A 72,089-nucleotide genomic window follows, 5' to 3' on the forward strand; every position below is an offset into this window, starting at 1 on the left:
CTGAGCTGTGACCACAGAGCCCGACACGGGGCTTGAACTTACGAACTGCGAGACCGTGACCTGAGCCGAAGTTGGACACTCAACCCACTGAGCCACCCAGGCACCCCCGACCAATCTGCATTTTAACAGGATCTCCATGTACTATAAGACTATCTGTGGTAAAAGGTCATTAGTCTGTTCTCTGTATTTATGGGTCTGTTTCTACTTTTTGTTTGTTTAGTTTGTTTTGTTTTTTAGGTTCTATATATAAGGGAAATTGTATGGTATTTTTCTTTCTCTGTATGACTTATTTCATATAAGTATATCCATATTGTTGCAAATGGCAAGATCTCATTGTTTATAGTTGAGTAATATTCCATTGTGTGTGTGTGTGTGTGTGTGTGTGTGTGTGTGTATGTATATATGTATACCACATCTTCTTTATCTATTCATCTATGGATGGACACATGGGTTGCTTCTATATTTTGGCTTTTGTAAATAATGCTTCAGTGAACATAGGGGCACTATGTCTTTTTGAATTAGTGTTTTCATTTTCTTTGAATGAAATACCCAGAAGTGGAATTAATGGATCATACTTAATTCTATTTTTAATTTTTTTGAGCAAACTCCATCCTGTTTTCCACAACAGCTGGACCAATTTACATTCCCACTAACAATGTGCAAGAATTCCTTTCTTTCCACATCCTCACCAACATTTGTTGTTTCTTGTCTTTATGATTCTAGCCATTCTTATAGGTGTAAGGTGATATCTCATTTTGGTTTCAATTTGTACTTCCCCAATGATTAGTGATAGTGAGCATCTTTTCAGGTGTCTGTTGGTCATCTGTATGTCTTCTTTGGAAAAAATGTCTATTCAGGTGATCTGCCCATTTTTAATTGGCTTTGGTTTTCATGGTGTTGAGTTGTAAAAGTTCTTTATATATTTTGGGTATTAAGCCCTTACTGGATATACCATTTGCTAATATCTTCTCCCATTTAGTAGGTTGTCTTTTTGATTTGTTGATAATTTCTTTTGCTGTGAAAAAGCTTTTTATTTTGATGTAGTCCCAATAGTTTCTTTTTGTTTTTGTTTCCCAATTGCCTTTAGGAGACATGTAGAAAAATGTTGCCATGGCCGATGTCAGAGAAATTACTGCCTACATTTTCTGAAAAAACACCTAACCAACCAACCAACCAACCAACCATCCATCCAGCAAAACAAAAACAACAAACCTTTGCATCCATCATGGACCAAAACTTTTGTAAAATGCAAAAAAAGTAAAAAATTATTTTACCAAACATATAATTAAAAACATGAAAAACAGATATAAAAATGTAAGCCCTACCTCTGTATTATTTGATTTAGCAGACCTAAAGTTCCCCTCTCAAACCGTTATAGATGTTTCTAGCTAGATACTTCCTCCCAGTGTCTGCACTAAGGTTTTTGCAGACGAGTTTATGGACTGGCATCTACCCAAGGGCCACTCTCTCTGCTCTCAGCTCTAGCTGCGCTCCCCAGACGTCACAGGTGTACTCTCTACTTGGGCCTGTGTTCTCACTGTTCCCTCTGCCTGCAGCACTCTTTCCTAATTATCCACCTGGCCAAACCCATCACTTTCTCAGTTCTTTGCTCAGTTGCCACCTTCTCATGGCCTTTGTACCTGCTCTTCCTACTGTTTCAAATGTTCTTGTATTTCTCTTTCCTCTTGTCCCTGGGTCTTTCTTTAAATGTTGATGACTCAGTTTCTTTATCTATTAGGTGAGGATAATAATAAAACCAAAAATATAGGGTTGTTGTGAGGATTAAATAAAATTCTATTTGTAAGGAACTTAGAGCAGTGCCTAATAACATATTGGTATTATAAAATATGTAATATTATTAATAATTAATATAACTTAAATACAGAGATGAAGGCCTGCTAGCTGTGGTTACTTCTGGGAAGGGGACTGGGATTAATGGTGTGAAAGAAAAGATTTCATGTGTTTCACTGAATACATTTCTACCTAATTTCAAATTTTGACGATGGGTATTGTGACCTTAACAATTAATGAAGCAAAATAAAGAAGGTGAAAGAAAAGCTTTTTTCTGTTTGTCTACCTTTTCTATCCTATTCCCCAAAAGGGACATGCATCTGAAATTAAATTGTCATAATTATAACCATCACGACAGCAATAACAGTTTATGCAGTATTTACAATATGCTTGGTCTTGTGCCAAGTGCTTTACATGCATTATCTCATTTACTTTTTTATTCTAGATTTCATTAATTTTTATTATTTTTATGATAAATACTGTGTCAGTTAATTAATTTATTGCCTCTCTACTTCCAATTGATTCTTCGATACCTGTCCTGTGATATTGGATGGAGCTTCTTCAACCAATTCTGCTTTAAAGGGAGCATGATGTTAAGTATTCTTAGCAGAGGTCACTAGAGGGACATTATAGGAGGCAAGGTATCTCCGTGTTTCCAGCTGTGGAATGGTGGGTTGGTGGTGTGGGTGTGAGGGCTTCTGGTGGCCTTTTGCCCAGCCATATGCTCAGAATATATACAGTCCCTTGATAGGTCTCACAGCACCAGTGTTGCTGGTAATCTTCTTCATGTGGTCTTTTCAATATGATCATTCTGCTCCTCAGTCTTCTTGCCTACCCTGGTGCCCTGATCCTCTCTTTCCACTTACCACCCTCCAATGTGTTTCTTGCAGTCTCCCCAGCAGGGATACTTTATGCATTTAAGCCACCTCCCCACTGGTGGTCCATTCGTGCCTCATGCCACATGCTGGCCACCATCTGTGGCTCACATACCTGCCTGGGCTCCAGAAGGTTGTTTTCTGCTTGTTCATGACTGTAGACCAGCTTAACCTGGCAAATCAGTCAACTTCTTTGCCATCCAGTGGGCTCAACTATACTCTCTCCAATGATGTCATCAAAACCCAGCCTTGGAGACAGTGTCCCCTTCCAAGGTTGTCCGTCTTTGGGTAATGTCCCTCAGACCTAGTGTATCATATAGTTTTCTTATATCCTATAGCTACTCTTTGATCATACTATAACAATTCTTCATATTAAACTGCCTTGTTTAGATTACTGAGGGTTTTCTATCTCTTGATTAGATATAAACTATGGTAAGTATTTCATTTTAATTTTTAATTTTTTAATCTTTTTACTATAACCTACATGAAGCATACATATCTGAAGTGTATAACGTAATGAATTTAAACACACACATACACACACACACACACACACACACGTGACTGTGCCCAGGTCAATATATAGAATATTCTATTTACCCAAGAAAGGTTCCTCTTAGCCCTTTCTAATCCATAAAATGCTCTTCTCACAAAGGTAAGAAATATTATGATTTCTATTACCATAGCTTAATTTTTCTTATTCTTGAGTTTCATATAAATTCAATAATAGAATATGTATATTTTTATGTCTAACTTCTTTCTCTCAACATGTCTTCAAGATTCATTCACATTTGTATGTATCAGTAGTTGTTTTTTTTTCCGTTAGTTGTCTTGGGTATTCTAGTATATGAATAAGTCATATTTATTTATCCATTCTTCTTTTGATTGATATTGGGTTGTTTCCCATCTGGGGTTACTATGAATAAAGCTACTTTAAACAGTACAGTAAAAGTTCTTGGTTAACATATACAATCCCTTCTCTTGGGAATATAGGTAGGAATGACACTTCACAGTCATAAATAGGCTTATGTTTAGGTCTAGTAGTTACTGCCAGAGAGTTTTCCAAACTGAGTGAACCAATTTACACTCTAATCACTATGTTTGATAATTCCAACATCCCTGTCATGTTTGGTTCTGATGCTTGCTCTGTCCCTTCAAATTGTCTTTTTGCCTGTTGGTATGCCTTGTCATTTTTTCTTGATAGCCAGACATGATCTACTGGTACAAGGAATAGCTGTAAACAGGCCTTTAATAATGTGGGGGTGAGATGTTAGGTGAGGTGAAGCACTCGGTAGCTTTATGAGTAGGCTCTAGTCTTTGGTGAGCCTTTGCCTCTGGGCTGGTAACTTCACAAGTGTTCCTCAGTTGTTGTTTTCTTTTCCCCTTTTAGGTGGAAGAGGGTGGCTAGAGTGGGTTAGAGTTGGCTATTTTCTTTCCTCCAAGTTCAGTTAGGCTTTAATAATACCCCAGCAGATTGGGCTCTGCTTGGCCAGTTGCCCCTGAGGGCATACCTTGTTTAGAGCAGCAGCATGCCCTGGTGTATTTCAGAATGATTCCTTTTCCTATCCTCTGCCAGAAGCACAAGGGCATTCCACCTCTCTGCCTCCCCCCCCCCACCCAATATTTACTCCTGGAAATGAAACTCACAAAAGTGTGATGGCCTTTGATGACTGGATTCTCTTGAAGTTTTTAATTCTCAGATTTGTCCACTCTGAGCCTCCAGCAATTTACAATCACAGTTCAGATTACTAGAGTGGTTTCTTTTGAGTCTCTGCTTTAGTAAGACACTGTCCCCCACATTTGCCTGTCTCTCCTGTCATGGGAACAGTGCTTTGCCAGATGTCTTCACCTCACTTACAGTGCTTTAAGAATTGCTAATTTTTCAGTCTGTTCAGCTTTTTACTTGTTAGGACAGTGTGTCAGTTTCCAAAGTCCTTACTTATGGAACCAGAATCTCCATTAATATTTGACAGTTCCAGTTGCTTCATGTTCTTGCTAACACTTGGCGCTGTCAGTTCATTTTTTTGTTAACAAAAGGTATTTTTAGAGTGGTTTTGATTTATATAAAAGTTGCGAATTTGTTACGACTAATAAACCAATATTGATACATTATTATTAACTGAAGTCTATATTTATTCACACTCCATTAGTTTTTACCCAGTGCCCTTTTTCTGTTCCAGGATTTCATTCTGGATTTCACATTACATTTAACTGTCAAACTCCTCTTGGCAGTAACAGTTTCTTAGATCTATCTTGTTTTCAAGAATCTTGTCAGTTTTGAAGAATACTGCTTATTTTGCTAAATACCCTTCTATTGGGGTTCAACTGCTCGTTTTCTCATGATTAAAGTGAGATTATAGATTTGGGGGTGGAAGACAACAGAGGTAAAAATGTCATTTTTTTACATTATATCTAGGGCAGCATGACTGGTTGTTGTCAGCATGACTGATCACTATTGATGTTAACCTCCATCTCCTGAGACCGTATTTGTCACATTCTTCTACTGTGAAGTGACGCTTCACCCCTTTTCCATATTGTACTCTTTGAAAGGAAGTCATTATTTGTGACCATACTTAAGGGGTAAGTTGTGCTTCACCTCTTTGAGAATGAAGTATCTACATAAATTATTTGGAAATTCTTACACATGGGAGATTTGTCTCTTCGCCCCATTTATTTGTTTATTCAGTCATTTGTTTATATCAGTATTGACTCATAGATATTTTATACTTTGAAGTATAATCTATTACTACTTTATTTTGTTGCTCAAATTTTTCTAGCTCTTGCCCATTGGGAGCTCATTCAATCAGTATGTGTCGTCCCTTTGACATTACCATAATTATGGGGTTTTTGTTTTTGGCTTTTGGTGTTATTTTTGTTGTGAGCAGTTCCTTATTTTCTGACACTGCAAGATGCTTCAGTCTCATTTTGTGTATTTCCTACTCAAACCCTAAAATCAGCCATTGCTCTAAGGAGACCTGGTTTCTTTTAATGGAGAATAGTATTAGAAAGCAAGATCTGGGTGCTAGGTGTGCTTGTTGCTACTGGGTGCTGTCAGTCTTTTTAATTTAGGCATTATTTGGGGTTTGTTGTTATTGGGTGTCAGATTTCTTTTCTTTGATGAGTAGTAGAGTTAAGTGCCTTTTTATATGCTTTTTAAGTGTTGTATATCTTTATTTATGAAGTGTCTATTCAAATCTTTTGCCCATTTTAATGCATTTCATATTGCTTTCCATTGCTTTTTATTGTTTTTAAAATTGAATTGTAGGTATCCTTTCTACAGTCTAAACGTGATCAATATGAATCTTTTTCAATATATACACATCAGTATGCTTCAGATATCTTCTCTAAGTCTGGCTTGCCTGTTCACTTTTTAATCAATTTATTTAAAATTTACATATAGTGAAATTGACTTAATGTATATATAATTATAGATACGTTAGGACTTAAATGCATAATTATATTATTTGTTTTCTGTTTATTTCTTCTGTCTTTTGTTCTCTGTTTCTTTCTTATTGCCTTTCTGGGAGTTCCATGAACATTTATTGGATTCTTGCTTCATTTGTCGTGTGTTTAAGTTTTTCTTCCTTTTTGAAGTTCCAAGTCTTCTTTTATCATTTGGTTTGTGTTTATAGAAACTCCATTAGCCATTCTTCAAGGATAGATTTACTAGTGTCAAATTCTCTTAGTTTTCCTCTACATAAGAATGTCTTTAGTTCTCTTTCGTCCTGGAAGAATGTATTTGCCGGATATGAAATTCATGATTAACAGTTCTTGAAAAAATATTGTGCCACTTTGTTCTGGCCTGTTGGTTTCAGATGAGAAATCATTCAAATTGGCATTCCTTTATAAGTAATGTGTCATTTTTTAAAGATCTTTTTCTTTGTCTTTAGTTTTCAGAAGTTTAATTGTGATATGTCTTAGAATTAATTTCTTTGGGTTTATCCTACATGAGATGTTTCTCAGCCTCTTGAATATGTGATTTTATATCTTTTCTCAATTGGGGCCGTTTTCAGTCATTATTTTACCTGAATACTTTTTCTGAGTTCCATTCTTTCTTTTTTCTCTTTCTGGGGCTCTGATGATATGAATGGTAGCTTCTTTGTCATTGTCACTGAGACTTTGTTAATTTTTCTCAGTTTATTTTCTCACTGTTGCTCACATTGGGTAAATTCTGTGGATCTGTCCTCAAGGTCACTGCTTCTTTCCTTTGTCATCTGCCCTCTACTGTTGAGCCCATTTAACAAGTTAAAAATGTTTTTTTCAGTTATTATATTTTATAATTCTATAGTTTTCATTTGGTTCTTTTTTATAACTTGTTGTTGAGATTTTCTAGTTCTTCATTTGTTTCAGAAGAACCTGTAAATGCTTTCTGAGGTATTTTTATGATGGGGCTTTAAAATTCTTGTCACATGATTCCAATGTCTGATTCGTCTCATCTTGGCATCTGTTGGTTGTCTTTTCTCATTCTGGTTGTGATTTTTATGCTTCTTGGTACGATGAGTGACACTTGGGTATCCTAGGCACTTTGGATATTATGTAACGAACCTCTAGGTTCTATTTAATACTTTTTAGGATACTTCCCTGTGTTGAGGTGTAGCATGAAGGCTGTATGGATATGTATATTCCACTTCCCACTGTGCAAATGTAGGCCACTGATTCATACTGCTTTGTGGCTAATCGGTGGCACTGCAGTTCAGTCCCTCTCTTGGTTCCCCTGATACTGAGGCTGACTTTTGCTCTGAGTGAGCCCAGCTGATGCCAGGGGAGGGAAGGAGGGAAGCCAAATGCCAGCTAGTGCCACCTTCTTCTCATCCCCTCCTTTTATCTCTTGATGCCAGCTCTCTGTTGGGCCCCACTGACACTGCAGTGGGGGTGTGAAGCAGAGTGGTGATGAGCCCCACTTCTCATTGGCTTATTAAATCTCTGCTGCCAGGTGGGAGTGGAGGCTTAGCATATTTCTGGACCCACTACTACCAGCTGGGCAGGGCAATCGAAACACCCCCTGCTTTCACTGGGCAGGAAATGGAAGATCAATATTCCACTCAGCCATGCTGATACTGCCGTGGCAGGGAAATCAGAATCTTGTCTGCTCTAGGCAGGAGGTGGAGAGACAGGTAGAAGAATCCCTCTCTGCTTGGCCCTGATGGCACCATTGGGTGGGGAGACTGAAGCACCACTGTTTGATGTCCCTGTGCAGGGGGTGTGGGAGCTAAAGTGGTGGGGGGGATGGAGGGTTAAGGACCAGCTCTCTTCTTGGCCCAAATGACTCAGTGGGAGTGTTTGTATGGGGGTGGATTTTCCATTGGTGCTTGGTTTGAATAGGGTAGATGTTGCCAAAAATGTTTTCTGTTAGGCCACCCTTTTCCTGGTATTTTGGCTGGGAGGAATAAGCTTTCCTTGGAGACTTTTTGGGGGGTCTACACCTGTTAGAAGTTCTGAGTTGGAGGCTTCCGCAGGGCCCTGTCTGAGATCTACAGGAGGCAATAAAGAAACACAGAATTCACCTCAAGTCTCAGGGTCCCTAGACAGTAAGACCTCTTCTTTCTACCTTTCAGAGACCATCTGTGATTGTTTTGTGTTATATGAATGGTGAGAGGGAAGTTCTGGGAGGAAAGGGCTAATTTATCTTGGTCAGAACTGGAAGTCACCGACAATATGCTTTTTCCTTTCCTTTTTTTTTTTAAATTTATTTTTATTTTACCAACAGTATCTTTTGAAGAGCCTAAGTTTTTTTCATTTTATGAGATCCAAGTTATCATTTTTTTTTCATGGATCAGATGCCCCCATTAAATAAAATGTTGGCTGTTGTTTTTTCATAAATGCCCTGTATCAGGTTAAGGAAGTTCCTTTCTACTCCTAATTTGTTGGGAGTTTTTGTTTGTTTGTTTTGTTTTGTTTTGATCAGCCGTGTATGTTGAATTTTGTCACATGTTTTTCTATATCTGTTGTGATGATTATGTTTTTTCTTAGTTTGTTAATCTGCTGAAGTACTTTGATTAAATTTTGAATGTTCAACTAACTTTGTATTTCTGGCACAAACCCCCCTTAGTTATGATGTGTTACACTTTTTAATTTGTGGGATTTAATTTGCTAACATTTTGTTTACAGAATTTTTCATGCATCTTCATTAGGGATTTGACTTGTGGTTTGTTTTTTATTATTATTTCTTTGTTACGTTTTGGTATCAGGATTTTCCTTAGATATTACTTGGTTATACTTTTTAGACCTCCTTAGTGCCCATAAACCTCATTTCTATTTCTTGTTACAGCAGGTCTTCTTTTGATATAGTCCCACCTTGCCAACAATAATTAAAGCCTCTGATGGTTAGTAATTAACTTCAAGGTCAAGAATAAATTAGTATACATTTGAATTACAATCTTTTGATTTATAGTGGCCCCAAAATGAAGGTAATTAAATGTTACAGCATTAAACTATGATCAAATCTTTAAGGATGAATATTCAAGTAGTTCATTTAAATAAAAAGCCTAAAATAAAAAACTAAAATTTTTGCAGGAATTCTTCTAACTACCGTTTCCTGTATCAGTGTTTTTTAGTTGTTTTTCCTAGTGAAATACTTTAGTGGCCATAAAAAAATACAAATACAGAACATACAAACTTGTTTTTATTTTTTCCCCATTGGTTGAACTTTACTAAACTATTGTGAACCAATTATGCAAATTGGTGATAATTAATTTGCATCTTTAGGCAAGTGAAAGCTTTTTACAAAGGATGGTTATGAAATGTTTTGTATCTCTAAGGAGAATGGAAGAAAAAAAATACTTATTACTGGAAGAAATATGGGGTTTGCAGAACAAAAGATTGCGAATAGGGATTCTTTGACCCTAGCTCTGGTACCACGAGGAGAGTCTGCTGGTTCTCTTCCTTGTACTAGTTCTACATGGTGAAATTCCCTCCATCTTTAATGACAATAATGCCTTAAATTTGATATTTAAATTGGGTGATCATTAGACACTCAATTCTTATGAAAAAAATTAAACTGGGTATAAGATTATCTGATAAATAGAACATGAATCTTCAATATGTTTTAAATTGTGTTCCTTTGCGTATCAAAAGCTTAATGCAAAATTTCAGATTTTCAGGTAGTTTTAATAGCATTAACGCTTTCAGGACTACTCTTTTCTGATATAACCTTATTTGAAATGTTTCCATCTCTCAATAACTGTGTTTTCCATTTCCATTCTGTGCTTGAAATGTGTCAGAAATAATGGGATCTAAAATGCTCTTGTGCAAGTTTATGTGACTATACAGTATAACTTGAATGAAAGCATTATCCAAAGTAAGCTGCTACTGAAACTTGGCACTTTATCAACCTTCTCAAGTATTTCACAGTGCAGCAGGGGAGAGGGACTTTTCTTCAGGACTTTCTTTATCCCTTCTATCTATTAACTCTGAATGAGGGAACTCTTGGTATTCCCTCAGTCTAGATTTTCAAGATAATTGACCCCTGAAAGCTTTTGTTTTTTCAAGAGTTATTCAAAATTTTGAACTTACCAATTAAACTCTGTTTCTAAATTATTTTTGGATTTTTACAGTATGTATTTTCTGCCTTTTTATGGTATTATATGAGATGAGGTATTATATATGCTATCTTTATCAGGTACATGCTTTATTTAATATTGACAATAACTGGATGGTAAGTAATGTTTTATGTACCTTTTTATTTATGGTAAGCAGAGGATGAGGCTCCAGGTTGAAGAGACTAAGTGACATATTCAAGATCACACGGCTAATCGATAGTAGAGCACACACGAAGTCCTAGGCATACTTGAACCTACAATGTGTGATTTTGTCTTGAACTACAGTCAAGTACCATTTTAGAAGAATATCCAGGAGAGGTGGAGATTCATAAAAATATTTAAGATACCATGAAGGCTTATTCTAAAACTCTTTGCAACATTATCTAAAATCATAAATGTTCAAATATGGCAGATACACAAGTGACTATAAAAGGAATGAGCATTGTTTTGCTATTTCCATGAGTTAGCTGATCTGCTTATCAAAACTTGAGAGAGGTAAGTAATATCCCATCTTTCTTCTTCCACCCAATTAAAATTCCATAAATTGCATAAATCCCAAAATTTCATAAAAGCCAATATTTTGATTTGTAAAATTTGTAAAATAAAAGACAGTAATGGAATTACAATATCCTGAAATCTTTGGGAAAGATTAAGAGCTTCCCCAAATATCATCTACTACTTAAAAATCATTTTCTTGGCCAAAAGTATGGCTGTATGGCTATTATTGATGGATAGAATTTTGTATTTCTTTTACTAAAGAAGATTTTATTTTATATTCTTTACCAAAAGAAGTCTCTATTGTTTGACCAGTTGAAAGACTGATTTTGTTATCCATTGTCTTGTAGGAAAATGGGATTGTAGACAGGATGGGGAGAATAGTTAAGAAAATTACAATTTATTTTTCATCTCTATGCATGTCTTCATTGCCTAAAGGATCTCATTAGCCTTTAAGTTTGCTAGGCAGTCACAAAACTTTGATATTTGATTGAACATTGGCTGATTCTCAACAAATGCCACAAAAGTATCACATAGTGTGGCAGATTCTGTGGACATTTCTCTTAGAACCTGGGAGAGGGGCACCTGGGTGGCTCAGTTGGTTAAGTGTCCGACTTCGGCTCAGGTCATGATCTCGTGGTCTGTGAGTTAGAGCCTCGCGTCAGGCTCTGTGCTGACAGCTCAGAGTCTGGAACCTGTTTCAGATTCTGTGTCTCCCTCTCTCTCTGACCCTCCCCTGTTCATATTCTGTCTCTCTCTGTCTCACAAATAAATAAACGTTAAAAAAAAAAAAAGAACCTGGGAGAGCCCTTTGGAGGGCTATAGTTGCTGCTGATAATGACTCACACTTGAAACCTATTGGGCAGATGTCATCCAGAGACATCTGAGAGTCCCAAGGTCATTTCTTGACTGGCAGAAGTACCAAGTACTCACTGCCTTGCCTCCATATGGGAGATAGCAGCCTGGTAAAATCCTAGAGTCAGACTTCGGCTAGGTGTACCAGAAATCAATTCCTCGCTTACCTTCTTTGACTTTTTATCTTGCTTTCTTCCCTTCTGCTCTCTCCTGAGAGCACTCTCTTAAAAATAACTTGCAGAATTCTGGTGTCAGAATCTGCTGTTAAAGAGCTAGACTTAAGACATGTGGCAATTTAACTATCAGAAATTACCTTCCTTGCCTATATTTCAAGAGTGTGTGCCTGGGTTCACTTTTGAACTACATAGATGGCTATATAGCCATGAAGATTGCTGGCTGTGTTACTTGATTGTATTTTGCCTTTTCTCTATGCCCTTCTCCCATTGATGGAAGAATACAAAGGTTATGTATTATCAACGTTAGAAAGAATTTCATAAGCTGTTGAATATGGGAAGAAAATGCTTATACTTTTGGTATTTTTGAGGAAATTACTAAGAGTATGACACATAACAAAGTCACAATCAGTGGTAATCACCTCCTTTCTTCCTGTATGCTTTTAGAAATAATTTTATAATTGCCCTTCTGTCTGTTCCAGATTTTATTGTGTCCCACGCATTTCTCCTGCTGGAAGCTTCTCTCTGTGTTTTATGTATTTATCAGTTTTACATGATTGGAAATATAACAGATTTGAAACAGAAGCTGATTTTTACCCCCATCTGATGTGGACACCATTAATTTATAACAAAGCTGTTTTGCTTTTACTGAGAAAAGAAAAAAAAAAAGCAAACAGCTGGCTTGATGGAAAATCTGCCCTAATCCCTGGAGAATAAGGAGTTCAGACGTGATATAAGCTGACAGAGGGTGAAAAAATAATCTTCAGACAGATGAGTTAGTGCAACTAGAATAGGCAGGGAAGGGTGGCATACTGAAGAAGAGAACACAGGGGATCCTGGGGCCACACAGCTCACTGAGAAAAGGTGATATCAGGGAATGAAAAAAATAATCAGCTTACCAGTGTTAACAGTAATGAAAGAGTTCTAAAAATATAGAAATGAAGTTTTGTATAAATCATATATAAAGGAGGTTCATCTGCTTAAAATCCTTTTACCATTATTGTTCTATCTCAGTTGATATTTTCCTAAACACCAGTAGAGGCCTCCAGACACTTCATTAAGTAAACAACCACATCATCCACACATGGGGAAAGGATGATACCTATTGTGTCCTCTGACATGGAGAGGAATCAAATGGAATCTTTGATGAAGGTGATTTCAGTGAGAGTCAACAATGATTAGAAGAGGTGCTAAACTTCGTTGTATAACCTGCTCAAATGCCCCTTAAAAAACATACGGTCTAGAATAGAAAGTCATGATACATGTAATTACTGTTATTTTAGATCACGTTTAACTAATTATCACAATGTGGGCGTTTCTCTGTCAACAATTTATCATGTCAGTATGACCATTCTCTCAAGCCACCTAACTTGCCCAGGATTCTTGGAATCAAAACACTGTAGTTGGAGACGATGGAAGCAAGGTAATTGGTGGCCCCCAACCTGAGTTATTGGTGAGTCCTATTTTTCTGTCTCAAGTTTTGAACTGAGCATATTTTTAAAGGAAAAGCTTGTGAAATAGTAGCCATGAACACTTTACAGAAAATACAACTAACTCACTACAGAGCCTACTAATGAGCAGTGTAAAGTTCCTCTTTTATTCTCAAGTGTATGTGCATTTGTATATGAGATTGCAAATAAGCAAGATCTACTTGCCCATTATTGATTAACCACATATCTCTCCCCCTCAGTTTTAATGAATAATCCCAGTTAGACATCACCTAGGTCCTGTAACACCCTAGGACGTCTGCTGCTTCAGAGGTAAAGCAATCAGATTCTGCATATCACTGGTAAACTCCCCTCAGCCCCAAACCCTTATTAACTGCTTTAAGAAGTTCCAGCAGCTTTGTTATATATTAGACACTTCTCCGACTGTACCTTTAGCTGACAGTATAAATACATTCATTTTGCTGTCACATTAATTGATTTTAGCTAATTAGGAGCATTTTTTTTGGCCTTAATTTGATAAAGAAGTGTGAATGCATTTTTCCCCCACAGCAGGCTTGTTATTTGCTGGGGTATTAGGAGAGTGTTAATTAGGCACAGTTCTTCTGTCAGGTTGATGGTTCTAAACAGCATTCACCACACAGACTAAAATGGGCAGAGCAGAATCTGGGTTTTGGCCACCAGTGTGATTTGTCAGAGTAGGTTAGTTACCTCTGGAATGGAACTATGATGTAGGTGAGCCTGTGTATGCCAAGGAAGCACCAAATCTGTTCTTTCCTTTCACAAATATTCCTCATAGCTGAGCCTCCTTTTCCTCCATTTCAAAACCTCTCAGGAAGCCGTCTCTCCTCAGTCACTGTCATTCTCTCCCAAACCCTCCAGCCATCAGTTTTGTGTTCATCCTGGCCCTTCTTCATTTTAAGTCAAAATCACAGGTTTTGAAAATTCACTGGCCCTGAAGTATTTGCAGAAGATCTGTTGAATGGTTTGGGCCCAAGGATTTCTTTGTTCGGTTTCTTCTGCTGAAGGCATAACTGGACTGACTGTCTGCTGTCCCCGAAGCAGTGAAGCAAAGGGAAACAGACAACAGAGCAGTTGAGACTCTTGCTAGGAGCTTGTTTGTAGATGGAGCCCATTCAAGGTCTTTTGTTTATTTGTGAGGCTTTTCTTAGGGAATGCTTAAAAAGAATGTGAAACAAGTAGCTGTTTAGGGAAGGAGGAGAAGGGATGTTTGACAACTGCATTTTCAATTTTTTGAGAAATGCTCATTTATATAATGTGAATTTTCTGTGAAGATACAGTTGTTCTCTAAGGCATGTGCTTTGTATTTCCTTTGTTTTCCTTTGCAGCTCTATACTAATCCTTTACACATTTGTACCCCATCCTGCTTCTGACCAATCTATAAATAATAGGAACAAATAAAATCATCTCTGAGGGGGTACCTGGGTGGCTCAGTCGGTGAAGCGTCTGACTTTGGCTCAGGTCATGATCTCACAGTTCGTGGGTTTGAGCCCCGCATCAGGCTCTGTGCTGACAGCTCAGAGCCTGGAGCCTGCTTCAGATTCTGTGTCCCCCTCTCTCTCTGTCCCTCCCTGGCTCACACTCTGTCTCTCTGTCTCTGTCTCTCTCTCAAAAATAAATAAAGACTAAAAAAAAAATTTAAAAAAGTCATCTCTGTGACAGAATCATTTTGATTCTGCAAATCAAACCTCAAATGTTAATCTTACTACCAGAATTTTCAAAACCTTCACTGGAAATGTCTGCTCTTGTCTGCTGTTTATACCTGCCTTTGAGTCATAGAATATATGTGTGTGTAAAAGAGGATGGAAGGAGGAATCCCTGCACAGAATGCCTAGTTCTCTGACAGAAGTATTGATAGAGTGGAAAGAATATGATATTTGGAGATTCCATCCATCCATTAGTTATAAACTTGTTTACTTGGTCTTTGTGAGTCTTACTTGTCTTCTTTGTAAAATGCAAATAATAATGCCTATTCTAGCATAGTTATCAATATTAAATATGTATTTTCTTTTGTCATCCTGGTGGTCATCCTGGTCCTTCTTAACTTTAAAACAAAAGTCACAATCTTTTAACAATGGTTAGCAAGTAAAAGGTGTTTGTTTATGTGATCGCTACCTGTAGTCCTCCATTAATATGAGCTCCATGAAGATGGCGTATACGTCTCATTTCAACACTGTCGCCAGCTTCTGGCATGTGGCAGACATTCAATAAACATTTGTTGTATAGCTCAGTGAAGTGTCAGCTATTAGGGCACCTGATATTGATATGATTGTTATTTTTTGTAGTTAAAATTTACTAGCTAAAATTCAACATAAAAACAAAAGCAGTATTTATATTTGTATTTGAAAGTAAGTTTGAAAATGAATTATGTAGACTTTCAACTCAAGAACACAGGAAAAAAGCAAATCAAAGCCAAAGAAAGTAGAAAGAAGGAAATCCTAAAAATAAGATCAGAAATGAGTGAAATAAGAAATAAATATGAAATTGAGAAAATCAGCAAACCAAATGTGCTATTACTAATAAAATTCATAAATCTTTAATAAGAGAAAAGAGAGAAAATAAAACATTACCAATGTGATAGATTTAGAAAGTGGTTATTAACATGGATATTAAAAACGTTTAAAAAGCAATATTGAAAAAATGTTAGACATCTACATGTAGGTGAAATTTTAAAATTTTATGAAGCATAATTGACCAAAAGTGATAGTTTAATCATCTGTTTTTTGGGGAAATTGGAAATATTATTACAAACTTCCCACAAGACAACTTCAAGACCAAATGGCTTCCTCATGAATGCTTCTTAATATTTATAATGAGTGATCTTATAAAAACCATTCCAGATTATAGAAAAAGAGGAGCACCTCTTAACACATTTTATGAGGTCCATGTAACCTTGATACCAAAATCTGACCAAGACACTACCAACAAAGGAAAATTAATAACCAAATATCGATGTGAATAATCTTTAAAAATTTGCAAATATATTCTATAACAATATATAAATCCCCATGACTTATATATATAAACATCATTTTTAACAGGGCGAGTTAATAAGGAGATCAGTCAAAGTCACAATTATGTTATAGCAGCACTATGTTTTAAAAGTCATATACTGGAAACAACCCAAATGTCCTTTAACAGAATAGGTATATAAATTGTGGTATGTTTAGAAAATAAAATACGCTACAGCTATGAGAATAAATGAACTATAACTAAATGCAAACAAGTGAATATCACAAAGATAGTATTGAGCAAAAGAAGCCAGGCAAAGTATTATAAATCAGATGTTGGTTCGGCTTGGATGGCGGTGGTAGTGACTGGAAGGATGCAGGGATAAGGTTGGAAATTGTTTTTTCTTACATAGGTGAGTGTTACTTAGATGTGTTCAACAGTGAAAAATCATTAACATATTCAGTTATGATTAGTGCACCGAGATGAATGTTTATAGTACTTCCAAAAGAAGTTTAGATGCAGCACACACACACACACACACTCACACAAATGTAACAATGTAGCCTAATATTTGGCCTGCAAAGCTTAGTTAGCGTTTGTGTCCATGGTCTGTAGCTTCAGATTCCCATTGTGACCATTATAGTGTCTAACGAATAATATTTGCTATAAAGTAAGGGGAAAAATTAAGTAAATGAAGTAAGAACTAAGTTGCTTCGTCTGGACAGCAGGTGCTCTTATAAATGTATAGATAGATGTGTCCATAATATGCATATTGCTTTTTTTACTTATTTTTTTAAAAATAGTAAATAAAAATATATATTATCATTTTTTAATGTCCAAAGAGCATTTTATTACATAGATATATTAAAATCCATTTAAAAATCACCTTCCTCTGAATATTTTAGATGGTTTTCAAATTACTGCCATTCTAACTAGTGCCTAAATAGGCTCCCTCTACAATGACTAGAGGGCTCTGCTTCTGGCAATCTGTCATATACATTCCATTTCATCATTGTTCACTGCCAGGTGCTCACAATTCACATGGCAGAGAGAACGGCCATCTCAGTACATCCAAGAATCTTAATCATCCCTGAATTCTTCTTTCCCAAAATGGGAAACTTATTTTAACATAATGTTCCTTGAGACACTCCTGTTTAGAGATCTCAGATGGTCTAGGTAAAGGAACAATTCAAAACTTACTACTTTAAACTCTGCTGTATTTGCTGAGAAGGATGGGATGTTATAGAGCAAGCGTTCTGAAACTTTGCAGTAATTTACATTTTGCGCATTTTTAACCTGAAAGTGAAATGCTCATTTTGTGAACATATTTTAAATTCCTACTAATGCCTCAGCTTTTCAGCTTTTCTTATTCCAGTAGAACCAAATTCTGGTTAAAAGAAAATTAAAGAAAGAAAGAGAAATAGAAGAATAGCTCTGAAAACATACTGGTTCCTCACTTTTCTTGACACCATATTTCCATCTAAAAGAATGCACATTACACTTTCAAAGTGGTAAATAGATGTTCATAATTCATTAATTTGTAGTTCAAAAGTGAGGACAAATGTACTTCTGTGTCACCATATATTTAAAGAAGAGTAAGAGAATGTGATTCTGACCTCATTGCAGTGAGATTATTCACAAAAGGAAAACAAAATGACCCTTCTTTGCATGACATACACCATCTACACTACTGAACACAACTGACTCTTTGCCATAGCTCTCTAGGACAGAGAGAATAAAGGAGATAAATTCATTGAGAGAGTTGCACAAAGCAGACCTGGCCAGACACTCAAATTCTGTAAAACTTGATTCGAGTCGAGTCAGGAGGGAAGTTTCCTTTTCGAAACACATAGTAGATGGCATCTCCTTCCTTTAAAATGTTTAGATAAGATAAGCGAGTTCATAGCAATATATAGTGTCACTTTCCCAGGAAAATATGTCTTGGAGAATGACTGATTCAGTTGTTTTTTGATAAATAAAACTTTAAGCCATCTTGCATCAATTCTTTTCCCTTCAATCTGTCACTTTACTCTGGTTTATAATGAACCCAATCTGTTTGGATGTGTAAGTAAAAGTTCATAAAAACAAAACTAGAAGAATAGGGAAATGTGCTATCATGTATTTTTAGTTTTTTATGCCTTTGAAAAAAGTTCTTATTGATTTTGTACTCTAATACTAAGGTAGCTTTGAGTAGCCGTCATTAAGGGGTAATTTGCTCTGAAATCCTTGTGAACTGACCTATTTGCTAAAGAGTGTTTTTTTCCTCCCTTTAGAATTGTTGACCATATTAGGCTTTCCACAAGATAGAGATAGAGCTGCTTCGAAATCCATAGAAAGGTGACAACATAGTAGGATAAATGAACTAATTGTTCCTCAAATAAAATCTCTGAAAAGATTTAAATGAACATCTGTTTGAAGAATAGAGCTATTAAAGGGAATGTTCTGCACAAACAATATGTCACGCAATATAGTTGTACAATAATGCTGTGAAATTGTTTAATTAACTCATAAAAGAGGGAATCTAGTAAAGGAAATGTATGCAGTGCACTCTGGAGATATTTGACAGTCTTTAAGAGCAGATGTGATTATGATTATAATTATATTAGTAAATTGGACCATAATTTCTCTTTCTGTTGTAAAATAAGATACAGTATATTATGAATCCTAAGTACAAAAAAACCCTTTAAACATAAGTAATTCATGCAAATCCTGACTTTTGTTGAAGCTACAGTATTGCTATCATTACCTGTTTTTCCTTGAGGTGTACCTTTGTAAATACAACAGAGAAGAGTAAGTTTTCAACAGATAACAGGTTGGATTTTTTTGCGTACTTTGTGGAAATTGGTTTCAATATTTTGCAGATATGACTTTCACCATAGATTTGGATCGTAAAACATATTTTTATCTCTAGGAAGTTCTAATTATTTATAAGATCATGGTGTGTAGTGAATATGGAGTAATTTTATTTTGTTATCAGAGAAACTCCATCAGAGACCCTATAGTACTGAACATGACAGCTACAATGTTTTGTGGGTTTTTGTTTTTTTTTTCAAATGTGCGAGGTCAACCAGTTTGTCTTGAAGTGGATTCGTTGACTACCATGGTATATATTAAGTTTGTTTGATATTAGTATGCAAATTTATCATATCTGTGCCCTTCTATTATTTTTCAACCTTATTCATTTTGGAAATTGCATATTTTTATATTCATAACTTTAGTAAGTAATTATGGGAATATTACATTTTCTGTGTATTGCCTTTATCACTCTTATTAACTAAAATTACTGCTAGAAGGAAATTAATCAGACAAATTAGTATTCTTATTCATGAAACGTAGATCATAGTAAACCCCAAGATTAAGACTAATGAAACAATTACTTATTTAATCATTATTAAAAATGGGAACATTGCTCAGATATCTCATAGTAACTGCAGCAAGCTTTGGAAGTAGACAAATGAATGTGTTTTTCTTGACTGCTCTTTCATGAAAGCAAGATTGTTATCACTTGCTTGGAGTTTTTCTTTCATATTTGATATTTTCCCTAGGGAAAAAAGTCTCTCTTACTAGAAAAAGATAAAATTTAATTTCTTCAGTAGAAGGAACTTAAGCTATTCTCACTTTGACTTTTCCAAATTTAAGATATATGTGAAAGTGTTCTAAAGTCAAGGCCATAGACACTTATAGGCAGGCTATTTTTGCTATTTTATAATAATAGACACCATATTAGAAGCATAAATATTTACTTAAGGTATTTCTTAAAACAATTGAAAAAAATTAATTTAAGGTAAACATATATTAAAAAGCAAAAAGTATTATAGGAGTAATAGTAAAATTCCATAATTCTCTGCAAGTTATGTCAGTGGCTTCCTGTTGCCCATTGACAACCATATTTAATCATTCCTCTATTTAGGTCTTCTGGTGAATGCCTTAATATTATACTGCTTTTCTTATTTCTCAATTTAGACATTAGCAGAAAGTTAGTGATTTTTTGCTATGATAGTAAAGATTTTATTCACACTACTTCCCATATTTTTTTCCCTCTTTGTCTAAAAAAGTTCTGGATTAGTAACTTTATTGGGAACTTTTGCTAATCTAAATATTATATTAAAAATATATTTCTTTTTGTATCAAATCCAGACATTCTTTGATTCCTGATATTGTAAGGTGAAAATTTCAGCATTCTTAACACTTCCTTACTCTACTTTCTACTATACTTGGGTAGTTGGACAAAATAGTGGATGAAATTGGAATTTTAAATTTGAATTTTAGATAAACAACTGATTTTTTAGTGTAAGTATGTCCCAACTTTGTATAAATTCATTTGTCGGTAGATAAAGTAACATTTAATTAATTAGACATGAGAAAGATGAATATATTGGGGGATTCAAAAATAAGATAACCAATTTACCTGTATAACCCCCAAAGTCTTAGGAGTTTGGGGTGCCAGATACTTCTATATTGGGTTTAGGAGATAAAGCTAAAATCAGAAAGATTGGTGGAAATTATGTTTAATCTAAGGAGTAGCTAGACTCCCAGATCACCTCCCTAAGTCATCATGGCCAGACTAACTCCCAAGTCAGAATAATTTCTCAGCAGAAGAAATGAAGTTTCCATTTCTGGCACAGTTGATCTAAAAACAGTTAATTTAGGGATAGCAAGCAAAACTAAGCATAGGGTGTGGCCCTGAATTCGATACAAGAAGATTGAATGAAAATCTATGTTCTGTAGTGGGAGTCTAACAGCAGCTTTTTCCCTTTTGACTCAGAACGCTGATGGCAGCACCACTAAGAAGTAGCCTAGAGAGTTCCTATCCTGTGCTCAAAAGACTGGCTCAAAACAGAAGGTTTACAAAACTATCACATGTCAAGTGAAAGAGCATGGTCCCCTCTTTATTGCTCATGGTAAGAGCTATCAATCCACAATTTTTTTCCTCCCCCAAACAGAGTTGTAGAACATCACTTGTCAATATAAATTGTTGGCCAGGGAAAATCAAACATTAGAATTTCCTAATGCAGAAGGCAAAGACCAAAATGAACAAGTAGAAAAGGGGGACTCAGAGGAAACAAAGTTGATAAGGAAAGAGAATAAAACTTAAAAAGCAAAAAACCTTTCTGCACTACCTGGGGTGGGGTTCATATGACATTGTTTTGCATTCCCGTTGTAACTTAAAGGGAAACTTTCAGATGTTTTCACAATGTTCAGAGCCCCTGATGCCCTGAAAATGAAGCACAAGGATGTCCTCAAACTCCTTGCAGCAGGAACCCACTTAGGTGGCAATGACCTTGACTTCAAAATGGTATCGTACATCTACAGGAAAAAAAAAGTGATAATATCTACATCATAAATCTGAAGAGAACCTGGGAGAAGCTTCTGCTGGCAGCTTGTGCCATTGTTGCATTGAAAATCTGGCTGATGTCAGTGTCATTTCATCCAGGAATACTGGCCAGTGAGTTGTGCTGAAGTTTGCTTCTACTACTGGAGCCATTTCTATTGCTGGCCATTTCACTCCTGCAAACTTCACTAACCAAATCCAGGCAGCCTGCTGGGAGCCAAGACTCCTGGTGGTTACTGATCCCAGAGCCGACTACCAGCCTCTCACAGAGGCATCTTATGCTAACTGGCCTGCCATTGTTCTGTGTAACACAGACTCTCCTCTGCGCTATGTGTACCTTGCTATCCCTTGCAACAACAAGGGATCTCACTCAGTGGCTTTGATGTAGATGCTGGCCTGAGAAGTTCTGCATATGTGTGGCACCATTTCCCATGAACAACCATGGGATGTCATGCTTGGTCTCTACTTCTTCAGAGGTCCTGAGGAGATTGAAAAGGAAGAGCAGGCTGTTACTAAAAAGGCTGTGACCAAGGAGGAATTTCTGGGTGAATGGACCACGCCAGCTCCTGAGTTTACTGCTACTCAGTCTGAAGTTGCAGACTGGTCTGAAGGCATACAGGTGCCCTCTGTGCCTAGTCAGCAGTTCCCTTCTGAAGACTGAAGTGCTCAGCCTGCCACTGAAGACTGGTCTGCAGCTCCCACTGCTCAGGCCACTGAATGGGTATAGAACAACCACTGAGTGGTCTTAAGCTGCTCTTCAACAAAGGCAAATAAGGTGGAAATAAGGTTAACAAAAAATAAACAGTTTCTAAATGAGAAGAAGAAGAGGAAGAAGAAGGAGAAGAAGAAAGAAGGAGAAGAGGAAAAGTAAGGAGAAGAAGAAGAGGAAGAGGAAGAAGCTACAAGTAAAATTTTCAGTAAGATAAGACATTGCATTTGAAACAAGAACAAGATATTTTTCAAGGGAGCATCTCTTGAACAAGAAAGAACTCTTTCAAAATACAAACAGGATAAGGATAAACCTTAAAATCAGTAAAATGTTTGGAATATGTACTTGAGGCAGTCTTCCCAGAGGTAACATCAAAAGACAAAAGTATGAAAACTTGGAAGAAAAGCTAGGAAAATAAAAGGTACAACTAATGAATAATATGAATCTGTTCCAAAAGGTAAAGCTAATGAATAATCTGAATTCCAAAAAAGAGAATAGAACAAAGTGTAAAAAATTACGAGGTAATAAATTTCCTAAATCTAATGGGCATGTTTTCAGATTGAAAGAGCTCACAAGGAACCTAGAAAAAAAATCCACAAAAAAAACCCAAAAAACAAAAAACAAAAAAACCCACACTAACACTGGAGAAATGGGTCATGAAATTTCAGAACATCAGTGATGAAGAAAATTAAGGTCTGGGGCATCTGGGTGGCTCAGTTGGTTGAGTGCCTGACTCTTGATTTCGGCTCAGGTCATAGTCTTGCTGTTCATGGGTTCAAGCCCCATGTTGGGCTCTGCACTGACAGTGCAGAGCCTGCTTGGGATTCTCTCTCTCTCTCCCTCTCTCTGCCTCTCCCTCTTTCTACCTACCCCTCTTCCTCTCTCTCTGCTCCCCCCAAATTAAATAAACTTAAAAAAATAAAATAAAATCTCTTAAAAAAAGAAAGAAAAAGTAAAGAAAGGTCTGAAAAACTGAGAGAGTAAAAGAAAGAAAGGAAGAAAACAGAGGAAAAAGAGGGAAGAGAAAATCACACCATTATAGTTCAAATATCAACCTCTTTTCAGCTTTTCAACAGAAACATCAAAACCTAGAAAACAGTAGAGTACTGAATTAGAATCCTAAGGAAAAATAATTTCCAACCTAGAATACTATACTCAGCTAAACTATCAATCAAATGTGAAGGCAGAAAGAAAATGAAAATATTTTCAGACATGCAATGTCTCAAAAACTTACTTCCCATGAAGCTTTTCTCAGGAAGTCACTAAAAAATGTGCTAGTAACAAAGGGGGGTAAACTAAGGAAGAGTAAAACATGGGATCTGAGTCACAGGGAATAAACAGAAGGATGATGAAGAGAATTTCAAGATAATGGTGAAGAAAAGTCAAGAAAACAGTTTCTCAGCAAGTCCAAATTGGAGAGGAGACAATCTCCCAGAAAAACCAAATGTTTACAATGAAGGGAACATAATTATAATATCTGGGTGAGCTCTAATGTAGTTATAATGATATATGTATTAAATATTAATTTGATAAAAATTATAACATAATTAGACTGAGAAGATGGCAATAAGTTAAGAGAGGGAAAGAGAAAAGTGGAGGCTTGTAGAAAGACTCAAATTCTCTTCTTGTATCATTGGAATGCATTAGATAATACAAAAAATGGAAAAGTCAAGACATAGATATGTAATATTTTGTTTATAAGTAAGAAGTGAGTAGCAGAAAAAACAAAAAGAGATGAAAATGATTACTTGTGATGATCAGGACTTTGGCATAGGGAAAAATGCAGCAAAAAACCAGCTTTTTTTTTTCTTTTGTTACCTATAAAGGTATTTGTCTTTAAAATTATGTGTATGTATTACTTTAATAAATGAATATAATATATAATAAATGAACAAATAACAATGTAGTGAATAAACAGATAAGAGTGTTAATATTCATTTTCTTACAGACAGGAAGAAAAGAAAGAATGAAATAAAGCCAAATGAATACAGTAAAAGAAAGCATCAGATTACCTGCAAGTATGGGAACATGGACATTTGACAGCTTAGTGGAAAGGTGATAATATTTTTCTGGAACACGTCACATAGTGCAATTTGTAAACTAATGAGAAACAGAAAGTAAACTGAATGTGTCAGCGTTCCTTTTTTAGTGCTCACAGTACTAAGGCCTTTGTGGAGAATACTAATAGGCTTGTGTATTGGATTCTTGTTGGAAGTGGAAAGGCAGAGACACCACCAGGATACCTCTCTGCTTGTAGGAGCCATAGACACAGATACTCAGACTTGCTGCATTGTATCCTTCTCTAACATGGTTTTTAAAAGCCTAGAAAATAGGTCACCACTGAAATGAAATCTTCATCAATGCCCTTTGCAAACTAACACAATTCTTCAGGACTCTACAATTTGGAGTGATCATGAAGCATCACACAAAGACTTGGCTTTGTTTGCTGAAGTCTTGAGATAAATGAAAATAATCAGAAGGAAGAGGGGAAAAAAGCTGTGTATATATATGTGTATATATATATATATATATATATATACACATATATATACACACACACATATATACATATATATGTTTTTATTTATTTATTTTTATTTATTTATTTTGAGAGCGAGAGAGAGCATCCACAGGAGGGGCAGAGAGAGAGAGAGAGAGAGAGAGAGAGAGAGAACTCCAAGCAGGCTGCTCACTATCAGCACAGAGTCCTACACGGGGCTCGATCTCACAAATAACAATATCATGACCTGAGACGAAATCAAGTTGGACACTTAACGGATTGAGCCACCCAGGTGCCCAAAACCTATATATTTTTTTTATGTCTGTTATGGGATAGGCCTTAAGACACTTCCATGTACCTTATATCATACAGTCTTCCCCAAGGCAATGGGAATTAAATATAGTACTGATACACATATGGCAAAGAAAAGTAACTCTTAGATTTCCAGGAGATATCACAGCTTTATTAAGCAGGTGCTGAGCTCAGTAGAATTCAATATTTCATAGGGTTAGTAAGATACTACTAGCAATGTAAAGTTAAGCTACACTAATAAAATTATGGAATCCAGATCAAGGAAGATACTGGTTTCACTTTACTTTGTCAGGGTCATACCACATTTGGAGTGTTATGGGGTTTAACACAAACCCCAACTTGTTAAGTTGGGACACAAGCTGAATAAAGAAACAATGACTGTGAGGAGAATCAAAACCAAATTGTGAGGATAAATCAGCATTCACATGTTACATATGTTATGTTCAGATGAGAAACATTTAGAAGAACCAAGGAGTTAATCCTGGAAGAAGGAAGACTTATTGGAGCACATTATGACTACCTTTTAAGTATTCTTGTTTAGAAGGAATATATTTTATTCTGAATTGCTTCTAAGACTGGATAGATAGACACACAGAAGTTATAGGAAGAGCCTGATGGAGTAATTTCTAATAAATGGTGAGTGAGAGACAAATTACAAATTCTCACAAATTACTTACTGACCCTTTGTTGGAAATGTTTAAGTAACAATCAGATGATCATCAGTTAAACACTTTGAGAGAGGATCCCCACACTGGAATAGAGATTGTGCCAATTGCGATGTAAAATCAGATCTAGGTCTAATATTCTAGGTACTTAGATATGTCAGTTTTAATATTCGGTCTCCAAATACTGATTGTTCAATAAATAAACATTGGCCATATCCTGTATGTCAGAAAACAAAATGGGCATTGTCTTACCGACTGCAATGTTACATCCAGCAGAAGGGCTAATAATTAAGCAGATAATTATAGAAATAATTAATTTTAATTGTAATGAACATTATGAAGAAGTAAAGAATATTATGGCAATATATAACGCACACTCTAATTTAGTTAGGAGGGACAGGGAAGATTTCATTAAGGAAGTGATGTTTAAGCAGAGACCCAAAGGTTAAGTTAGACTACTTAGGAAACGACTCCAGATTCAGGGTTGAGGTTCATTAAAGTGTCGTGGATTAGGAAACTATATATACTGAAACAAAAGATTCTAACTTAACACTCAACCAATCTTACAAATGTCCTTTAGCATCTCCCTTGTTTATTGGTGTGTGATTGATATTGTCTGAAGGTTGCTTTTCTGCTTTATGGGAAGTCCTCTGCTCAGAACCTAGTTGTTTTGCTTTGCGTTCATACTTTGGGAACTTTTAGTTTGATTGATTTTGTTGTTGTTGACTCTGACTAACACTAGGACCTACTACTCTATATTTGTAGGAACTCAGATAAGTCAGATTCTGGATTATATGCCACAGAGGCAAGTGGGTTTGCATTCCTGCCCTTGATTTTAGAGCTAAAAATACTGTGGTTTAAATGCCACCTGCAAAACAAAGAAGTGAGTGAAAAATGGCTCTAGGAATAAATGAACTCATCCTTCTCTGGAGTGTATTTCAGAAACCTACAGAGTAAAATCTTTCATCTAAATTAAAGATGGACCCTCACAAAACTTCAAAGAGTTTGATGGTATGAAAGGAGTAGCCAGGGCCTATGAAGTGCTGGTGAATAATTACAATCTGAGATTTATTGGTGACTACTCTTGTGTCCTTAAAAGGTTGGCTGACCAGATAAAACCAGGCATTGGCTAGAGGGAGGACTCTTGAGCCTCTCTATCTTTTGAAGTTTCTAAGGAGTCTTCCAAGGGGAAAATCAGCATTCACATGCTATATAGGAAGATCTTTACATAGACCTAATGGACTCAACTGCCTCAGGATTCTTCATTTGACAATGTCCGATTCAGTGGCTGAGAAATGTCATTATGCTTTAGATCTTAGGGTTATCCATCATGCCTGCTAAGAGTTGAATGGAACATTCTTATGTTTGTGAGATATGTTATTGAATCTACAGTGTTGGTTAATTTTAGATCAGTTCAACAAAAAAATCATTTTACAATGGCATTTGACACAGACCTTATCAGGGATTGTGTAATCAAAGAGTGTCACCTATAACATGAATATGTGGAAATTCTTGAGTGAGTTTTCATAGCTTTGAGCAGTTCTCATAGTGTGACTCAAGGTAAGACACTCAGGTAGTGGCTTTTATTTAATAACTAGGATGGTGAGGTTTCTAAATGCTATGAGCATAGAGTAATCACCAGGTCCTTTCAATAATAGAGCTTACAAATGTGGTCTTCAAGTTATATAACTAAGTATCAAATTGTCACACTAAAATTGAAAGCTGAGCATTTTGTCAGTGACACCTTTTGTCTTCACTCCAAAATCTTGACTTTAGTTTTTGAAAGAATTGCTTGTTTGCATAATACTACCCTAGAAAAGATAGTTTATGAATGAAACAAACTGGTCACTTCAATTTATCTTGAATATTGATAAACAAGATAAAACAGGAAATGTGGAGAAGAAAATTTTGAAGACTTATTTATCTCAGTCAGTTATTCCAGGTCAATTATTGGGTTTTGAGCAATTCAAGCATAATCTATAAAGACCACAAGACATATGGAATAAAAGATCCCAAGATGGCAGAATAAAACACCTTTAAATTAAGAGAAACAAAATTTAGAGAAAACAATAATAAATTCTCAAAGAATTTATTATAGAAAATATGTAACATCCGTGCATAAGGTACAGTTTATAGACTGTCTAAAGATTATTCCCACTTCTAATCACTTATTGTACATTATAGACATGTATTTTTCAATATATACTAAATATATTCTCAATATATTATTGAAAAATAATAGCTCATATTTATTGAGAGTTTACTATGCTCTTGGCACAGCTAAACTGTTTACATATATCATCTCACTTACATTCACAACACCTTTATGAGGTAGGCACTATTGTGATTTCCATTATGTATGAAGAAAGTGCTTCTTAGAGGGGGAGGAAATAATCCAAGGTCTCTACAGCTAGCAAGTGTTAAAGACAGAATTTGGAATAAGGCTTTCTGAGTTCAGAGGCTGGCTCTTAATCTCAAAATGTACTGCTGGCTATATAGCAACACAGCTGACTGAAAAACAATGAATTCGAACAACTTGTCTCCTTTGCACACCCTTAAACAGCTAGTTTGCTTTTAAAGTGATTTCTCGTTTTTTTGAATTGTCTCTGAACTGAGTATTTTGAAATTTTGCAGACATTGGTACAAATCATACCCCGATCTACGTGAAGTAAGATCACAGGTGGTGTTCCTGTATGAGTCAGGGGATGTTGAGAATTCTGGAGGTAATATCTGGACTTTAATGTGACATTGGTAGGTTAATTGTGACTGGAGGCTATGATTCCTTTTATTAATTGCTTTATTGTCTGGTTTACATTAGACCTGAAGACCAGGTGGATGGTGACTTGTAACAGGTAAATGAAGAATTTAGGGGGAGAAATCATGAGCATACTTTTAGGAACAATTGGGTAATCAAGTTAGAGTTTTTAGCATGGAGACTTTCCTTTTTCAACAGTCTCTTCCCTGAAATGTACCATTCCTCTGGCACCTTATAGCTTTCAGAAACATGGTATAATTTATTTTCAAAGACCTGCTTGCTAGGTTAGAGGAGGTCAAGAGCCTTGAGAGTGAAGAGGACATCCAGGTAGAGAGAGAGAAGAAAATCTGGCAGGCAGAGTTAGCCCCAGCAATACAAAGGAGAAATCAGAGCAATAATGTGATGTTTGAACAAGTTACATAAATTATTCAAGTTCCTCATTTTCTGGATATGTTTTTCTTTTCCACTGCATGATTTTAACTTTTTTAATATATTTTTACCCAAGTGGTTTTGATTGGAAGTTTATTTACACAGACAGGTCTAATGTCGAGTACTTGCATTCTTCTGCAGTTTTCAAGTTTGATTACCCATTGACAGAATCTTGACACCTAAATGAATGTTGAAGGAATAAGGTAAAGTTGTTGGTTTTCCCCTCAGATACTCTTTTCATTGTGGTAATATGTAGTATGATGTCCTTGGGCAAGGAAACAATTTGCCTTGATATTCCACGGGAGTAAAATTATTTTTGATTGGGCATTGTTAATTTCTCAAATCTATAAGAAATTTAAACCTCACTCTTGAATTAAGTGGTGAATGACAAAAATATTTTGACACATATGAATGAAGTTTTTGATTCAAAGACTAGGTTCATGCAAGGGTCATTATTTTCTTAATTTTTCATTAGAGTGTCCAACTTAATGGTTATGTATCAATGTAACACAGGATCCAAAGGCAAAAATAACAGTCCATATGCCCAATTCTAGTATAACACACACCAGTAGTACAATGTCTGCTGTGTGGAAAGATTGAGAAAGTTTCTTAATCAAATTTCTTACAAATCTTTGATGTCTGCTTATTTATTTTCTGAGAGCAGCAGCCTCTTCATGTTTGATGTCCCAATAGCAAGAGCCTGTTTCTGTTGAGTTGGATTATAGAAAGAGAGGTATGCTTACAGGGAAGCCCAGCTGGATGTATCCAGCTTTGCTGCCTTCGTTTCTTTCATCCTAGAAGAGAAAAGAAGACGAAGAGCAATCATAGAATTGGTAATTGTATATTGGCAGAGTCTCAAATGATATTTATTCTATTATACTCACTTGCAACCAGAGGATTCATTTTTGCAGCAGAAGGAAGGTGGATAGCATGCAAATGCTTGGATTAAACATGCTGTAATGCTTCGAAACCCTGACCATCGGTCTCTGTGTTGTTTGTAGACATATTTTGCAGCTGTTACATTGGTGCTTATTTAGAACAATTAGTAAGAAAAACTAAAGTGATTTGCTTGATTGTAGTTTCCTACCAAATATTTGAATAGGTATCAGGTGACTATTAGGATGGAAGGAAAAAGTGCAAAAGTTTAGAATTTGGCCATGTTCCCACAACTGTTAAGTTTAAACAATCTTGGTACTGTGTTCAGTCTCTTAAATCTTATGGGTCTGATATTTCTTCACTTTTTATGAGAAGAGAATTAGATTAATTGTTAGGGGATGTCACTGGAGGACCTTAGGTTAAGGGTTTTTTTTTTTAATTTTTTTCTTGGAAAGGAATGGAACTGGCAGGGACAAGGTCAGTTTTATATTATGTCTGATGACAATTTCCAGGAAATTTGGTTAGTCAAACAATATGGATTCTTGGTCTCTATTGTAATTTGCCAAAAGGGATGCCCCCCCATGGAAATTGTTACATTTGTTTTTATAATATTGGCATCTGTAAGTTCTTCATGGTACAAGGAATAAAATCTTGAGAAGGAGGCTGAAAAGATCTAAATCCTGAGATCCAGCAAATGGGAAACATTCTTTTCCACAATTGGAAAGTCTAATTGCCCTTATTATATATACTGGATGGTAAGAAAAATCATTCCAGTAGTGAGAGAGGATTTATGAATTCAACCTACTTAATGGACTCTGATGAGACTGGACTTGATTTTCATTCACATATTGTAATTTAAAATGATATTCTTAGGAAATCAGCAATTTATCATAAACTTCAAAAACCTGAGACATTCAAATTAGAATAAGGAGGGTATTCATTCATGCAGCAAATATTTACTGAGCACCTTATAAAGGCCAGACACAAAGTATTTGTAAGACAAATTGAGCACGATAAACATACTCTCATTTTATTTTATTTTTTTTAATTTTTAACGTTTATTTATTTTTGAGACAGAGAGAGACAGAGCATGAATGGGGGAGGGTCAGAGAGAGGGAGACACAGAATCCGAAACAGGCTCCGGGCTCTGAGCTGTCAGCACAGGGGGCCGATGCGGGGCTCGAACTTACGGACCTCGAGATCTGACCTGAGCCGAAGTCGGCGCTCAACCGACTGAGCCACCCAGGCGCCCCAAACATACTCTCATTTTCATGGAACTTTCACCTTAGTGCAAAATAATGGGAAACTATTTTGGAAAACTTATGGATAACTCTCAGCAGGCCATGCAATCAAGATATTTTCCTGTTGTTTGGTATGTGCTCATTTAGATCCATGAAAATTCTGTGTTTCTGATTTACTTGTGCTAACATTAGCTTTTTAGTCAGACGTTGTTTGATGTTGGGTCTTGAACTAAGATTACTTATGAAAGAATAAATTTATAATAGTGACTTTATTTGTTCTAACACCTAGGCTAATTAATTGCAAGTATTAATTAAATTTCTTTCCTGTCTTCATAGAATTTAGCATATCCTAGATATTCATGATTATACAAAGGTATATCAGTCTGCCCTTTTTAAATTTACTTTGCTCCTTTTAAGGACATACAATCTGCTTTGAGCCCATTAATTGTGCAAGATCTTGCTAATAAATTTGGAACTGACTAGTCATACATAATGTTTAGCAAACATACAGATTATGCCTATGTGTTCAAAGTGAGGTAACAACTCTGACAGTTATATTGTTCCTGCAATTAGTGCAAACCGTAAGTTTTCCATGGAGTGATGAGTCATTAGTTAGTTGTTAGCTCTGCTACAACTAATTATTTTACAAAAATAAAATATCAAAAATTGTGAATGTTCTAATTTCTAAGATAAATTAGAAGAGTCAAGATTAGCCTTATAGCAATTCCATTAGTTATTATGCATTATGATATACTTTCTTGAGAGGAAGAGAAAGATATAGAATTACATATAAATCCAGATCTGCCCATTGGGAGGGGTTTGTATATGTGACTTGAATTTGTCCCACGTTTCTGATAGAAGCATGTGTGATAGACTTTGGCTCAGGCAGGACTAGAATACTAGTACTAGAAAATCTGCTTTTCTGACTGCCGTATAGCCCCTACCTCCACCAATATGCTCTCTTTCACATTGTTCTGAAAAATTTCTCTCAATAGTTTTCAGAGAATATTCACCATTCAGACTCAGCAGGTAAAATGGCTGATAGAAAAATTCCCATTGCAAACAGAAAATGTTTTTTTCTTTTCCTTTTTTTTAAATTGAAGTATAATGATCATGCAATGTTATATTAGTTTTAGGTGCATAATATAATAATTCAACAATTCTATACACTAATTGGTGCTCATAATGGTAAGTATACTTTTAATCCCCTTCAGTTACTTCACCCATTCCCCCACCTGCCTCCCCTCTGGTAACTATCAGTTTATTCTTTATAGTTAAGAGTCTGGTTTTTTTGTTTTTTGTTCTTTATTTGTTCATTTGTTTTGTTTCTTAAATTGCACATGAGTGAAATCATATATTATTTGACTTTCTCTGACTGATTTCACTTAGCATTATACTTTCTAGATCCATCCATGTTGTTGCAAATGGCAAATTCTCATTCTTCTTTTATTACTAATATTCCATTGTGTGTATGTATTTAGTTATAAATTTTATAAATTTATATTATATATTTATATTTATATTATATTTACAAATTTATATATAATACATATATATTACTAATATTCCATTGTGTATGTATATATGTGTGTATATATCTCACATCTCTATCCATTCATCTATGGAAGGGCACTCAGGTTTCTTCCATACCTTGGCTGTTATAAATAATGCTGCAATAAATGTAGGGGTGCATTTATCTTTTCAAATTAGTATGTTTGTTTATTTTAGGTAAATAACCCAGTAGTGGAATTACTGGATCATATGGTAATTCTATTTTTAACTTTTTTGAGGAACCTCTGTACTGTTTTCTTCTATAGTGGCTACAACAATTTACGTTCCCACCAACAGTGCAAGGGTTCCTTTTTCTCCACATCCTTTCCATCACTTGTTATTTGTCTTTATTATTCTAGTCATTCTTACAGGTGTAAGGTGATATCTCATTTTGGTTTCAATTTGTATTTCCCCAATGATTAGTGATATTGAGCATCTTTTCATGTGTCGGTTGGCCATCTGTATGTCTTCTTTGGAAAAATGTCTATTCAGGTCCTCTGCCCATTTTTTAATCAGATTATTTTTTTGATGTTGAGTTATATTTCTTTTATATTTTGCACCCCTTAATGGGTATATCATTTGCAAATATTTTTTTCCTTTTTGGTAGGTTGCCTTTTTGTTTTGTTGATGGTTTTGTTTGTTCATGATGATGAAAATGGCTGACAGAAGAATCCCATTGCACACAGTAGACGTTTTAATTAATACATTTCAAAACTTCTATTTAACTACCATATTTACCTCTTGATTTAGATAGATTTCAATTTTTTTTTCTTTTTTTGGTCTGGTGGTCCTTTGTCTGTATTGTAAGCTGTCTCAAATCCTTTTTGGGAACAGGTTACTGGTTGTTGTAACAGTCAGAATTTAGTCAGCAAGACAGAAACTACTCTAAGTTTCAAATAGAGGGCATTTACTACAGATAATTAATAACATAGGTGACAGAAGAACTAAAAACCCAACAGAGAAAGGAGGAAACAGCAAAATCAGCAGCAGCAGGAAACAGCTACCATACCTGGGTTTAAAAGAATAGGATGAATGGAGGGGAGGTAGCTCACCAGACCTTAGATGCCAAGGGCATCTAACGTTAACTATCTAGTAGAAGCTGCAGCAATTCATGCCACTGGAATTACTACTTTGGAAAAAAGAGCGCAAAATATCCTATTTCTCCTATTTCTCCCACCATGCCCTCACCCCTCATCTCCTGACAGTATCTCCTTTGTCAAGACCAGAAGCCTGCACACCCAGGACTTGGAAACACAGTCTGCAGGGTCAATATCCTAGTGACATAGGACAAAAGAAGGATGAAAACTGGATTTGTAAGCAAACAAAGCCAAAGAAGTTTTGAGTCAATCAATCCCAACAATCTTTTATTTATATGTGAATTTTCCTCCAGAGAAAATAAAGTGATTGGTGCTAATTTAAAAATTAGCATGATAGGGGCGCCTGGGTGGCTCAGTGGTTGAGGGTCAGACTTTGGCTCAGGTCATGATCTCCTGGTTCATGAGTTCAAGCCCCACATTGGGCTTGCTGCTGTCAGTGCAGAGCCCGCTTCAGATCCTCTGTCTCCCTCTCTGCCCCTCCCCTGCTCTCTCTCTATATATCAAAAATAAACATTTAAAAAAATTAGCATTGTATACTTTGATTAGCTTTCAAAACTCTTGAAGTATCAAAAAAGAAATATCTTCAAAGTATCCAGTTATCAAGAGGTGAACTGCAAGTTTTATTCACCTACTCTTTACCATAGCATTTTGTTAGCTGAATGTAAAACCCAGAGAAGGGGTTACTGGGAGAACTTGTGTTAACTTCTTTTTCCCCTGAGAATGGTTAGAGAAAAGTTAGAGGTATCAGGTTAAGTTATTCTAAATGCAATTCTTCTTGGAATCTGATGTTTCTTTACAGATGACCATTCTAGCACTATAAATTCATAAGTGATATCTATTAAATTTATAATTCTTTCATTATTAGATACTTATTTCCAGATAGAAATCAATCAGTTGGACTTAAAGGACTTAGGAGGTGCTCTGGAAAATAGAGAAGTATATACAAAACCTGGCTGGATTTGCAACCTTCTTAGTACGATGTAACAAAGCAATAAGTAGGTGTTCATGTCTAGAGATTTCCAGAATGCAAAGCAGGTTAGAATGATCCTCAGAGCTTATTTATATGGAGAAAAAATACTTCTTATTACTGTAACAAGAAAAGACATACCCTACAAAGCAAAATATCATCAAATTCAATGTGATGCTTTGGACACCCATACAACTCCAATTGTTCTCTGTTCAGATAATTACCTTGCTTAGGAATTTGGTTATATTCAGAAAAAAATCCTCAGATCTTCTTCATTTACTGATAAAAGACTTTGGTCACATGTCTTCAAAAATGGAATAAAGCGTGAATACGTTTTCCTGCAAGAATGACCTTATTTTATTAGAATCAACTTATTTTACTAGAATTTTATTTAAAACAAAATTCTAACCACAGTTGATATATAAAATGGTTTTATTCTCTCTCCTTACCTTTTTATCATCTTCCTTTTTGCAACCTATGTATACTCTAGAAAACTTGATTTACTTAATCATCATCATTATTATATTTATATATAAGAATATATAATTTTCTTATTATTGTCTAGTTTCCAGGTAGTGGGCAGTGACTTTGGTATTTCTCTATAGGTTTCTTTGTAAAGAAGAATTATTCTAGACATTTAGCATTTTTCTGTCAAATATTGATCCCATAGTCATTCGCTAGAGAGTATAGGAATTTTTCCACTCTGGTCAGCTTGAAGTGAGAATGGTATCAGTGCCTATCTCATAGTGATGCTATGATAGTTAACATTTGTAAAGAACTCAGACTAGTGCTTGACACATGGTCAATGCTGAAGTTCTTGGTGAATAAATAAATCCATAAATAAGTAAATCTCTATTCTATCCATGCATATTAATTTCCATCTTCATTGTAGAGCTATGATATTCTCTCTGTTTGAATCCCCACCCCTCTTTCTATTTATCTAAGTCCTGTGGTTCTTTAAGAACTTGTTCAGATTCTACCTATTAACACTTTTGTAACAACTCCTGCATCTGCTGACTTCATCTTTCTCTTACACCTTACTGCACTTACACACAAATACAGTATGTGTTTTTATTTAGCCCTTACCTTTGGTTGTTATCCAGGAGAGAGCATTGGAGTTCCTGGACAGCTTTTCTAAAATATATATCCCTGGGACAAATCTCCAGAGTTTTTAGATTCAGTAAGTACTGGCTGGCACTAAAAACATATACATTTTGATTAAAGCTCTCCAGTAAAACTGAAAGAGGCCCCTAGTTAAATACAATGATAAAAAAAATTATCTCTTGGAGTATGTGCATTTCTTTTCTCAATGAGACTATAAATTTCTTGAGGACACGGACCATGCTTTGTTTTTCTTGTGTGTCTTCCCACAGTGCTGGAAACATGACCACTACTGAATAACACTCTTCTTTCTTGTTTGACAGAAAGATGTCTGAGTGCGGGACCTAGGATATGAATTGTCAAGGGATGTGGAGGAACAAAGAGATCCACAGATGGATCATTCAACTCCTGCCACAATTATGCTGTGTAATGAGGAGCCATAAAACCTCGGTGACATACAGTAAGTGTTTATTTATATTTCTGGAATCAATAGGAATAGACTAGGGTCTCTGCTGAGCTTACCTGGGCTTACTCACACGCTTGGGTGTTTGGGAGGTCAGCTTGCTGCTGACTGGGCCCACTTTATTGTCTGCAGTTCAATAGCTGACCTATGCATCTGTGAATTGGCTCTTTCCACATAACTTTGATGCTCCTTCTGGGACCATTAGGCTAGTCAAGGCAAATTTATCATGGAAAAGAGGACAAGAGAGCAAGCCCAGATGTGTAAGCCCATTTAAAGCCTCTATTCGCAATGCATTGGCCAAAGCAAGTCACGTGCTAAAAAGCCCATTCATGGAAGGAGGGTACAGCAGTTATATGGCAAAAATTATAGACGGCATGAAGTGGGAAGAACTGATGGCATTTTTCCCCAACCACCACAATGGGGCTTTTGTTAATGTGTCTTCTGAGCAAAACCTACTCTAATGCCTTACTGAAGGTCAATTTTTGTTGTATATAATCACAGTCAGGATGTTTTTAAAGCAATCTTACCACCCCTGAGTAAGCAGGCAAGTAATCTTATTCAGAGAAAAAAAAATTGCAAATAAAGGATCATGCTAATGCCACATCATTTGCCATTAAATAGAGAAATATCACCTTGTATTTCACAGACTTGACACCACCTGGGTAATATGTCACACTTCATTAAACAAGAACATCAAATGCAGAAAACAAAATATTTGTTGTTCAATAGGATTATTTACTACTTGAACAAGGTTTGAGAGATTGTCAACACGATGTGTTTGAATTCAGGAAATTAAACCAAGAACTGTGACTGGAAAAATCTTAAAAATACCACAAATTTATTTTTAAATGATTCAGCATCTTTTTGTCACTTGTGATTTGAACACTGGTTCCATCTTTATCACCTACGGTGCTGTATAGTGCACTGTTGCAAAACAACCAGGCAGTCTATCATGGAAGTTCAATTTAGTGTTGCCAGTGAGTCATCTGGGGTCTGAGAGTTTGTGCTAAGTTCCTCAGCTTTCAGTAAGGCCACACCATCTCTTTGTGTGAAGGGCCTCCTCTCTCAAAGAGCCAGAAAATTATAACATTGCAAAGCAATTACGTATAATTCATCACCCAAATAATAGCTAAATTACTATGACCATTTTCTAAATTAATGTGCTGATTTTCCATTTTTGATTCTTGCTCTCAAGGTAGGTACTTCAATAACTCTTAGAAGCAGGATTGGTCAGCAATACAAACATTATATAACTGTAGTAAGGGAAATTGTTTTCCATTCCTGCTTTGTTCTTACTCTGTCATGGGATTTTAGGTAAATCACTTAACTGATCAATGTTCTTATCTATAAAAGCAGACAATTTGGGTAAATGAATAGCAAGGATCTTTGCCTATGTAGCCAAATAATAGAGAGTCTGAAGTAAACTCTGAGTCAGATAAACATCTTTGTTCATATAAGAGAACACTGTGTAGCAGCATCCTGCTTATATTAAAGGTGTTAGGCTAAGTTTTGCTCAGTTTTCCTTTCTAGAAAGGAAAGACATTATCTTGTATAATAAAGAAAATAAAAGAGCACACAGACACATACTAAGATGTGGGCTTATGCAGTATACCTAGTAGAGTTCATTGTTATCACCTTGTACTGATGGAGATTTTGTGATGGCTACAGAAATAAATGAGACAAATTGGGATTTTGATATAACTAAAAGGTTTCTTCTGAACCTTTCTGATTGCTAGAGAAGAAAAAACCAGAGAGGCCTAATAAGCTCTTTCTCTGCCAAGTGGAGATATTTTAGAATCTTACGTGAGTGTGATTGTAATGGAGCTAGAGAACAGGCCCCTTTTCCTGGAAAGTCAAGAGGGACAGCATTCCACAGCACTGAGGACCTCCTCTCTCTTGCACACATACAAATATAATCACCCAGTCTAACTCTGAGTAACACAGCAGCAGTGGGAGCAGGCTGGTTGTAAAGGGAGGCCTTCAAGAAAGTGGAGGTTAAAGGCTCAGTTTTACTTTCTTAAATAGTTCTAACATTGTAGCCTCCCTTTTAGTCACAAAAAGGGAGTAGTTGCTTTGGAATTTGGAGAAAAGCTTAAGTTCCTCTACATACTTTTTGATAGACCTTTGTAGCTGCTGCTACTTGTAGCAAAGAAAACTTAGCAAGCACTTGGTCAAGCTAAGCTGGGCCTAGATACCATATGATTAAGTGAAGTTGTCAGGATGGTTCTACAAGAGCATGAGGAACACCACCAGGCCCTGAACTTGGGACCAGCCTGTATTAACCTTGGGGGAAGTGAAGGTTGTAATGGGAATGAAGCCAGTGGCAGATAATTAATTATTTCAAAATGTTTATTTTCAACAGACTTTGAATCTTGGTGTCTTGTATATGGATAAACAGGCAATACTTGGAAAAGCACAGTGCCATGAATGTTTAATAGCCAAATGATATCTTGATGTCAAAGCTTCTTATAGGTACATGCATTTTTAACTTGATTTGACTGCCACAGTGAGACAAGCTAAAATTGAAGCACAGTTATTTTCAGGACTTAGGAATCTAAAAATTCAAACTGCATGGTATCGTCTTAGGATGGGACAAAGTCATTCCTGTAACAGTAAAATGGAGAAAGCATGTAAAAAATGGATAATTGATGCCTAGATTTATAATTTGGTGTTTATGTATTACAAGGATCATCAAGATATTCAAAAAGAAAAGGGAATAACGTACTTTTTACGAGATATCCTGTCTATGAAGATTAGTGTTCTAATTTGCATAGAAAAATTGGGGTCCTGTTTTCATAAAAAGAAAATTGTGACCAAACACAGCAAGAACATTTGATTGTGTGACTAATGCTTTGGACTACAGTTTCCCTATCAGAAAACTAGCCTGAGACCCATCTATTGCTGGGAATATATTTAATTACATGACAGGTTTTAATTAGATAGGACCATTCAGCCTTCTTAGTCTCCATCTTTATCTCTCCATGAGCCGTTTCTCCATTAGAAGGATGCAATAGCCATAATTATTCCAGTTATCCTAAAGAGAATGTTTTAAAATACAGTAGTTAGCTGTCAAAAAGAGAAGGCTAATTTCCAGTTATGAGGGCATTTTCCCAATGGAAATCTTCCTTTCATTCTGGGGAGACATTTTTGTGTCTGTTTCTGGCTTTATTTGGCTCAGTTTTCTCCTTCTTCAAGAGCTAAGTTCTCCCTTGTAATTGTTTAGAATTAAACAAATTCCTCAATTCCAGAAAATTTTCTAGCTGTTTTTAGCTGTAGCCAAACTCTCTATATTACCTAAATAAGTACCTAAAATATGACACATGTAATAAAAATGCTGAGCCAGAGACATAATGGAACCAAATAATTTGAAAGTATTTCCCATAATGTGGGGAATTTTAATAAGTGTGAAGTTTAAAAAAATCAGTGTTCAAATATTTGGGCAATTATGGGCTAAATGAATAGATTTCTTTAGGAATTATCAGATTGTTTACTCTACTGATAGAATAAGCTCATTGGCAGCAGACTTCCAGATCTTTCTACTTCTATTGTACTTTCATGACAGGGGGAAGCATAGGGGAGAGTCTTTACATTTGGATAATTAGTAATATCACACTTTTGTTTTCTCTGAAGCCAGCACATGACAATATATTCCCTCTATGTCCATGATTAAAAAGTTTAAAAATGTTCCTGAGGTTCCCATTGTAAAGGAGAAAGGAGACCCTATTTTGTATGAATGCCAGCATATGTTGGGTTTTAAGCTTGTGAAAATGAGCCAGATACATGCAGATGCACAATGTCTAAGTTTTGGCTTCTCAGCCTTTACTTTTTAGATAGAAATGTCATAGCCCAGTAGGCAAAGAACTGTTGATAAAATTTTAGCATTAAAAAATTATATTTGAGGGGTACCTGGGTAGCTCAGTCGGTGAAGTGTCTGACTTCAGCTCAGGTCACGATCGCGGGGTCTGTGAGTCCGAGCCCCGCATTGGCCTCTGTGCTGACAGCTCAGAACCTGGAGCTTGCTTCAGATTCTGTGTCTCCCTCTCTCTGCCCCCCCCCCTTCCCTCTCTCTCTCTCTCTCTCAAAAATAAATGAAAACATTAGAAAAAAATTTTAAAAATTAAAAAAAAATTTATACTTGAAAATTAGTTGCTTATTTGACATCGTGCTAAGATTAGAGCATATATTATTGAACTGATTATTTGGTAGGTATATCCTAGAAATGGTAATCTATATAATATTTGGTTTTAATTCATGTTATTATCTTACTTGTTAACCCTTAACTCAAGATACCATCATCTCTTTCCTGGCCAATTGCAATCACCTTCTGCTGTTCTCCCCGCTTCTATCCATGTCCCACCGCAGACTATTCCTTACCTAGTAGCCAGTGTGATTCATTTAACAACATAAGACAGATAGTATCCCTCTGCTGCTCTAAATCATCAGATGGCTCCCTGTGGTAGACAGAAATGTAAGATGGCCCCAGAGTTTCCCACCCCTTCATGTACATACTCTGTGTGATTATTTGCAATAATATTTCCTTGAATATGAAAGACAGGATTTCACTCTCAAAATGTTATACGGCAAAATGGATTTTTTTAGATGCAATTAAGGTACCAAATTGGTTGACCTGAGTTAAAAGGGAGATTTTCCTAGGTAGGCTTGACCTAATGGTGTGAGACCTTTAGAGGAGTCTAGGTCTTCCCAGAGGTCAAAGAGATTTGATGTCAGTGCAACATCTTCCTGCTGTGCTGAAAGAAAGCAACCATGTTGTGAGTTGGAGGGGCAGCGGGGGAGAGGGTGTGCATTTGGCCAAGATCTGTGGGTAGCTTCCAATTGCTCTGACTGATGTTTGACTGACATGCAGCAAGAAAATAGGGACCTCAGTACAACAACTACAGGGAGATGAATTTTGCCAACATCCTGAATGAGATGGGAAGAGGATCACAATTCTCAGATGAGATCATAGCCCCTGCCAATATCTTCTTTTCAGCCTAAGAAGGCTGTGAGCAGGGAACCCAGCTATGGCATGCCCAGACTCCCGACCCACAGAAATTGTTAAGATATTGAATTTGTGTTGTTTTAAGATTATAGCAATTTGTTATGTAGGAAACGAATATACTTTCCAGCTGTCACTGAAGAAAAAATAAAATGAGTAAGGATTGAGTAAAGATTTCGCTTTCTGCTGCCACACTGGGCTCTTAACTGTTCCTGGAACACTCCAGCATGCTCCTGCCTTAGGGCCTCTGTTCTTATCCCCCCTTCCTGGAGGTTCCTGCCCCAGCATATCCACGGATCTTTCACTCATCATTCAGGTGCCTATCAGAGAGCTCCTTCCTGGTTACCTAGATTAGTCAGGATAGGCTAGGTTTTGCTATGCCAAAAAACAATCCTCATATTCAATGACTTAAAATGAAAAAAAAGTTTGCTTTTCATTTCCCTCTATGTCTAATTTGGATCAGGAAGAGTTTTGCTCATCATGGGCATGAGGGACCCAGACAGATGGAGATTCCAACATTTTGTAATGACATTATTTCAGCTTTTTTTTGATGAGTATTAGCATAATATGTATTTCTCTATTCCTTTACTCCCCCCATCCCTTTACTTTTAATATGTTTGTGTCTTTATATTTAAAGTGGCTTTCTTGTAGATAATATATAGTTGGGTCTTGTGGGATTTTTTATCTGATATGTCAGTCTCTATTTTTTAATTGGTATATTTAGATCATTGATAGCTGAAGTTATTATGGATATAGTTGGATCAATACATCCCATATTTGTTACTATTTTCTATTTTCTATACACTGTCCTTGTTCCTCATTTTATTCTTTTATTCTGTTTTGTTTTGGTTTTGGTCTTCCTTCTTTTTCTGCCTTCTCTGGTTTTACTATGTATTCCTCTTTTAACATATCAATTGAATTATTTTTAACATGTTTTTAGTACTCAAGTTTGCAATATACATTTACAACTAATACAAATCCACTTTCAAATAACTGTATATCATTTCAAGTACAAGTACCTTATAATAGAATATTTTCAGTTCCTTCCCTATCTTATGAAATTGCTGTCATTCACTTCACTTATCCATAAGCTATATTACCAAACACATTGTTGCTATTATTATTTTGAAAAAACTGTTATCTGTTAGATAAATTAAGAATAAGAAAATTAAAAGATACTGTTTTGCCTTCATTTATTCCTTCTCCAATACTATTTCTTTCTTTATGTAGATCTGAGCTTCTGACATCTCATTTTCCTCCTTTCTGAAGAATTTCTGTTTTACATGTGTTGGAAAGCAGGTTTACTGGTGACAACTGTCCTCAATTTTTGTTTGTCTAAGGAAGTCTTACTTCTCCTTCACTTTTGAAGGGAAATTTCGCTAGATACAGGTTGGATCTAGGTTGATGGTTGGGTTTTTTGTTTTTTAACATTTTAAATATTTCACTTCACTGTCTTCTTGTGTGCCTGGTTTCTGAAGAAGTCTGATGTAATTTTTATTCTTGCTCCCCTATAGGTAAGGTGTTTTATTCTTTGGCTTCTTTCAATATTTTTTCTTTCTTTGTCTTTGATTTTCTGCAATTTGAATATGATATGCTTAGGTATTTATTTTTTTATCACATATTTATTCTGCTTAGTATTCTCTGAGATTTCTTGACCTTTGGTTTAGTGTCTATTATTAATTTTGGAAAATTCTCAGTCATTATTGCTTGAAGTATTTCTTCTGTTTCTTTCTTCTCCTTCCAGTATTCCTATCATTAGTATGTTACACCTTTTGTAATTGTCCCACAGTTTTTGGGTAGTCTGTTCTATCTTTTTATTACTTTTTCTCATTGCATTTCTCATTGCATTTTGGAAGTTTCTATTGACATTTATTCATGTTTACTGATCCTTTCCTTGGAATTATGCAGTCATTGATGAGCATATCAAAGGTGTTTTTCATTTCTGTTAGTTTGGATTTCTAGCATTTCCTTTTGATTCTTTCTTAGGGTTTTTATCTCTGCTTACATTACCCATGTTTTCTTGCATGATGTACATTTTTCCCAGTATAACTCTTAGCGTATTAATCATAGTTGCTTTAAATTCTAGTCTAATATTCCCACATCTCTGCTATGTCTGTATCTGTTCTGATGCTTACTCTGTCTCTTCAAACTGTGTTTCTTTTTCTTTTAGTATGCCTGTAATAGACCTTTATTTAGTGTGAGGTTTTGTATTTATTTGGCTACAAGTTAGGTGGTGATTATTGTTTGCTGTAGCTGTAGGTATCAGAGGCTAAAATTTCCTCCTTGGTGTCCTTGTTTTCGTCTCCCCTTTTGTCTTCAGTTTTCCCTAAAGAGTTCCTAAATGTAGTCTGAGGCATGCACTTCTTTCCATAGTATCCACTTATATTATACAGGAGCCGTCCTGATGCTATGATAGGATGTGGGAGGAAGGAAAGCATTCCATAATTCTGTACTTTGGTTTAGGTCATTAATGAGCCTGTGCTGTGCCCCTGGGATGCGATCTTTACAAGTGCTTCTCAGTCCTTCAACCTGCTAGTTAGTTGAAGTGGGAAAGCTAAAGGGGGATGGAGTTGGGTATTCTCCTTCTTCCAGGTCAGTTAAGTCCTGGTAAAACTCAAGTCAATTAGGCTCTGGTAAAATAGTTCCTCTTGAGGGCATGCCTTGTGAATAAAAACAGGTTGCTCTGGGTATATTTCAAAATGGCTCATTTTCCTTCTCCCTTTTAGAAAATATCAGGGAAGTTTTCCCTGATCATCACTGTGAGAACCTGGTAGAGTTCCTATCGGTAAAACTCACTGAAGTGCAGTAGTTCTCTAAAAACTGAGCATCCTGGGTTTTTGTTTTTGTTGTTGTTGTTTTTTTTAAACTCTCTCACTTGTCCGTATTGATGCTCCAGCAATTCTATCAATTACCATTTAGGTTTCCTACCTTGATATCGGTTCTGATGGAGGTTCCTACTTGGAGGTTTCTGCTCCGGTAAGTGGCAATTCTCTATATCCACCTGTCTCTTCCATTTTGGGGACAGTTCTTTGCCCTGTGACCTCAATTCTCTGTAGAATCTAAGAAGAGTTGTTGATTTTTGGTTCAGTTTTTTTTTTCTTATTGTGTGGACGAAAGTGATGGCTTCTAAGATTTTTACTTGCCAGACTAGAAACTAGAAGTTGCTACTTTTTCAACATGAGACTTAAAGCTCTGCCACAGCAGAAGGAAACATCTTAGAGAATTGCGTGGTGGCTCCTAAATTCTCCAGCTTGACAGTGACATGTCATTTCTATTCATATTTCATTGGCTAAAGCAAGTCAGTGATTTTAAAATGTGAGTAAATATAACCCTCTAGTGTTCCTAGAAGATGAGCATTAGGAATACTGGAGAAACATTATTAATGGTGAACAGAGCATTCTATAGAAGATAGTATTTCCAACTCCATTTACCACTTTATGTCTTCTTTCTAGCACTTTATAATACTATATTATGTCATACATAAGATATTATAAAGAAACCTATTATGGTAAATACTCTGTTTATTATTTGTCTCTCCTCTCTTACCCCCACCAAAGTGAGGATCACGGGAACAGGAACTTTGTCTGTTCTAGTCACTTTTTATCCCCTAAACCCAGAATATCTAGTACTCAATAGATATTTGGTAAATGAATTAATGAGTGCATATTGTTTTAACCTTGGGAGCCCAGAAAAATGAACCCTTCCTTGAACTCTTTATCTCGGCCAAATCTGGCCCAGAGGCTATCTTTCCAATAGGAATGTAGCTACAAAAACCTTGTGCAGAGTGCTTGTCAGGCTAACTGGGCATAGCCTTTGCTATTAGGCAACAAAGAAAGAATGAAAGAGGCTCAGAAGTTCCCAGGAACATGGTGATTGCTATTTGAAGGTGAGAGTATACACAATCTGAGGGAAAATGAGGTTTGAAAATGAATTTAGGCTTTTAAACAATGCAGGCAAAAAGTGTTGATAACTTGAAAAACAGGTAAATTCTCAATTGAAAAATCTTCTTATCTCAGGTTTATGTTCATAATCAGGGATATGCAGCTCTCATTCCTCACTGGAAACCAAAAAGCTAAATCACCTTTTAAATATGAAATTTAGATACAATGCTTGGAACATCCTCCTCAAAGAGCGGACCTGCCAGATCCTGTGCTGGTTGAAATGTGGGCTTCTTGCTGGTTCAGGCACACTGTCTTTGTGCTTTTTTAGGCTTATTGTTCACTCTGAGCTTAATGAGTTCATTCAGGCATGTAATGAAGAACAACACTATCACACAAACAATTCACTGAAGTCCAAAGATATGGTGATTTTATCAATTATATTATTCAGTTAGAGTAAATTTGCAATTTATTAAAAATACATAGATTGAGTGGCATCTGGAGTACTGTTGTGTTGACACCCGTGGTTTTCACAGCTATGCTATAAAACAAAATCTGGAATTGATGGCGTTTGATACAGTCAGTGTAAAGCTTTTGTCTCTCTACTTGCTAGAGGAAATAGATGAGAGCAATGCAGTTGTGGATCACAGGCCCTCTGGTGTGAAATTCATCCTACCTAAGCTGAGAACATTTGATGGCCAAAGGCATGGACTCCCATGGCAAATGATTTTCATTTTCACCTCCACTAGCTTTGGCTAATGGGAAGAACACAAGGCTAGAAGGCAGGTGAACTCCACTGGTTATTCAAGAGTTACTTGATCTAAGCAAATCACTTGCTTTTTTTTTCTCTTTTTTTCTGTTTTATACTAAAGTCTTTTATGGAATTTTCAGAGTGTGTGTGTGTATATATATATATATATATATATATATATATATATATATAAAATCTTATTTAATCTTACAGCAGCTCAGTGAGGTTAGCTGGTCAAGTATTCTCACTTGCATTTCTACATAAGAGACACTGTTACTTGGAGATTTGAGTGGGAAAGAGTTCAGAGATTTTGACCCTAAGGCCAATGTTTTTTGTTTTTGTTTTTACCATTATACAGCAATGATGCTCTGGACCTCAGTTTCTTCATTTCAAACCAAGGATAAATACACTTAGTTTGTTAACTTAAGTTGTGATGATGACAAGAGATAGTTGAATTTTTAAATGTTGTGACTATGCAAAGCTTTATGTAGTTGGAAAATTATCATCTTGCTTGTGTTAAGTCCAAGGGCTCTTCCTTAGACCATAAAACCTTCTTCTCCACATTCTTCTACAAAAAATGTTCAACAGTGATAACATGTGTATAGACCCCTGGAATTTACCATTGAAAACATTTAAATTGTTTTAATGTTTATTTATTTTTAGAGACAGAGCACAAGCAGGGGAGGGGAAGGGAGAGAGGGAGACACAGAATCTGAAGCAGGTTCCCGGGCTCTGAGCTGTCAGCACAGAGCCCAATGTGGGACTCAAACTCAGAACCGTGAGATCATGACCTGAGCTGAAGTCGGACGCTCAACCTACTGAGCTTGAGCTACCCAGGTGCCCCGATCTGGGGCTCTCTTAAAGGAAGAGTGGAAGGTCATTAAAAAGCAGCCAAATAGGGGTGCCTGGGTGGCTCAGTCCGTTAAGTGTCCGACTTTACCTCAGGTCACGATCTGGCAGTCCGTGAGTTCGAGCCCCGCGTGGGGCTCTGGGCTGATGGGTCAGAGCCTGGAGCCTGCTTCCGATTCTGTGTCTCCTTCTCTCTCTGCCCCTCCCCTGTTCATGCTCTGTCTCTCTCTGTCTCAAAAATAAATAAAACGTTTAAAAAATTTAAAAAAAGCAGCCAAATAGAACTCAGATTTGGCTCTCTGTAGCGACAGATATCAATTTTTAAAAATTATGTTAACTTGTTGATTTGCTTCAATGCTATTCTGTTTATTTTCTAGCTCATTGATAAACATCATCCTCTTACTTTTGACTAAGCTTTGCTACATGTAGCCATGATTTTCAAGGACAGAAGTACAAAGATAAATAACTTTTATATTTCAAAATATGTTATCACTGATTCATTTTTCTTTTTTTAACTTTATTTATTTTTGAGAAAGAGAGAGTGCAAGCAAGGGAGGGACAGAGATGGGGGGAACAGAGGATCTGAAGTAGGCTCCATGCTGAGAGCAGAGAACCTGATGCAGGGCTCAAACTCATGAACCGTGGATCATGACCTGAGCTAAAGTCGGACACTTAACTGACTGAGCCACCCAGGTGCCCATGACTGATTATTTTTTCAAGTATATAGAGCAGGATTTGGAAAACTTTTTCTGCAAAGGACCAGCATTTGAAGGACATGTGTTTTTGTCACTAATACTGTTTTTTTTTTCACTAATACTGTTTTAATGTACAAAAATAACCATAAATAGTATGTAAGTGGATGAGCATGTCCCAATAAAACTTTATTTATGGACACTGAAATATGAGTTTCATATAATTTTTTCATGTTATGAAAATTATTCTTCTCTTGATTTTTTTTCCAACCATTCAAAAATGGAAAAACCATTCTTAGCTCATCAGCTGTACAAAAACAGGTGATCTGGTCCATGAGTCATGTTGACTGAAAACTGATCTAAAGCACAGGACATTCACTTCTACTATAGACACTACTCTATTCAAATGATTCTTTGAGTTGGAAAAGCATTTCTAGAGAGTCTGTTCTCACAATGCAAACTCCTAGCTCTGACAACAAAAATAATACCAGCAGGGTTCTAGAAGTTAGGTGGTCATCTCTGCATAGGAAAAGTAGAAGGACTTCCTCATCAAAGAAGGGAAATTAATTAGCACAATTTGGTATATAACTTACAAAATCTTGGGGCAAAGGCAATTTCACAGGGCTAAGTACATCACCACTCTCAATTTGGTGCTCAATAAATATCTGTTGAATTAATTGAAACTCTTATGAAGTCCCTAAGTTCTTTCTCGTGTAGGAAGAAATGAACATAGAATATAATTGTCTGTCTAGCAGACAAAGGGTTAATGAAATGAACCTTTTAGTAGCACTCTTTGCTGCTACTTATGAAGGGTGATTATGAAAGACGTAAATGACAGTGAGATTTTACAAAAGTGCTAGGCATTAGGGCAAGGTGTGAACAATATCTAAATGATTAGCCATTATGAGCTTGATAATACCCGTGACTAAGCTAATCTATGGCTATAAATTGGATATTTATGGAAACTGCTAAATTCTTCCAGCTCTCCAGTGTGTAATTTAATCATAATGAAGCAGCTAATTACTGCTGTGACCTATTATCTTGGAAGTTCACACATATTCTAAACACCTTTGCCTCATAGTCAATGCCAAGATATGTTAGTACTGAACCGTTAGTTGGTTGAGAGCAAGACTGTGAATTTAGACGGCTGAGGTTCAAATTCTGCTTTGACATTTACTCAGTATGAAACTTGGGATACATTATATAGTCTCTCTTTGCTCTTGGTTTACTCCTTTGTAAAAAATGATGGTGGTGATGATGATGATGTTGATGATGATGATGATGATAGTAGTAGTGTTAGCAGTAGTAGTATTTACCAGGTTGGACTGGATTGCTGTGTGAGCTAAATGAATCAAGGCATGTGAAGCTCTCAGAACAACTGCTGAAAGGAAGGCTTCAGTAAGTGCCAGCTAAAAATACACCTTTGGGTCCTAGTCTGATGCTATCAAATCCTATTTATAGGCTGATGACTGCTCTAGTTCCTATCCCTGTGTTGAACTCCATGTTTTTCACTTGAAGTATTTGTGCATCTCTGCTTTGAAATAGAATATTCATCTCAAAATTATCATGCCCACAAAACACACTTGACCTCTTTCCCACCCCAAACCTGTTCTCCCCAAATCAAAAGAACTTTATTCTTCCAATACAATTGGCTAAAAAGCAGATACAATCCTGAAGTAATTTTTGGCTTCTTTCTTTTTCTCACATTCCACATTCTATCCACTAGCATATTCTGTGAGTTCTAACAAAATATATCTAAATCCAACGAACTCACGACTTTCCCTGTTATCCTAGTCCATGTCACAAATACCTTTTGCTTAGACTATTCTTGTAATGGCCTCCTAGCGAGTCTCTCTGCTTCTGTCCATGATCCCCTACCATCTGTTCTCCATGCACCACGTGTGCTGCTGTATCCACAGCTTCTACACGGTTCCTGGCACATGGTCAGTATTCAGTAAGTCAATTAAATGAATGTTTGATTTGAATATTTTAAAGCTACTCGGCTTATCACCTTATGATAGGCACCGAGAGAATTTCATTCAGAGTGATGTAAAATTCTAAATAGTCTCTGTTTTTTAAAATTGTCATCATAAGTAATTCTTTTAGAAGTGAGTATAGGATGATAAGGTAGGACTGCATAATTTTGAAATATTCATCAGACTAAAATTCTGTGATTCTATAACTTAGTAAAAGCCATAAGGCCAAGAATAAGGCAGGCAAAGAAGCCTAGATGGACCCTTTGTAATATTCCTGAAAGATGTGAGTTTTGTGAACCCCAAGTTTGTACCTAAAAGGCTGATTTGTGAGTCCTGCATTTGTACCAGATGTGTATATTTTATATTCACATCCAGTTAGTCAGGACCTACTTATTGTGTGAAAAAGAAAACAAATCACTCTGTTAAACTGATTTTTAACTAGAGAGAAAAAGTAGAAGAATACTTTGTGTCAAATTATGAATCTCTAAATACTTCTTTGGCAGTACTGTTCATCTATGAAACTTTTACTTTAGGATCTTAAATTAATGTGTAATTTCTTCAAACTGCAAAGCTGTTGTTGTTATTGTTGTTTTTGTTAATAAGGTTATGTTTAACTGTTGGGAGCCTTAGGTTCAGGATGCTTTTAACATTAAGGGATGTTTTCTCTGACTTCTCTGTAGTGATTGTGTCCAGACCAAGAGATGCTGCAAAGGGCATTTCCCAGCAGCAACATTTTCATTCTTTTGGGCCACAGCCTGTTGCTGAAAGTTGGTATGTCTGCTCTCATTCTTGGCCACTTCCATTCTATAGCACCTCTCCTATCTATCCTTATTTTTTTCTTGAATAAATTAGAGGCGTACATGATTTCTGTGTCTGGACAATTCAGAGACTCATTTGATTAGAAGCGAGAAGACATGGGAAAATATAAAGAAGGAAGAAAAAGAAAGGGAGAAAGATAAAGAGAGAAAGGTAGCTAGAAGAGACAAGGCAAAAAGAAAAGAAGATAGGAAATAAAATTAAGAAAGAGAATTCATTCACGCTCCACTTTTGAATAATGGAGAAGAAACTAATTGTGTGTGTGGAAGGGGTGGTGTATATGCACGCATGTACATACCTCTGTCTGCTGAGATGCCTTGAAGCAAAGCTGCACTGAAGCTGAGAGCACACTAGGAGCCAGGATTAGGGATTCTTGGAGAAATGACTGATTCTAGGACTGGAACAGGAAAGCACAAGATGGACCTGGAACATCTTATTATAGCAGGAAGTAAGAAAGTGCCCAAAGAATGGCAGAGGCATGTCAAAATGACATGGGAGCAGTCTGAATGGGCTTCTGCTGGGCAGATATGGAAACAATTTGAGCATCAAAATATAATAACAACAATAATAATAATAATCATTGCAACCATATTATATAGAATAAGAATTTGTGAGTCTATTCTTATTTAAATTTTAAAAACCAGGCAAATAAAGAGAGAGGACAAAGCCACTCTTCTTTACAGTAGAATCATAACCAACAAATGTAGAAGGAATGGTACAGTTACAAAAGCATCAATGGATGCTAAACCTGGTGAGTAAAATTTTGAAGAACCAGGATATTCACATCGATAAGTATCTCTAAATAAATTCTGTATTAATTACAGAGGGACAAATAGCACCTTTTCACTTGAGAAGCCTGGTGGATACCAAAGTAAACACCAATACTGGGACCACCAATCTCAAATACCTGCAGATATGATGCAGAGAATGACAAGCCATCACATCCATGCCAGAGCAAAAAACTTGAATTTAACTATGAGAAAACATCAGACATTCTTTGAAATTATTGCCAGGTACTCTCCAACAACGTCAAGGTCATGAAAGTCAGACAAAGTAAGAGGAAAGATTCCAGATAAAGATTAAAGCAACATGACAACTAAATATAATGTATGATCGATCCTAGGTTGGATCCTGAACTGAGGAAACGAAACAGCCATACAAAACATTATTGGAACAATTAACGAAATGTGAATATAGACTGGGGATTAGTGTCTTCGTCTGTATGGGCAGGCATAACAAAATACCATAGACTCACTGGTAGCTTAAACAATAGAAATTTATTTTCCTACAGTTCTGGAGCCTGGAAGTCCAAGATTAGGGTGCCATCATGGTCAGTTTCTTGCAAGAACTCCCCTTTTGTGTGTAGACAGCTGCCTTCCACCATGTCCTCATATAATCTCTTATTTGTGCACAAGGTGAGAGGGAAGGTAGAGAAAAGGCTTTCTGGTGTCTCTTAAAGGGCACTAATCCCATTGGGCGAGTACCCTATTTGCATGACCTTATCTAACATTCATTAACTCCCAAGGACCCCATCTCCAATATCATCACATTGGAGAGTTAGGGCTTCAACATATAAATTTGGGGTGGGGCGACACAAACATTCACTCCATAACATTCTGGTATCAATGTTAAGTTTCCTGACTGTGATAACTATGCAGGGGTTATGTGAGAGAATGTTCTTACTCTTGGGCAGTATACCCTAAAACTTTTAGGGGCAAAGGAACACACTGTCAAGTTTTTGTCAAATGGATTCAGAAAAAAATGTATAGATACATGTACAAATAGACCTACAGAATAAATTAAATGGGGCAAAATGTAAACAATTGGAGAATCTGGGTAATGGGTATAATGGGAATTCCTTGTACATCAAAGTAAAACAATTTTATGCAAAAGAATCCTTGGAGTTATATGGTAGACCTTTATTATCCTTCACCAATCAACTTATTACTACTCACCCCAGGGGTTAGCAAGCTTCCTCCATTGTATTTATTCTTTCTTGAAGAGTTGATTAGTTCTCTAACTTTCAGAGAAGAAACATAAATCTAATAGTCATCAGGTAAACAAGGCAAAAAAAAATTCTCAGCATTCATAATATCAGGTTAACATGAGTTAATGTGACATTTCTATACAATGCAATTTAATTGGGAAAATACAAAGTACCAATTTGAATTTAAAAAATTAATCATTTGGAACAAAATTAAAGAAACTTAATTTAACAGTCGCTTACATGAAAATTGGAATCAATAAGCAAGTACAATATAAACTTAAAATCAAGAAAAACTAAAGTTTCTAGCTTCTCTCTTAAAGCTGTCAGTAAGTAACTGATTTTTTTCCTCATGGCAATTGTTCTTTAACTTTATGTGATTATTCGCTTATAATCTATTCCTCATTGAAAACATAATTCTTAATGAGGATCTTTTATTCAAAGATAATAACATTTTTTTCTGTTTCTGCAGAAAGCAATAATTTACAAAAATATGAACTGACATTCATTGTTTTAAAAATCATAACTTCCTTTTTTTATCATATAGAGTTGATTTTCTCTGCCTTTCCCAAATACATGAACTTGAAATAGCAAGAATATATCCATTCTCATTTCCCATTTAAGGGACATGTGTCACATCTTAAAAACTTGCAATATATAGGGGTGCCCAGGTGGCTCAGTTGAGTGTCTGACTCTTGATTTTCACTCAGGTCATGATCTGTGAGATTGAGCCCCACATTGAGCCCCATCAGTCAGGCTCTACACTGGACATAGAGCTGCTTAAGATTCTGTCTCTCCCCCTCTTCCTCTGCCCCTCCCCCACACATGCTCTGTTTCTCTCTCAAAAACAAACACACAAACACTTGCAATATATAAAACAAAAAGTATTTATGAGTTACAGATATCACTTTTATGCGCAAATATGGCAGACTACTTGAAAAGTCTTATTCTTAGCTAGGAGGAGGTAGGATCTCTGTTTTTAGATTTTTGCCTTCAGTCAATAATTTCCAAGTAAGTTCCCCCGTATATTCTTCTGAGGCCTTGAAAGCTGTGTGCTTGATGCATGTTTAGCACTTTGAGCAGGTAAATAGTAGTAGAAATGATTATAGTTACTCCAGATATGGGCCTATAATTACACTGCTCTCCCTATCACCTTACAGAGTAGAGAACTGTATTCCATGGGGTGGAGACCTTGGAGACCTTGGAGAAGAGGTAGCAAAAATTGGAAACAGGAGTATATCCAGGAATGGCATGATGGGTGGATCTGACAATGGTGTGAATTGTGTGGACAACAGGAGGGCAAAAGGTGCCTCCAATCTGTCCAGGGTGGTAAGGAGAAACCCAATGCAGAGAGAGTACTGTATGTACAACTTATAGAAGGGTTTATACAACAAAGAGAAGCCCCACATCCAGCTCCCTTTGTGCTGTAAGGAATCATATGGTCAGATGCTACTACCGATGATGTGTTGGCACCTCATCATAGTAAGTTTATTGCCCATTTTGCCTGATTCTTTACTAGAACAACGTGTGTCTCACAGAAGGAATACTTTATCTTTCAAATGCCTGTCATGGTGACTTTCTCTCCCAAAGCTTCCTCTCCTTCTGTAAACCATTTCGCTTCACTTTTTGCAGAGTCCCCTTCCCTGGACCCATACTGAGGCTCCGTGTGAGTCTTCAGGATCTCCCTGCCTTCCTGTGTCATGCGAGGTTTGTCACAGGCATGTGCAGGGAGCCCGCAGGGCTGCTCTGCCTTCCTTTCTGAGCACCCAGAGCAGGCTGCAGTTATCAGTGTGCCGGCTTGCTTTCACGCCTGCTATGTACATTCCCTCTAGCACATAGATTAATTTTTCCTCAGAGAACCAAGAAGAGACATAAGCATTTTCCTTTTCAAAACTCTGCCGGGAATTTCAAAACAATCTAAAAGGGTTAAAGGATATATGCAGGAAGCTTCTAGCTTCTTCCTTTTGCAGAACCTTGCACCTCAGCTGAGGGACATTTTCTCACCACTTCTCCTGCTCACATCCCCATGCACACACTATTGAGCATTACTATATCCATGCACTTCTTCCTGACAGCTGTCTTAAGTCCGTCCTACATTTTTAGGGTCATGGGTGGAAAGTTTTTCTCAGGAGCATTTGTGTGGAAGCTGGGAGAGGACAGTTGTATAGGGAGGGTGACATTCTATTATACTTGTGTTTTCTTGGACGCAAGGGATCAAGGCCACATAGAAATGTAAAAAAAATAAGCAAGTCTGTGTTAACACAGCTGTGTACAAGGGTATTCCGAAAGACCTGAGGTGATCCAGGAAAAGGTTGGGATGTTTTCTTTTCTTCTTCCACTGACAACAAAATCTATTATTTCCTTATGAAATTTTTGGGAACGATATGGCAGGTGAGGATGTTAGAGCATAGATGTGTGAATACTGCAACTGTTAACCCAAAAAGCACAATCGATTTGCCACTATTGACCTAAAAATAAAATGAGAATGATCCAAATGAAGCTGCATATGGGCTACAGTCTGGTTTCCCTCTTTTATGCCAGTCTTCAGCTACGAGTGATCCTTTTGTCTTTCCCTTAGGGAATACGAAAAAGAGAGAAGGGACAAGATTCGCTAGAACCTTTAAACAACAGTGCTGTCGTGCTTGTGATAGCCATCTCAACATGATGTCATAAGTAGCCAGCGTTGCCTTGGCAACACTGCAGTGGTAAACAAAGATATTTTCTGGATGGCTAGAGGAAGTGTGACTTGTATGCTGTCTCACAGCCTCCTGACCCCAAACCCCTACCATGGGTAGAAAAGATTTTCTTTCCTTTTGCTATGAATTTTCCACCTTGGGATAGAATAAGTGATGTGAGACACTGTTTTCTTCTTCTGTTTATTTTTATGTTCCACAATTTTACAATGCTGGAAATTTTGTTGAAACAACACTCAAGGTAGAGGATATGATATTGCATATTGAATTCTAAAATCCCCTGTTGTGTGGCATTGCTACGAATGCACGAGGGGACACTCCGTTATGTGAAATCTCAGGGTTATGACAAGTTTGACAAGATGAGCGTGATTGACCTTACCTCATGTGGCCGCACCGCCAAGTCTACTATCGAGGTTCTCAGAAACAGATAAGGCAGATGAGGAATGGCTCTCATGAGACAAACACGGAGCTGCTATAACCAGAGTAGAAAACATAAATCTAGGATATTTTAAAGCATTGTTTAACGAGTAAAATAATGTGATGTGGAGAAGGATAGTGGACAGGCAAATGTGGGTTTTTACTCTACAGGCTTCACAATAAAGATTACAAATCATTATTGTTTTGTAAAAGCAAATATACATTTTAAAATTCAACTGGGAAAGGAGAATGGAAGGAAATAAAATGTGCCCGAAAAAGTATTCATTTAAGTGTTTATTGGTGAACTGTGGCTGTTTTTCATGAGCCACTGATACCTACTTTATTATATAGAAAGACCAAGACAATCCCCAAAGGCAGTGTTCCTTGAGATCTTTGCAATATTTCTCACTTAGAAGGGCTAGCTCCTATGAAGGGAAGTTTTTTTTTTTTAATATAAGGTTAAAAAGAAAAAAAGATATATAAAGAATGTCCTTATCGGGCACATTAGTATGAATAGCTTTCTTATTTCCTATTTCCTGGGGAAAATCAGATGGTTGGTGGGACACAGAAGCAGAGGGGGCACATTTTGACTGGGGTCCAGATTGGGAAGATGGTTGGGACCTAGAATTTGGGTGGAGATGAGCCCGAGTGATCGTCATCTAACATGCTTGGGTCAAAGCCTGTGATGTGGAGAGGAAACATCCAAGGGGTAAGGAACTGGGGACCAGGGTTGTTACAGAAACACTTCTGTTCAGGACAAAGCAAATTTCTCTGCTTGCTGAACCATCACCTAAAAAAAGTGAAGTTTCATATTTACAAGCTCTGTTTCTCAAACTACCGAGAACACGTGCATGACTATAAAGAGAAGAAGAAAAAAAGAGATTGACTTTTGGCATTTAAAAACACATGTCCCTCACTGAGTCTCTGTCTATGACAACTAAGACGTTGTAGAAAAAATAATGCAGTGATGGGTAGCAGAGGGTAGGGGAGGCGGTCCATGGAGATGAGAAGAGAAAAGGGAAAAGAGAGACAAGAAATAAGTGGTTTCAAATTTGATTTTTTTCCTTTATCTTGTCTCCACCTACTACTTCATGATTGCTGTAGGTATATAGAGTGCCTTAATTTGTAAGCATCTGTTCATCTGATTTGAATTCCATATTCTCTAGGGGAAATTCTGTGATGCAATTGAACATAAAACGCATTGCAGAACTATTAGTCACAGCAGAGGAGGGAAGGGGGTCTCTTACCTGAGGTGCTGCTTTGAAAATGTCCTCTGATACTCCTGGCTTTCCTAATTAAGTGCTATCAACCCTGCAGATGGTAAAACGATGTATATATTTTGCTGAATTCCCTCAGCAAGGAAGCTGTCAAGAATGCAGTAAGAATGATACTCTTTGAAAAAAGAGAGGGCCCCACTGGAATCTGTAAACTTAAACCAAAGTAAATAACACCTGAAAACTATTTTACAAGACGCTATGAATCTTTGAACCACACTAAAAGATTGAGAATCATAAAAGAAGCTTGTTTTTAGGGAGATTTAAAAGGAGGAAAAGCTTTTAGTTCGACCGTAAAGTCTCACTCTTCTCCATCATCAGTGAATTTAGCAAAAGCCAGGTAAGTACATAGTTCCTAAAGAATTTCAAGAAAAAATTAAAAATCAAACTACAGTTTTGATGAAGTTTATCATCCAAAATGGGACATTTTCAAAATTTTAAGGAGGCATTTAAAAAAATTATTAAGACAGCATGCATAAGCCAGGAGTGTCCTATGCAAACTAGACAACTAGTAGTATTTGCCACCCTTTCTGTACCTCCATCTTCCAGAAGTGGTTGGTCCTGGAACCACTGCTACAAATCTTCCTACAGATTGGAGGAGAAGCCACTGTGACATCTCTCATTGTATCCCCACATTGTCAGGCCAGAAAGCTGAGGCCCAAGAAAGTTAAATAGCTTGCTCATGATTTTGTAGTAATCTATGCACCATTCTTCTCTTGTCTCTTAGAAGTAGCCTTCCTATAGTTCCCAGATTCTCAGGAATATTTCTTATTGCCTCCCTGAGACTAATTAACAACCATAACCATAACAGCCCCAAGAACAACAGTGTGCTTTCTTTTCCTCAGTACCCAGAACTTATAAATTATACTAATTTTTCTAGGCCTCAGTGCATGATTGAGTGCTTTCATATTCAGAATGATGTTCAGTTGTGAAATTATAATATTCATTTCTTGATAACAGGAGATTAAATATACCTTTGAATATACTCATGGAGCTGAAGTCTTTGAACAAGCCTAAGTTAAAGGATTTGTGGTTGTAAGCTCATCATTGTTTCTGGATGGTGTGTTCTTTTTCTACTTCTTCTTGAATGGAATTTAATTCTGTTCATGTGGAGAGGGAAAAAGGAATGTCTAACACTTAAGTCTCTTTGCACTGCTAAACCTTCTCCCCTTAGAAGCAGATACCAGGAACGAACTCTGCAGAACAGAAGCAAAGTAGCAGTAGAAGCACAAGGAAGGGTAAATCCTTACACTGAGCCTTGAGGTATAGATTTACATCAACAAGGTCTTTGGGACACTATATATACAGACCAAAGCATTCAGGAGAATATTGAAAATCAGGAGTTTTTGCAGGGTACGTAGAGTATTGGTGGGAAATGGCACTAAAGGACTCTGCATAATGTGCTAAGGAACTTGAGTTTATTCTGTGTCCAGTGGGCAATGACTGAAGGATTGTAAGTAGGAGAGAGATATATGGTATGCACCTTTTAAAAAGAAACTCAGGCGACTTTGGAAATGCTAGATTGTAGGGGAATGTGACACAATGCAACATAATGCCCAAGGACCAGCTAGGAAGACTCTGGCAAAAGTTTGAATAAGAGAGGGCAGATCTGAGCTATGAACTTGCCTGAGAAGATTGATAAAAATGGATGGTTCAGCAAAAGATTCGGGAATTAAAAACTGATGGGACTACATTTTCAAAAAATAAAAATATGTAGTGAAAAGATGTTGAATCACTTAAGGGAGGACTATATTATGAAACATGGAAGAGAAGAGAATATCCAACGGATTTCTAGCTAGGGAAACAGGACAGTTGGTGGCATCCTAAACTGAAGTTATTACTGGAGAAAGAGGGAGTATTAGCTGGGTGTCGGTAGAATAGTGAGTTACATCTAGGTATGTTACTTTTATGTGTACATGGGACATCAGATTCAGATGTCTAGAAACAATAAGTATTATCAAGTCCAACTCCCTTTTCTTTATGAGGATGCTAAGATTCAGAGTAATGAAGTAAATTTAGGAAGATCACGTAAAGTCTTACAGAGGTGGGATTAAAACACCAAGTTCCTGAGATTCGGTCCAGAGTTTTCCTGTGCCTCTTTCTCTGAACCAAAGTCACCATGTCATGTCATTATTTATTTGGTTAGTTTAAAGGAAAGTTGGTTGAGTTCACATTTTAATTTCTGGAAAGATTTTGCCTGAGTATTGCCTTTTTCCTAAGTTATTGCTTTGCACCCTAGCTTTATTTTGGCATTAATTGTCTGCATTAAGAAATTGCATAGGGGTGCCTGAGTGGCTCAGTCGGTTGCGTGTCCAACTTCGGATCAGGTCATGATCTCAGTTTGTGGGGTTCGAGCCCCACATCAGGCTCTGTGTTGACCACTTGCTCAGAGCCTGGAGCCTCCTTCGGATTATGTGTCTCCTTCTCTCTCTGCCCTTCCCCCACTCATGCTTTGTCTCACTCTGTTTCTCAAAAATAAATGTAAAAAAAAAATTAAAAAAAAAAAAGAAATTGCATAGATCTGCTTGTGAGCAAAGTTCTGTAAGGAAGATGACACATCTATGTGATGTCAGGGGTTCCTAAGAGGGTTTTCTGAAAGTTTTTGCTGAAGGCAATAGTATTCTCTGGGTGTCCCCATTTCCTCTTTTTGTTTTATTCTGTGCAGCTGTGTTGGAAGCAAGCAGAGGAAGTGGAACTGGATTAGAATGATTCTTGAACTTCCCTTTCCAGCATCTGTCTTGCTATGGGGCATTTCAAACAGGAGGCGACCTCACAAACAGGCCTTTGTCAGAGCTAACAGCATGTTTTCCTTCTGAGAAATGCCCTGTGCCTAATGTGGGTTTTAAAAACTATTGGTCATCAAAAGTGGAAGTGTTTGACCCTCATTGGGAGCACTGGGATTGGCAATGTCACTGGTTCCTCAAAGTGAAGGCAGATGTTTATAGGAGGGGATTGATACTGAGAGAAAGGTTTTTTTAGGCTCGCATAAAAAAAAGATTAATACTTTTTAAAAGAAACAAGAAACTTATGGCTTGTTTTTCAGGCTTCAGTGAGAGTTGTCTATAAGACACCACTGGATATTTTTCAGAGGCTGTTTCCATCTCTATGATTCCAAAAGATATTTATTTAAAGTTATGATGACTCAGAGAAGTTTCTTTGGTTATTTTGTTATCCAAAGATTAGTAGCAAATAGCAAATTTTAGTCAATGACCCAAATTTTCACAATCCCATTTTTTTGTAAATATCACAGCATTTTCCAGATATTTCTAGATATGTTGATTTCTTGTAGTGGTTTTGTTCAAGTGGGATTAGCCAGGCATGACTCCCACATTGTAAATGCTCATTGTGACTTTTACCTTCTAGGTCTTATCACCTCTGGCTTCTTTTCTGAATTACTGCTTAGGCAGGAAAAATTGTGTATTTGTTGTTGTTGTTGTTGTTGTTGTTGTTTGGTTTTGCTCTGTTTTTTGGCTGCAGTTAAGGCAGAGCCAGATATTTATGTTTATTTAATCCATGGCCTTGTTGTCGTAGGACAAATTGTGTAGCTGAACCACTCACCACCAAACAATATATACCTGAGTATACCCTGGGGCATGTCTCTACTTCAGGGGGATACAGTCTTAAGCTGTGACAAGTCCTCCAACTTGTGACACCCAGGTTATTAGTCCCATAGTCACTTTAGTCAGGAAGTTTCCCACGATCTGTTTCAGAGCCTAGTGGTTAAGATTGGATCCATGTATTAGCCCCACTGTGAATGACATACTTGCTAAAATGTGCACCAGTGGCTTTGACCTCCTTGATCACATGGAAGAGGGGAAGGAAGGAGAGAGAGGAGTTAAGCTCTGTGACTATCTGATTCCCACGAATGATTTGCTTGTTTTGTTGCTGGAGCACTGTAAGACAAATGCTACTCGCTTCTTTCAAGAAATCCCAGCTGCAGAAGGAGTTGCTGACCACAACAGAGGTTGTTGCCAAAATGCTCTATTGAAGTGCTGTTGTGGCCCAGAAATAGTTGCAAATAAGCAAAAGTTCTCAGGAAAAAAAAAAAAAAGGAAAATTAAAGCTCATGGCTTATGGAAACAAGATAAAAAAGCTTTATCTATGGTTATGTCTATATAAACATATTTTGTGGGTTCAGGGACTTGTTCTGACTATTGTTTGTGTTATTCAGGCCCTTTTGTCCAAGAAGAGTTAGAGAAATATTTCCCTTGGCTTAGATGAAATCAGGTGTCAATTGGTGGCTTTGTAATATGTTATTTTAAAATCCTACATACTGTGAAAAAATAAGATATAGTTAATAATTTGGCTACTTTGCTTAGAAAAGGTAAATTTTGATATTATAGCTGTTGGCAGAGCGTGCAGGTTGTTTACTTGCCTTTGAATGAATTACAATAAGAGAGAAGTTTTTGACCATTTGGAGACTTTTAGGGAGTCAATAAATAACACCCCTTTTTTTCTTTCCTAAGCTTGGAACCTACTGAAAGATAAGACAAAGGCCAAACAAAGAGAGACCAAAATAAGAGTTTTATTATGAGTAAAAGCTGCATCAGAGAATATAATTTAATATGTGGACAAATGGACATCTGATATCTTTCTTTACTCTCCAAAATGGATTTGAACTAGCACTCAAAACCGCAAGCATCCCACTTACTGGGGTGGGGATTGGCCACATGGTTGAAAGCGGAACATGGTGCCCTCTCTGTATAAGCAACCATCTCTCCATGTAAGGGAGCACAGCCCTCAAGAGGCTTCCCCCAAATTCATACCACATTGACTTATTCTCCCTTAGGGAATTATGGGAAAGGAATGAGGAGAAAGGCCAAGGAAAAAGCAGGAAGTCCCTCATAGAAATATAAGGTAAGAGAAGTTGAGCCTCCTCTTAACATCCATAAGCAGAATAAAGAGAGAAGAGACAATGAATTATAATTGGTAATAAAGAGAAAGGTCAGTATGATAGAAGTTCTAGGAGTGAGGTAGACAAGACAATGAACCTACTGGGTTAATGAAGTTAAAAATAGGGGAGGACAAGAGTAAATGGAGATAGAGACCAGTGTTTATCACCACTTTTGCTGGTTCGGATGGACAGGTGAAAGACTGAATGGTATATTTGCCAGGTTTAAAGGGCTGAGAGTACAAAGTCCCCAGTTCTGTCAAGAAGGAAATTCTGGTGGACCTTGCTGTCTTGAGATTTGGAACCCCAAAGGGCTGCACCCTAGCAGAAAGATAAACTGAAAGTAAACAGGTTCTCACAGAAAGAGAAGCTCATTTTAGGATCCTCTTAATCCCTATAATTGAATTGAGCTTATCCCGGATAGCAGGTACTCATAGGCACCCCATAGAAATGAACAAAAAGACTTCCTGATGGAGTATCCTATCCTAGTCCTCTATTTATTTCTATAAACAATATTACAAATAAAATGCCTGGCACATAATTTTTTAATCCACACACATGAAAGGACATGATAAAATGAATAGAAATAAATGGAAACACCAGACAGTAGAAATAGATAATCAGGGTTTCAGATATTGGTGTTTTCAGACATAGACCTCTAAAATAACTATTCTTTCTACTGTTCAAAGAGAAAAGAGACAAAATGAGAATTCTGGTAGAAAAAAACTAGAAACTTTAAAATCTAACCATACTGAACTTCTAAATTTAGTACTACAGTAACCCAAATTAAGAACTCAGTGGGTGAGTTAGTTGCATATTAGATAGAACTAAAGGAAGAATTGGCAAAATGAAATATAGGTCGGAAGATGATATATCTAATGGAATGGAGAGACTAAAGGAATGAAATATACAGAAAAGAGCATAAGAGTAGTTACAATGAGGAAGTGGAACACATTGAAATCCCAAAAGAAAAGGAGAGAAAATACAGGGCAAAAGCAATCTTTGAAAAGAGAATAGATGAGAACTTTTGAAAACTGATGAAAGTTACATAAAAGAGCCTGAAAATCTTATACATAATACATTTTTTCCAAAAGCATATCTACATATGTAAAAGTAAAATTCTAAAATAAAACAGGCAAAGAAAAAAATGTTTTAATGTTTATTTACTTTTGAGAGAGAGAGAGAGGCAGAGTTCAAGTAGGGGAGGGGCAGACACACACACACACACACACACACACACACACACACACACACACACAACTGGAAGCAGGCTCCAGGCTCCGAGCTGTCAGCACAGAGCCCAACGCCAGGCTGGAACTCACAGACCACGAGATCATGACCTGAGCCGAAGTTGGACGCTTAACTGGCTGAGCCCCCGAGGCGCCCCAAGGCAAAGAAAATTTTTAAAAATCATCTGTGGATAGGACCGTTGTTGATGAGAAGACAAAGTAAATGTAAAGAATCAACAATAGGGCTGAGAGCTGACTTCTTAACAAAAACAGTGGTAGCCAGGAGAAACACTGCATTACAAATCATGATGTCTGATTGGGAAAAAGAAAAACACAAACAAAAAACTACCAACCAATAAATCAATACTTCATGGAAAATGCTTAGAAAATGAAGGTGAAATAAAAACATTTTCAGTAAAAACAAAACAAAAAAACCAAAAAACCCCAGATGTTTGTTTCTTCATGAGCAGATCCACAACGAAATCAATATTAGTTAGCAATCTTTAGGCAGAAGAAAAAATGACTCCATGTGGAAGCTCAGAGATGCTTCCAGGAGAAACAAGAAAGATAAATATATCCTTAATAAATTAGTATTGTCTGTACTAAATAATAAATTTTTTATTATTTGATATATAGAGAATTAAAAAATTATAACAATTGTGTAGAAGTTGGGAAAATAAAGTAAGATTATTACTTTGTCTATGAAGAGAGTAAAATAACAATCAATATAATTTTTTTATAAGTCTCTAGGGGAGCACTGAAAAATGAGTAAAAAAGCATATACCTCCCAAAGTAAGGGGGTAGGTGTTAAAGTAATAGAAAATAATTCCAAAAGAAGAAAATAAAGTAGAAAATAAACAAAACAAAACAAATACATAGAACAGGTGGGATAAATAATAAAAAAAAGAAAGAAAAGAATAATATAGTAGATTTAAATTTTACATGGAAATGTAAAGTTGAATAGCTAAAACAATTTGAAAAGGAATAAAGGGAATCATTTTATCTGATTTAAAGACTCATTATAGAGCTATAATAAAGACTGTGATATTGACAGAGGAATGGACAATTTAGATCGATGGAATAGAATTGTAAACCCAGAAATAGCTCCACACAAGTACCACCAGCTGATTTTTGCCAAAGGTCAAAAGCACTTCAATGGGTGAAAGATAATCTTTTTAACAAATGGTGCTAGCCTACTGGATATCCATATCACACCATATGAAAATATGTAAACCATTTTTCATATAAAAAATAATGTAAACCTCATGAAAAAACTGTCCAAAAATGGATCATAGATTTAAATGTAAAACATAAAACTATAAAGCTGATAGGAGGTAACATAGAATAAGATCTTGAGGATGTAGGGCTTGGTGAAGAGTTCCTAGACATGACACCAAAAACAAAAAGGGAAAATAGATAAATATCACTTCATCACAATTAAAAATTTTGCTACGCAGAAAACCATATGAAGAGGATAAAAAGATAAGCTATGGACTGGGAGAAAATATTTGCAAACCGTACATTTTACAAAGAATTCATATCTAGAATGTAGAAGAACTCTCAAAATTCAACAGTAAAACACTCCAATTAGAGAACAGGCAAAAGATATGAAGAGGCATTTCATCAAAGAGGATATATGAATGGCAAATAAACACATGAAAAGATGTTCAGCATGACTGGCCATTAGGGAAGTGCAAATTAGGACCAAAATTAGACATTTACTACATACCTATTTAGAATTACTAAAATAAAATTAACACTATCAAGTGCTGGCAAGTATGTAGAGAAATGGAGTCTCTCATACATGGGAGTGTAATATGGTACAGTCACTCTGGACAATCATTTCGCAATTTAAAAATTAAACATAGGGGCGCCTGGGTGGCTCAGTCAGTTAAGCGACCGACTTCAGCTCAGGTCATGATCTTGCGGTCCGTGAGTTCGAGCCCCGCGTCAGGCTCTGTGCTGACAGCTCGGAGCCTGGAGCCTGTTTCAGATTCTCTGTCTCCCTCTCTCTGACCCTCCCCCATTCATGCTCTGTCTCTCTGTCTCAAAAATAAATAAACGTTAAAAAAAATTAAAAAAAAATTAAACATATGCTTGACATACCTGGTATCAGTTGCATTACTGGGCATTTATCCCATAAAAATGAAAATGTATTTCCACACAAAAATCTACACTTGATTTTTCATAGCAGTTTTGTTTGTAATAATCCCAAACCGGAAACAACGAAAATATCTTTCAATAGGTTAAACACACTGTGGTACATCCATACCATGGATACTGCTCAGCAGTAAAAAGCAAGAAACTATTGATACATGCAGCAACTTGCATGGATCAGGGACATTATTCTTACTGTGGAAAAAAGTCTCATGTTACATAATGTATGATTCCGCTTATATAACATTCTCAAAATGGCAAAATTATAAGGATAGAAAACAGATTAGTGGTTATCATGGGTTAGAGCCAGTGGGGTGAGGGGTGGCTGTGACTATAAAGAGGTAGCATGAGAGAATACTTTGTGGTGATGGAATAGTTCTGTTTTGATTGCAGTTGTGGTTGCACAAACCTACACATGTAATAAAATTACATGCTACGCACACACATTGTAATCATGTCAAATTCTTGGTTTGGATATTATATTATAATCATATAAGATATAAAGTGAATGAAGCATACAGGGGTCCTATCTGTACTATCCTCACAACCTCTTGTAAATGTATAATTATTTCAAAATGTAACGTTAAAGAAACTGCAAATTTATCAGTAATTATATTAAATGTAAATGGATTAAATGTTCCAAGTATAAGACAAATATTACTAGACTAGATTTTTGTTTTTTTAAAGCCAAATCCTGTTTCCAAAGGATATTTTTAAAACATAAGGATAAAGAAAGTTTGACTATAAAAGGATGGAATCACTAACCAAAGAAAGGTGGTATAACCATATTTATATCAAAGTAGGTTGAAACAAATACTGCTTATTGAATAATCACGTGTTTTTGAAAATCCGTGTTTTGAGTATTTGTCTGGTATCATGGGTTAGCCAGACCACAATTATACTATGACTGAGATTAAAAAACAAAACAAAAATTTATGCCTCACTAATGATGGAACAGAACCATCTCTCTCTCTCTCTCTCTCTCTCTCTCTCTCTCACACACACACACACACACACAGACACAAACACACACACACCCCATATTGTAATAGCTTACTTTAACATCAACTTAATTTTTAAGTAGCTTAAAAAATTCGTAGTGCATTGTTATGGTTCATCTGATGACTATTTCAAAACTTTCTAACCAAGTTATTCTACACACATGGTTTTGTTTTGTTTTGTTTTGTTTCTATTTTCATTGTCTGGTTCTAACTGCTGAATGAGATGACTGTTCAGGACCTTTTGGGAATAGTGTATATTCTACTGTTTTAAGTTTGCTTGTTTATTCTCCCATTTTAGTAGTAGCCATGTCTGGATTTCATAAATATATCTATTGATTTTGTACTTCAACTTTCCAGTATCATAAAACTGTTCAGAAAACAGCATTGTTATTAAAATGAAGAAAGTAAGTGGATCTCTCTGGGAAGAAGAATATATAGTGAGCCTCTAGAAAAGGAACTAAAATGAGTCCTTATAACCATGTGTAATAATAGCCATTTTGCATGTTATAATTGCCTTATTCCATTTCAATTTCTCCTGTGGATTATCTTTTCTTTTTAATCTCAGACTTTTCAGTAATGATCCATCATGAAGAAACCTTGTTTGAAAATGAAAGCACAATGTGTTCTTCTAAGAGTTAGATGCCATTTAAATTTATTTTTATGCTTATCCTGCCCAAATCCTAATAGCTGTTTGCCCAACTCAGGAACAAAGTATTTGTTATTATTGTTATTATTAATATTATTGCAAGATAATTATTAATTAGACCATTTTATGTTCATGTTAAGTTTTATATTACACAAGGCAATTCTCACAAACACTTTTATATTTCACCTTTACGACTGTGCTAATTTTATTCATGGCAATGGTTATTATTCACATTTTTAGAAAAGGATACTGAGGTTTAAGGGGTTACATGCTTTATCCAAACCACACAACTATTCAGTGGCAGAGCATGGTCTCAAACCCACTCTTCATAACTTCAGTCCCAGTGCTATTTTTACCTTGTCACACCGCCTTCTTTTACTGATGGAAGTGCAGTAGGTCCTGCTTTTGGGAATCGGGTGTCTCAGGAAGAGTGTACATTCCTCATTCTATGCTCTACTTCAGGCTCTCCTTTCTCTGGAGCCTGGCTAGTGCATGGGGACCAGGCTGTTGTAATCTGCTAGCTGTGAATTTGTCTTTCCTCAGCAACTTTATATGGTTGTTTCTGCAACAGTATGTGGTCCCATGGCAAATTCATGGCAGACTGATTGCTGGTTTTCTTTGCCTCCCAATGTCAGTTGAAGCCAAAGTGTTTAAATAAAATCCAAATCAGGCAGAGTGCAGTGCCAAGCATAGCCCACATGAAAAGCCCCAACTTTGGAAATAAGATTGGCAGTGTTATAAGTATTGAATATTCTGATAAAATTTCACTGATGAAATGCAGTTGAAGACTGCTGAAGAAGAGAAATGAAAACAAAGCATTGGTTTATCCTCAGTAAAGAAAAAAAAAAGACTTTATTTGGATTCACATGGTAGTCTAATTATTGATTTCATCACCACAAATGAAAAACAGAAGGACTATAAAGAAGTTAAGAGCCAATGAAAACATAAGAAAAAAGTGGGAAGACAGTGGAAGGAATGTAGAGAAATTGTATATAGGGGTATAAAGAACAGCCACCTTCAGAAGAGCCTTTTGTAAGTAGGAAAGATAGAGTCTGCAGTCACTTGCATTTAAAAATTTTTTAATGTTTATTGTTTTTGAGAGAGAGCAAGAGAAAGAAAGAGAGCGCAAGCAGGGGAGGGGCAGAGAGAGAGAGACACAGAATCTGAAGCGGGTTCCAGGCTCTGAGCTGTCAGCACAGAGCCCAATGCAGGGCTCGAAACCACGAACTGTGAGATCATGGCCTAAGCTGAAGTCCGATGTTTAACAGATTGAGCCACCCACACGCTCTGTATTTTAAGTTTCTGTGCATTGAAAGCATGGTGCCTGTCTTGAAATGAGCTTGAGAATTGCACAGTGGCTGGGATGTAGCTATGCTGTTTGCAGATGATGGAAGGGTGGCCTTGTGCACACAAAATCATTTGAAATCATTTTTTCTCTAATGTATACATTAAAAAAAACTGCCTTAGATGACTTTCCTTTTATGATGGCTTTTGGAGTGTCTGCTGTTTTAACCATACCATAGAGCATCTGCTCTGTCATATACCAAATCGGCCTTGATTATTTAGAACTTAGACAAAGTCAGTCTGAGAACTCCAAAGAAGATAATCAGGAAAGAAATTTAAGAAAGTAGGGAACAAGCTTTAGTAAAAGAAGTTGAGACTTTTTGAAGAGGAATTTGGAAGGAAGGAAGATTTGATTGTGGGAGTATGATGAAGAGTGGGTTAGACGATTTGGCCACTGCCCCGATTCCTTCAGTGGGTCTGTGCTTCCCAAACTTCAGTCATTTTCAAAATGTGTTCTTGATTTTTTTCATATCAACCTTCAATTGTTCAATTTTTCAATTATTTTTATTTAAATTGTTTTTAAAAACAATTTTACATGACATAAATGGAAAACCAGTAACACCTTACATAAATAGGAAAAGTATAAAAGGAATATAATACAATTTCATTAAATTCTAGCAGTGGGCTATTGTTTGCTCTAAATTCTTTTTTTAATGTTTATTTATTTATTTTGAGACAGAGAGCATGAATGAGGGAGAGGCAGAGAGAGAGGGAGAGAGAGAATCCCACGCAGGCTCCACACTGCTAGCGCAGAACCCAACGTGGGGCTTGATCTCACGAACCACGAGATCATGACCTGAACTGAAATCAAGAGTCAGATGCTTAACTGACTGAGCTAACCAGGTGCCTCTGTTTGCCCTAAATTCTGATCTTGAAGCCTCACCTTTTTGTTAGTGCTGGAAAGGGAGATTAACATGTGTTAGAGGAGTTTTAAAGTTATGTCATCATTAAACTGATTCTTTTCAACACAGTCATTTTAAAAGAAAATTGTGAATTGAATCATATTATTAATTTGTGAAGTCATACTATTGTTACTATTTGGTGGGGTTTTTTTTGTTTTTTGTTTGTTTGTTTGTTTGTTTGTTTATTGCAAGTAACAAAAACCAATATTAGGAGGACATGAAGTAGATAATGTGGACTGATGACTGTAAAGTCGTTTCTAAACATCACCACTTCAGTGAATCAGCTCCACTCTCCACCACTCCTCATGTACAATTTGTACCTCTCTGGTCAAGAGAGAATATTTCCATTTCTTGAATAGTGAGGGCAATGCAGTCTGAGCAACAGTTCCACAAGAATATATGCAATGGGAATGTGATAATTTTATCTGTAAACTTGACTGCCATGGGATGCTCAGATATCTAGTTAAAGATTATTTCTGTGATGCGTGTGAGAGTGTTTCTGAAAGAGATAAGCATTTGAATTGGTGGACTGCATAAGGCAGATGGCCTTCTCCAGTGTGGGTGTGCATTGTCCAAGCCGGTAAGGGTCTGAATAGAACAAAAGAATGAGAAGAGTTGAATTTCCTTCTGCCTGATTGTTGAGGCTAGGACATTTATCTTCTCTGAATCTCAGTGCTCCTGGTTCTCAGACTTTTAGGCTCAGACTAGAATCCATACCTCTGGCTATCTAGCTCTCAGGTCTTTGAGCTACACCATGGACTTTCCTGGGTCTCCAGTTTACAGAGGGCAGATTGTGGGGGTTTTCAGGGTCCATAATCATGCAAGCCAATACCATATCAAAAATCTCTTTATATATACAAATGGTTTTGTTCTCTGGAGAGTTTTGACTAAAAGAAGGAGAGGGGCTATTCTTCCAAAGGAACTTGGAGCTCTGGTACCACAAGAAAGAAAGAAATGAATGTTGCATAATTAAAAGCCAATACATGAATAAATATCTGCTACAAGTGTTTATTGCCCTGAATGGGCACCACTAGTGGTTTACCATAACCCCAATCCCCAAACTCTGGGAAACACTGTGCACAGAGGGTTACTGTTCTTTCTGGAAGAGCATCTATAATGGCCTTGTTCGGGAGCAGAGGGTGAAAGAGTTTGGGACTGTGAACTACTTGAAAGGTTTGTGAAGTAATCGTAAGGACAAAAAAAGTCATTGAAGCATGGGAATAACATGACAAAAATGATGACATTAATCTTTTTTTAAGGTGTTATCAGCAGAGAGGATTTCAGTAATAGAGTGATTTAGGCAAATCCTCCTACTGTTCTGAAAAGCTGGATAAAAGTAGAAAAATACCTGATTACTACCACTGGGATTATAACAAGGCGATGATAAATTAAGGAGCCAACATTTAGAAAAGAGGGAAACTCCATACAGACCTCTGCTGATTCTGGGGGTCGAAAGTGGCTGGGTGGTTGAGACATTGAACCAAGCCTTCAACAGATTTATGAGGCAAGGAGGACCACAGGAATCTTCAAAGCATAAAGCCTGAGGAAGACACATCTCCTCCATATTGTAGATGAAACACATAAAGCTGTATACTGATTCTTGCACTTAGCACAAAGTTTTCAAGATTGATCCATGTTGTCACATGTATTAGTGCTTTATTTTTATTGCGAAATAATTTTCCAGTGCTTGGATATACCACAATTTATTTATGCATTCATAAGTTGATTGGCTTTGTTGGTTGTTTCCGCTTTTTGGCTATTATGAATAATGCTGCTATGAACATTCATGGACAAGTTTTGCATGGATGTATGCCTTCACTTCTCTTGGGAATATACCGAGAAATAGAATAGCGGGGTGATGTGGTAAGTCTATGTTTAAATTTTTTTTTTTTACCTTTTGAAGAGCAGAATTTTATTTGTTTTTAATTTTTAATTTAAATTTTTAAATTTACATTCAAATTAGTTAGCATATAGTGCAAAAATGATTTCAGGAGTAGATTCCTTAGTGCCCCTTACCCATTTAGCCCACCCCCCCTCCCACACACCCTCCAGTAACCCTCTGTTTGTTCTCCATATTTATGAGTCTCTTATGATTTGTCCCCTTCCCTATTTTTATATTATTTTTGTTTCCCTTCCCTTATGTTCACCTGTTTTGTCTCTTAAAGTCCTCATATGAGTGAAGTCATATGATATATATTTTTCTTTGACTGACTAATTTCACTTAGCATAATACCCTCCAGTTCCATCCATGTAGTTGCAAATGGCAAGATTTCATTCTTTTTGATTGCCGAGTAATATTCCATTGTATATATATACCACACCTTCTTTATCCATTCATCCATTGATGGACGTTTGGGCTCTTTCCATACTTTGGCTATTGTTTATACTGCTGCTACAAACATTGGGGTGCATGTGTTCCTTCGAAACAGCGTACCTATATCCTGTGGATAAATCCCTAGTAGTGCAATTGCTGGGTCGTAGGGTAGTTCTATTTTTAGTTTGAGGAACCTACTTACTGTTTTCCAGAGTGGCTGCACCAGCTTGCATTCCCATCAACAATGCAAAAGAGATCCTCTTTCTCTGCATCCTCACCAACATCTGTTGTTGCCTGAGTTGTTAATGTTAGCCATTCTGACAGGTGTAAGGTGGTATCTCATTGTGGTTTTGATTTGTATTTCCTTGATGATGAATGAAGTTGAGCGTCTTTTTATGTGTCAGTTGGACTTGTGGATGTCTTCTTTGGAGAAGTGCCTATTCACGTGTTTTGTCCATTTCTTCACTGGATTATTTGTTTTTTGGGTGTTGAGTTTGATAAGTTCTTTATAGATTTTGGATAATAACCCTTTATCTGATATGTCATTTGCAAATATCTTCTCCCATTCTGTTGGTTGCCTTTTAGTTTTGCTGATTGTTTCCTTCACTGTGCAGAAGCTTTTTATTTTGATGAGGTCCCAGTAGTTCATTTTTGCTTTTGTTTCCCTTGCCTCCGGAGACGTGTTGAGTAAGAAGTTGCTGCGGCCAAGATCAAAGAGGTTTTTGTCTGCTTTCTCCTCGAGGATTTTGATGGCTTCCTGTCTTACATTGAGATGTCTTTCATCCATTTTGAGTTTATTTTTGTGTATGGTATAAGAAAGTGGTCCAGGTTCATTCTTCTGCATGTCGCTGTCCAGTTTTCCCAGCACCACTTGCAGAGGAGACTGTCTTTATTCCATTGGATATTCTTTCCTGCTTTGTCAAAGATTAGTTGGCCATACGTTTGTGGGTCCATTTCTGGGTTCTCTATTCTGTTCCATTGATCTGAGTGTCTGTTCTTGTGCCAGTACCATACTGTCTTGATGATTACAGCTTGAAGTCTGAAATTGCGATGCCTCCTGCTTTGGTTTTCTTTTTCAAGATAGCTTTGGCTATTTGGGGTCTTTTCTGGTTCCATACAAATTTTAGGATTATTTG

The 72,089-nt window shown here is 36.5% G+C and overlaps 2 long non-coding RNA genes and 1 pseudogene across 2 annotated transcripts; all 3 read left to right on the forward strand.

Moving 5' to 3' along the window:
- The first annotated feature begins 20,920 nt into the window (after positions 1-20,920).
- On the forward strand, positions 20,921-44,113 carry LOC122240919. The gene is made up of 4 exons (XR_006220712.1): positions 20,921-21,046; positions 24,135-24,241; positions 36,004-36,140; positions 44,059-44,113. It is a non-coding gene; the product is annotated as an uncharacterized LOC122240919 (long non-coding RNA).
- On the forward strand, positions 21,340-22,226 carry LOC102969729 (annotated as a pseudogene).
- A 10,711-nt stretch (positions 44,114-54,824) lies between the features above and the next one.
- Positions 54,825-61,227, forward strand: LOC122240921. The gene is made up of 3 exons (XR_006220715.1): positions 54,825-55,019; positions 57,644-57,707; positions 60,936-61,227. It is a non-coding gene; the product is annotated as an uncharacterized LOC122240921 (long non-coding RNA).
- The last annotated feature ends 10,862 nt before the right edge of the window (positions 61,228-72,089 follow it).

The sequence above is a fragment of the Panthera tigris genome, chromosome C1 (assembly GCF_018350195.1).
Source record: "Panthera tigris isolate Pti1 chromosome C1, P.tigris_Pti1_mat1.1, whole genome shotgun sequence".
NCBI lineage: Eukaryota > Metazoa > Chordata > Mammalia > Carnivora > Felidae > Panthera > Panthera tigris.